Source organism: Silene latifolia, chromosome 9 (genome assembly GCF_048544455.1).
Source record: "Silene latifolia isolate original U9 population chromosome 9, ASM4854445v1, whole genome shotgun sequence".
Lineage (NCBI taxonomy): Eukaryota > Viridiplantae > Streptophyta > Magnoliopsida > Caryophyllales > Caryophyllaceae > Silene > Silene latifolia.
The window spans coordinates 2448336-2517511 of record NC_133534.1 but is presented as its reverse complement, the minus strand read 5'-3'; the positions used below and the strand labels follow the sequence as shown (position 1 = coordinate 2517511).

At 40.6% G+C, this 69176-nt stretch overlaps 2 protein-coding genes across 2 annotated transcripts; both read left to right on the top strand.

The window, feature by feature from the left end:
• The first annotated feature begins 13706 nt into the window (after positions 1-13706).
• On the top strand, positions 13707-16377 carry LOC141602336 (signal peptidase complex subunit 3A-like). The gene is made up of 6 exons (XM_074422634.1): positions 13707-13996; positions 14228-14275; positions 14893-14955; positions 15097-15150; positions 15879-15965; positions 16056-16377. The coding sequence occupies exons 1-6, from the start codon at positions 13871-13873 to the stop codon at positions 16179-16181; spliced, it is 504 nt and encodes a 167-aa protein (XP_074278735.1). The 5' UTR covers positions 13707-13870; the 3' UTR covers positions 16182-16377.
• Positions 16378-16864: 487 nt separating this feature from the next.
• Positions 16865-31779, top strand: LOC141598679 (phospholipid-transporting ATPase 3-like). Its single transcript, XM_074418404.1, has 27 exons — positions 16865-17329; positions 20113-20178; positions 20287-20348; positions 20688-20769; positions 20944-21054; positions 21504-21581; positions 21772-21868; positions 22255-22361; positions 22737-22802; positions 23071-23192; positions 23282-23369; positions 23784-23861; positions 23941-24057; positions 24510-24659; positions 24737-24841; positions 25916-26058; positions 26368-26469; positions 26561-26624; positions 26708-26920; positions 27172-27337; positions 27450-27529; positions 27648-27887; positions 28737-28958; positions 29040-29207; positions 29288-29650; positions 30339-30445; positions 31171-31779. The coding sequence occupies exons 1-27, from the start codon at positions 17171-17173 to the stop codon at positions 31484-31486; spliced, it is 3672 nt and encodes a 1223-aa protein (XP_074274505.1). The 5' UTR covers positions 16865-17170; the 3' UTR covers positions 31487-31779.
• The last annotated feature ends 37397 nt before the right edge of the window (positions 31780-69176 follow it).

The window sequence follows — 69176 nt, the reverse complement described above, 5'->3', positions numbered from 1 at the left end:
TAGTACCCCTAGACAATCAAATAACGGGATTAAGACGGAAATTGCAAGTGTCGGTGGAATGATTGTGCCCTAGGCTTTTTTATCTATTAAGTAAAACCATATCATTCACTTTGTCATTAGTTTTTAGCATTTGCATTAGTTGTACTTGTTAATTAGTTTAGTTTAATTAGATAATCAAGCACTATTTATTGTTCAACTTAGCTAAACACTAGAATATAAACGATTAGTAGTCACCCATGCTCCTTGTGAATTCGACCCTCAATTAGTGCAATGTTCTCTTGTTCACTTGCGATGTTTAAACTTAGACCAATTCACAAAATAAGATAAATAACGAAATGGTTACTTACTCCACAAAATTCCTTCAATACGAGTCCCTCATCCAAATAATATCATCGAAAGAGTATTCTACTTCGGTTCCGTGCTCAAATATCATCAAGTTTCGAACCGGTGCGGCTGCTTTACCATTTTCAGTCACTGGTAAAAACATTTCTTTTAGCATCCACCGTTGTTTTGAAAAGTAAAGTTTGAAGGACAGTGTGGTCCCTTTTTCCTTAATTGGAGGATATGTATTAGCTAGGCGAATGAGTTCCCCGACTTTGATACACCACCACGGCACCACCCACTAGTAAAGGTTTGTACCACAACCAACTTATCTCTTTTTCATCTATAAAATAAAACAAAACACGTCAAAATAATAAACATAAAAAGAAAAAAAATCAAACTCAAAAAACATACAACTTACATATGTATTCGATGAGCCATCAATTTCAAAATCCACAAATACTTTGATCCCCAATTTCCAATAAGTCGAGGGGGGAAGGAAATAGAGGTAAGACAAGTGTTTTCTCATCTTAACTATCCATCTCCACCATCCAATGACTCATAGAAGGATTTATGGACCCAAAATATATACTTCGTATATTAGAGGGATCTCATAAGTTCTCATAGGAGCCCTTTGATGAAAGTGATGGACGGTTAAGATGAACTCCAAAAAAGGTGTTTAAAAGCCTAACTAGTTCTATTATCCTTAAAATTCACGGTGCTAGTTATCTTGTGACGTTCATAGTGATTATATGTCCGGATTTGCGATCGCACTGGGCCGAAGAGACGAAAGGGCCTTGTGAGAAAAAAATTCTATTAATCAATACATATATTTGTATTTTGCCACGAATATTGCAACGTTTATTATTGTTTTGCCACGATTATTGTTATTATTATTGTTGTTGTTGTTATCTTCGATTTTTTTACGTCTTTTTTATTATACTTCCTCCGTTCCAGTCGTTGTTTTACCTTTTATTGTTATTTCATTAAAAACAGCTGAGCTACGTATTTAATTTAACCAAAAATAATTTTTTTTCAAAATAGAAATTTGGGATATTTTACATGATAGCCCTATGTTTTTTCATATTTTACATGACACCCCTTTTTTTGAGCTAAAAATCTTTGATTGTCTATAATTTAAGATGTATTGAACAGTTAACATTATTTTGAAAGAATATGCTGTGAATACGCTTAAAAATAAAAAATTATTTTGTCCGTAAAATTTATTCTAAAAATAAAATCCCAAAGTTTATTTAATATTTATTTTGATGTTTAATGGTTGTTTAATGTGATGCTTTATCTTGTGTTTTTATTAAATACATTTATTCATGAGTAGTCAACGTGTATAGGGAAAGCAAAGTATAGATTTATCTTTAACCCGCTTGATAAAAAATTGCATGGAATACTATATTTACACTAATATTGCTTTGGTTGATACATTTGTACAAAATAGATAATGGTAGTGTGAAGTTGAATGGAGGGAGTACAAAATAAATTGCATGGAATACTATATTTACACTAATATTTACACTAATTTTTGCCTTGATGGATATAATGTTCTGGAAGTTTGAGCACGCCTTACCTTTCAGAGCGTTAAACCCATGATAGAAGGTTGGTTTTTCTACTGAAATTTCGTCCGATAGAAGTTCAGTTCGTAAGTCCCCTATTGATTCTATGTCTGGATTTTTATCATTGCTGGAAAAGCAACTCTTCGTTGGGCTGAAAGATAATGTTTTAAGCAAAGAGCTTGACCACTTGTGCAACCTGTTGCGACAGTATCCGTTTAGTAATACGAATGAGTGGAAAGTGCGCCTTCTAGAGAACCATCCCGCTTTTTGAAACTTGTTTGAGAGGGGTTCATTTTTTATAAACTATCATTGGTGTCTCAGAACTGAAGATCCCTCCAAGAAGGTTTTTAGAACTCTTTTGAATTGGGTGGCTGTCCCTGGTAACTTACGCTATTGGCATCATAAAATACCGGAGAATTCCACATACAAAAAAGTTTTTAATGCCGATTCTCGTGGTGGCGAAATACAGTATGAAGAACACAGTTTATTTTCAATCGTCCACTATAGCAGAGCGATTATACACCATTTCAGAGAAAATCGACAGCAGAATGAAAATGACAGTGAGGTTGAAATATTCGTTTCGTCTACGTTTCCAATGGCTCTTGTTACAATATACCAAGAAATGTGCAGAAGGAATACCTACTTCTAAGTTCTAACCCATTATGGTAATTGCTTATTCAATCTTTCAATTACATTAACTGATCTGGATTAAAATTTAGAAATTTGTAGTGTAATCTTGCTTCATTGAACCTTGTCTTTAGTCATTTCTAGTTAGAATTTATGAGTATCATTTAAGGTATGTGAGTAAGTTGAATATTTGGTAATTTATGAATGTCAATTTTATCGAGGCTATTTATTTATTGAAAGATTTGTGATTGTCAATTTTATGTTGTGAAGTTTGAGATGTTTCCTCCTTTGTTTGTGGACTGATTTACGATCTAGCTCTTTAGTTACCATACTCGGATTCACAATGCCGCTTTTTGAAAGAACATTTTCATTCATCTCTGTTTTTTTAAGAGTAATGCTTGAGCTTCAACGCATACGCATCTTGCATTCGGGTCCCTTTGTTAGAAGTACTCGTAATTTGGATTCATATGATGCTCTAAATTGGATTACGTTGAGTTGGCATTCATTTATTAGGAAATTCAAAAGAGGGGTGTTTTTGTTTTTTATATTGTCATATTACTCGTATAATTTTTGCCTTGATGGATATAATGTTCTGGAAGTTTGAGCACGCCTTACCTTTCAGAGCGTTAAACCCATGCTATTCGAACACTTGCTGTTTTGGAAAAGAATAAAATCACATTTGACGTAAACCTTTGTTTCTTTGATCCTCCGTTTTGACTTACAATGCACTTTCGAGGATAATCCTTTGCCATTGTCGAAGAGACATTTGCTGCAATCCACATTTGTCCTGTGTTTTTTTAGCCATGGTTATCTTTCCTGAAGGTCTAGCACTTACCACTTGCCTATACTTAATGACATTGGACACTATTTTGTTTGTCAATACTCAAAAGGGATATGCAAATAGTTTGCAAATTGCTACTTAGTTCATTCGTATTGCTGGTTGAACTCGCTCGACTTTTTTTTTGTGTTTTAATTAACTCATTATTATTATCATCATTATTATTATTATTATTATCATCATCATCATCATCATCATCATCGCTTGCTGATATACCTCTGATCTACTTTAAGCTGCCTTGGATTTGATCTTGCATTGTCTGATCTCAAGAAATCTATTTGATGTCTGGCCTACCAATTCTATTATTTTTATCTGTTATGTGTTGTCATTGTTGTTTTTTGTTCTTTTGTTGCTGGTGATGGCAGGACTGGAATCGACCGCCATTCCCACTCCTCAGTCTTTATGTTCAGAAGTTCCCAGTTTATTAAGTTGGATTCATAGATTCTTAATTGTACTTTCTCGCCTTTAAAAAAAATGTGAAATGTGCTACTTGGTGGAAAATAAAGACCGCTAAGCATGTTGATTAAGCTTGTTACTTGGTAAGTTGAATATTTTTGGTTATTGGCGTAAGACTGTAATGAGTATGGAAGATGAAGAAAATTCAAGATAAAATGGGAGAGTTTAGGGGAAAAAACATTCTTGTATGCTAATTGATACTAATTCTTTGATCCTGGCTCTATAAGCTTTAAGATGTAACTCTAAAAATGTAACTATTTGTCTGCCATAATCAACAATGTCAACATTGAATTGACATCCATAAATGGGAGAGAGGCTATATTCGGTTTTTGTTCATTGTGAGGGAGGGGATGGTGGGAGAATGAGAGTGTAAAATGAGAGGCTAAAATTGGAGAGAGAGAGAGAGAGAGAGAGAGAGAGAGAGAGAGAGAGAGCTTTATATTTTGGTAAGGTCAGATTGCTTTCTCATGTATGATTCTTACTCTCTTGTAGTCCGAACCATGTCATACAGTGGATGTCGAAGCCTTTACCTATACCATGGATTTGTGTAATCAGTTTCATAATAAGGTTTGTTTCTTTTTTGTTGTTTAAGCCGATGTGTCATTTTCATACTAAGGTTGGTTGTGAAATTCGTTAATGAAACGTCTGTTTATTCACAAAACATCTATCAATAACTCAAGCTTATAAGCGATGTGTTGTATATGAAGCCCTCTACTTAATAGTAGTAGCAGCATTAACATTCGTAGTAGTAGACTTGATAGTAGAAACCAAGTTGATTGGATTTGCTTCTGGAATTTTAATAAGGCGATAAAGATCACAATTTTAACTAAGGTAGCTCAAATATTTTTGATGCATGGCCAATTCAGGAGCTATAGCAGCTAAGCTCGTGTGTATTTTTTCATGTTAACTATGTGGTGAGACGGACGCTGAGAATTCACCAGTTTGTAATATACTAATTCAGGTCATTAGAAGTACACTTCAGACTTCAGTGCCATAGCTGTGTGGTAATAATGCTTTTGGATATAAGCTTGATCAACGAGCAGAAAAGAAGATCTGATTCGCTCTTACATCGTTTGAATGTTGAATTGAACAATTGTGATGTTATAGTCTTTTAGTTTGATGCGTAAGATGTTTTAGTGTGCAATTTGGTACAAGAGCTATTTGCGTGTATGATGTAGTCCAATATGATATGATAGCTTCTGAGAAAATACTTTTGGCAGTGTAGGTGCTAATCTTAGGTGATGGGCTTTACATTAGAGGTTTATTTGGGTTATTCTTTATGATGGCGAGCCAAATATTTTTCAAGGAACTGTAATGAATCTTTGCTCTTAAAGGTTTGAGTTGGAGAACGGGATCCATCAATTTTTTTCGTGCGGTAGTTAAATATTCTGTTTCAATGCCGATTCAACAATGAACGGTCCTTGTTAACTTTATAAAAATACGTTATTGCTTATATACTCTGATAGCTCATGCCTTTGAATTACTTGTATAAGGTTACTTATACTCTTTACGATAAATGATTTATAACTCAGTATTCCACGAATAAGTCCAGGCTATCTACTGACTTGAAATCTAAGTATGATGAGAAATGAAAATGCAGATAATGTAGCCTATATGTTTGAAGTGGAGTTAAATTCTTATTGTGGTGCACTTTGTAGTTAACATTTGAAACTTCTAAAAATCATGTAACTTATCTCTTTGTTACCTGTTTCGACTATTGGATAGGCTTATGCTGACGTACAAAATGGTTGACTAATGAAAATGATTGTCTAATGAACATGGTCATTGTAAAATAGTTGAGTTTATCAGATGCTAAACATACGGGAATACGAGATGCTAACTGCATTAAAAGAGGAATTTGGCCATAAAAAAAGAGAATATAAAATCGAAAGGAAAAAAAATTAAAACTATTAATAGATTGGAACAAAGGTGAGTAAACAAATGACCATGAACATGGTATCGAATACCAAGATGTCAAAAGTCTCCATAAAATGATCAGTTACATGAGTAAGAGAGCCATTATTTTCAATGAGATAAGGACTAAAATATTACTGTAGAGAAGTGGAACATGAGCCGGTGTATTGCCTTTTAAATTCACCATCCTTCACGAGAACACCAAGTCGCTAACACATTACACTGAGAAAAACTTGTAAAGGTAGTTGACGACGGACTCATATCCGATCTTTTCTATAATATGAGGCATGGGATTACCATGAGGAGGGAGGGGTAAAGGGAGGAGGAAGAGAAATAGTAGGAGGAGATGAAAAGGAGAATGTAGATAGGGGGAAGAGGAAAAGGATAAAGGTCGGGAAAGATATTGAGGGGACATAAGAAGAGGCAGGGAAAGGGAAATGAAAGAATGTGAACGATAAGACGAGGAACTAAACTAAAACTTAGCTGAAAGCTTTTTTGCCAAGGGAAAGAGGGAGGGATGATGAGGAGAAAGAGTAAGGGGAAGATAATGACCAATAACTTGAGAATAAATGGGAGGAGGAGTAATATGAGAGAAAGTTGAGAAAAAAAATGTAGGATATATAAGAAGACGAAGGCGGATAGGGAAGGGGTAGGGGATAAGCAAGAGGAAAAGAAATGAAGAGGACCATGAGGCAGAAAAGGGGAGGAGGAGGAGGTGGTTGAGTAAGTAATGACGTTTAATGACGTTGAAGAGAAATTGGAGGATAAAGGAGAGGGGGAGAGGAGGAGGAGGGATTAGAGAAATGAGAGGAGGATTGGAGGATTGATAATATTAGGAAGATAATTTTTTATAATGAAAAGAAAAACATATTAGAAAACTCGACTTACAAAAATATATTTTACTAAATTTATTGAGCTTCCTTTTCGTTAATGTATCAGTAGAGACAATCATAATCACGATATTACATTATTACTTACTTAAAATATGCATAAGGGAACTGGAGGAGATACAAAAAGAGGTGGGGAGACATGGAAATAAAAAATGAGGGGAGGCCAGGAATAGGAAAAAGGACAAGGAAAATGATAAGAGGGAAAAAGGAGAACGAGGGGTAAATCAAGAGGAAGGGCGGGAGGAAGAGGGGGCAAATGAGATGTGGACAAGCAGTAGGAAGAGAAAAGGGTGAAAGAGAATGCGGATGCAGATGAGGAAGAGGATTGAAGTCGATAAAGAGAATGATGGGAAATAAGATAAGGTAGGGGAAAGGGAAATGGAAGGACGCGACTAATCAAAAGAAAGGGAAATGAGAAGGAGAGGGAGGAGAAAAGGGATCGGGAAGATAAAGAGGAGTAATAGGAGGAAAATGGGAGGAGTAGTAGTAGAAAGGGAAGTGATTATAATGAAGAACAAAAAAATTATAAATAAATTTGACTAAGAAAAATATAACATACTACACTTATTGTACTTCGTTTTTATTATGAAGCAACGTTTTGTACTAACGTTTTGTCTAAAACAAGTTTATTTGGGCAGTGTATGTAGATAAACCTACGTTTTAAGTGAAACTATTTAAATTTTCTGAAAAACCGTGTTAAAGAATGTGTACTTGGACAGAATCGGGTATATGTGTTTACGTTACTTTGTAACCTACAACACAATACTAATGTTTTATGTATTCCATTTTGTTGTGTTATTTAACAATGAATCAGCTAAGCAAAAGACGTGGTTATATTCGGATATTCATGCTCTTAACAACGTTGAATACCAATTATTTACGAATGGTTGCAAAACAATGTAACAACAAGAGTTTTATTGTGATCGACACTCAACAAGTACAGACAGTCACGAACCCAATAAAAATACGCTAGCATACATATGAAACGTGAAAAGTCAAAATATCTTGGGGGACCGCGCGCGAAAGCGCGCGGTGCAACCAACTAGTATATTAAAAATATCCACAAAACATTCTATCACTATTAAAAATGTGAGACTAAAAAACTAATGATACGATTTGATCAAGTTAGAGTGTCTTCAATAAAGTTTGACCTCCGTTCGCCATAATGGATGATTATATTTATCATCAACGATATCAAGTGTTTTCATCAATATTCGGCATTAGTTAGTAGGCGAATTAGAGGCGTTTTCCCCTAATATTACCCGTAGACAATCAAATAACGGGATTAAGACGGAAATTGCAAGTCTCGGTGGAATGATTATGCTCATACTTTTTATCTATTGAGTAAAACCATATCATTCACTTTGTCATTAGTTTTTAGCATTTGCATTAGTTGTACTTGTTAATTAGTTTAGTTTAATTAGATAATCAAGCACTATTTATTGTTCGATTTAGCTAAACATTAGAATATAAATGATTAGTACTCATCCATGCTCCTTGTGGATTCGACCCTCAATTAGTGCAACGTTCTCTCGTTCACTTGCGAGGTATAAACTTAGACCATCAATATACAAAATAAGATAAATAGCGAAATGTGTTGTGACACCCTTATATATAGCGTTAATTAAACACGTAAATTCTACAGAAAAACTGACAGGATATGTTTGTAATTGGTTCAACTAGACAAAACCTGTAATTTTTTAAAACTTTTCTAAACCATTCACAAACATTTCCAAGAGGAGGGTGCCAAAACCTGTAAATACTAACAAATTAATTTACATAACTATGCTAAAGGCAAGAAAATATAGAAATACAAACCACAGTAAAAGAGGGAGACATATGTCCCTTCAAAATATAAACATAACCAAAAGTCTAAAGGTTTACTACAAAAATAGTCAAACTAAGTCCAAGGTTCTTTTGCTCACTAGCTCGTCTGTGTACCTCATCTAATCATCTTCAACCTGTCAATCGCATTTTATACAAACACGAAAGCCACAATTCAGTGGGGAGTAACTTCGAGTCCTCCAAGCCACGAAATGTCATATTTAATGTAACATGTAATGTAACATGTAAACAACATGATAAATAATTCAATTATCAAGTATTCTAACATATAAACACTAAACTGACTAATTTAAGCTATCATGTGAAACATATAACAAACAGTAATCCAAACTTTATCAATTGTAACCGGCTTACATCTCACCTATTACAATTCATAAAATCACCATATAAGAAAGGGCAATATGTCAAAGACAGACATAAGTTCTTAGTACGGTCAATAGTCACTCTGTAACTCGAGTCTATACCACGAGGTAGGGAAGGTAATCGAACCGGTATCTTGGCTCAGAGGTTCTATCAAAACATGGCCAAGACACAACACAACCCTAGCCTAAAATCACTTGAGACCTAGACATGCGGATACACACCACCGCACCCAAGACCCACAATTTTTTTAAAACAAAGTGAGTACCCTAAGGAGTCCACCAAAGGGTTGGCTAGTACTTAAGCTGACCACTTACTATCAAAATAAGTAACGAGGTCATGCCCCAACTTGGATATAATCCCACCAAGTCAGGAACACAAAGGCTATTAAGCAGTGAACATATACTCGTCAAAGACTATAAAGACCTATCTATGACAAACACAACAACCTGCAAAAAGTATTTAATACCAATACCATTTCTAGCAATATTAACAATATTAAAGGTTTCAGGGAATCTAGGGCCGTTTCTACAATATACGAAACTATTAAATTCAACCAACAACACATGTGAACTAAAACTTAATAAATGGCCTAAAACAAGAAAAAGGCCGATTATCCAATTCATATAAAATTTCATCCAACCGAATTTTTACCCGCAACCTGATCTGCGGACAGTACGGGTTAAATTGCGGTCGACCAATCACACAATTGATCGACATCGATTTAGTCAAAGGGACCAAGGCTCGATTTTAAGCATAATCATCCAAACATTACAATTATCGCTATAAAATTCATTTTGAGCCTATTCATTACCATTTCATTTTATAACCTATTCTAACATGTGTCAACTACCAAAATAAACATAATTTTTACTATCAACATAATTTTTACTACTAATATGATTCATTTCAAAAGATTACCCATTTGTTACTTATACTAATTATAACATTAATAAACCCGAAATGACAAATAATGCATGAAAAACCGCGAAACAAGCAACGGGCTGACCCGGGCCAGCCGTGGGCCTGCCGTGGGCCTGCTGGCCGCCACCCCAACCCTCCATTTCTCCATTTTTGTTCAGTTTAACATCGTCTGAAGCATCAATTAATCATTCCTATACTAATATGTTAACTTAAACTAACAAAAGACATGAATTAGACATGCATTTAACCCATATTATCATGTGACATAAACTACTCAAATAAAAATCACCAAAATCATACAAAAAGCAAAGAATGTGACGATTATTCGTCGAGTAACTCGAAATATGTTACCTTTAGCAACAAAATGAGCAACTAGCACCTTGAACCCAAACCCTAATCTGCCAACTAACCACTATCTTCAACAATATACGAGTCCCCAAACTCGTCTTCCAAATCTTCACCTAAATAAACAATAAAAACACAACAATAAGCACAAAAATCGAAATATGCCCAAATTCGTCTTAAATCAACATCAAGAAAACTGAAATTAAAACATACTAGGATGTAGATCTTGAAGAGAGGATTCCGAAAATATAAATTTTGTGAAATTTGGACTAGAAACGAGTGAGTTATGGTGAAATTAGCTTGGATTTTGTATAAAAATGGTGGTTTATGTTTTGGAATTGTTTAGAAGGTTCAAGATGATGAAGATAGACAAAGAAAAGAAAAAAATCAGAAGGAAAGGGGGAGGGGAGGTGTGCCGCGGGATAGGAGAGGAGGAGCGGGATGAGACGGAAATTTTATGAGTCGGTTTTGGCTCGTTTCGACAAGTCCAAAGTTCTTAAACACGAGATTACAAGAAAATTGAGTATTCATATGACCCATTTCCAAAATCGTTTGCCCAATTTTCAAAAGAGTTGTCATTTTTCCCGATATGCCCTTATTTCAAAATAAAAAGTTTTTACACGGTTTAAACTATTTTTAAACATTTCAAAACTATCAAAATAAATACTTTTCTTCAAAATATAATAAAATTATATTTCTTTGAATTATTATTACTTCAAATACATTAATATCAAATTTTACTTGATTAATAAATTACTTCCGCAATATATTAACGGTCCGAAATTACGGGGTGTTACATGTGTTACTTACTCCACAAAATTCCTTCAATACGGGTCCCTCATCCAAATAATCTCATTGAAAGGGTATTCTATTTCGGTCCCCTGCTCAAATATCATCAAGTTTCGAACCGGTGTGATTTGCTTTACCATTTTCAATCCATCGACAACAACATTTCTTTTAGCATCCACCCTTGCTTTGACAAGTAAAGTTTGAAGGACAGTGTGATCCCTTTTTCCTTAATTGGAGGATATGAATTAGCTAGACGAACGAGTTCCTCTGCTTTGATACACCACCACCTAATACCATAAACTAAAACAACAAAGTAACTACATCGGGTTACATAAGTGTGTTGATAGCAAACGGATGGATGAAAACGGGAATCAACTTCAACATCCAGAGCAATCTTGAAGTGACGATCACAGGTGGTCAAAAGATCGAACGAATCTTTACTCATCTTAATCAACTGAGTTTCGGAGAAATACCTGCAACAAGACACAAAAATGTGTCTCGGAGATTCATCTTCTTGGGTGTGATACACGAAATCTGGAAACCAACGAGACCATTGACCCATCGAGATTGAACAAAGTGCACTTACGCCAGAAGGACGGAGAAAGGAAAGGTGGAATGTAAACCATAAAAGTCTACCTCCAGAGGAGATAAATCTCCAACAAATTGAATAAGAGCAGTCCCTACGGACAAGAAACTCGTAACCAAGAAAAATGAGTAAAAAGATAGAGAGCGAAATAAAAAGCCATATGATGAGGCCCTTAACCAAAATCAACTGAGTAGAACGGAGGGAGATGGACACAGCACACACCGGATGTAAAGTTACGAACTTTCTTATTGTGAAGCAAACCGACACAAGTAAAGCTAGAAAGGTAAAGCTAGGGAGATTTTTTTTTGAAGAGCAGGAAACATGGTAAACAAAAAACAAACATCAACTAGAAACGGATACCGATCCGACCCAGCCAACAACACATCCAAAAACCCGAATCATCACCTACCAGACACATCTAAAAAAGGAAGACCTAACCACCATGACCTTACACCGACCAAATAAAGAAAGCGACAGACTTAGCGAACACAACTAGAAAGTCGCGACAGTCCAGCAAGCACCGAGAAAACCAACAAAAGGACACCCAATTCACCAAGCGAAACCTCCAAGGACCACCGCCTTACATGCAAAAACCAACCAACACAGACACAAAGACACACTGGACAAAGGACCAATATGTGGGGGAAATGGGGGATCACCAATCGGTCCTAAACTGACCCGAAGAGCAATACTCAATGACACACACAACAAGGACTAAAGACCGACTGGTGAGGGAAATGGGGGGATCACCAATCAGTCCCTAACCCGACCGAAAGAGCTATACTCATTGACAAGCACGACAAAAAACAAAAAACAACTAAACGAATTAGAAACCGACTTACAGCCGGAAGACAAGAGACATACAAGGGGTGGGGGAAAAAAGGGATCACCCCTGGGTTGCATGCAAGGTTTACGGTGACAGGATGAGGAATCGGAGGGACAGGAACCCCATGCTATAGTAGCGACAACTACCGAACACCCCGACAAACAAACGGGAAACAATCCGACATCCGCTAGAAAGACGATCATAACAAAAGGGTGAGGTAAAAAAACGGGTCAAACGAGGGAGGAGATGTGAATGATCGCCGAAGAAGGGCCATGGGATGGACCCATCGCCGACGATCAGGTAGGGGAAGAAGATGGGAATGTGTGGACAGTGGAGGCGGTGGATCAAAGGGAGGCTAGGGTTTTTTGTGTTTATAGAGAGAAGGGAGAGAAAACAGATTTTTAGGGAGAGTAAGTTTTAGGTGCCTTTTATAATTGGGGAGTTCTTTTAAAAGACGTGTAATACGATCTATTGCAAATATAAGCCAATTGAAGTATGAAACGGATAAAGCCAATACTACAAATGCCGATTTTATAACCGAACCCGATAAATTCTAATACTACCTCCTATTTAATAGATTTTTTTATGTATTCTTTTTTTTTTTAATGTTCAAATAGTTTATTTCAATATTTTTTTGGCTAATTTGTTTAACATAATACACGTACCTTATCCACTTACACAAAAAACCGCACAAAAATATCGTAATTGTAAAAAATCTATTGAGTGAGAGACCGCTAGATGAACTATCTCAAACAAAACCAAGGTGATGGTTGAGAGTTGAGACTCAACTTTTATGTTTATTCCTATTACGCCATCTCCCTCGAATGCCCATTGAATTTGAAGAGTGGTTACTGCAGAGTCTCCCCCAAATTATGTGATGAAATTCTACTTCGTGAGTTATTGAAGGCTGCCAGGATTTGAATCCGTAACCTTTGGTCACACTGACTCTCATATCATGTTAGATAAACCATCTCAAACAAAAATGCTTGATTGGAATGAGAATAATTATTAAGGGAGTAATGAGAGCTAAAATAATAAGAAATGGGAGGAGATTGGTGGTTAGTGGTGGTTGTGGAGTGGAAAGGGGAGATGAGGGAAGATTTATTACCTCCATATGGAGATAATGCAATACTTGAGGGAGGTGAGTAACAATTACTCCCTTAATGGAAGTACTATTACACTGTATTTTCCCATTTTTATCCATTTTTATCTCCAACTCCCATCCATTCTCTCAATTTTTTAGTTCATTTTAACTTTATTATTTCCTTAATTATTACTCTCATTTCAAATAAAACTACACAATTGCGGTTCAATTATTATATTTATTCGTAATAGAGACTACAAAACAATAAAAACTAAATTTTAATTTCCTAAGCAAGTACACTGCTCACCACTTCGCACTCAACAAAGTCGACAACACTACACATCAACCGTAACAAAGTGACACAAATACCATTTCTTAGAATTTCATGCACAGATCATAAGATTTTGATATATGAAAAATAAAACACCATATAAATAACACATAAAATTCCCAAAAACAGCAGAAAATTTTCAGTGGAAAAATCAAATCATATAAGAATGCATTCAATAGGGTACAGAGCAAATTCACTGCTAACATTAGCAGTAACAATTCTAGCATTTCTATGTATTTTTGCTTCTTTTTCTGATACTTTAAGTCGCCCTAATCCTACTGTTGATATAAAGGTTTACTTTTACTTGTTTAGTTATTCCTTTTAAAGTTTTAATGCAACTTTTTTCATGCAATACGTCTTGCTTTAACTTGAGTTAAAACCTCTCACAACCCTCGTTTTATTTTTTGACGTTTGTTTAGATTAGTTGTGAGTGCTGTCTTAACTTAGGACGGTCTTAGACTCTTAGCCAAGAAGTTGTGTTCTTTAATGTGAATTTGATCTGTTTTTCATGTTTTTTATGTAGGTGGTAAGCTTTGATGGGTTTATGAAATCAAAGGATGGTGATGATGGGGTAAATATTTTAATTTTTTTTCCCTATTTGATTAATTGACTTTTGTGAATATGTTTTCCCAATTCTAGTGGAGCAAAGACTCGTTATTATTTTCTTCTATGTTATATTATGACTGATTAGTGGCGGATCTTGGAGTAAATGATAAGGAGGACCGATGTTTAAACTATTGACTTTGACTTTGTGTGAGAATGTAATATTTAATCATTGAGTCAAGGGGGTACCGGTGGGGACTGGTCCCCCTCTCCACATAACTAAGATACTCTATTGAATGACTGTCAGCAAAATGACTCTCTAAATTGGCTGCGCATATTTTTACTGTGAAGTAGCCTGTCATTCTCAAGGCAGTTATTATCTTGGATCATTTGGAAACAGTCTATCTCATAAGACTGCGTACATCTGACCCTCTTACCCTGCAGTTTGCGCGAGCACTTGAGGTGGTGGTGGTTGTTGTTGGGTTTTGTAAATATGTGAAAGTTTGAATCTTTCTTGATTTTGGCTAACTGACTGTTGCAGTCATATAAGAGGGTGCAGTTTAACTTAAAATGCAACCAAAAGTTCATGTATGATTGGACTTGAAAAAGTTGTAACTTGTAAGCATCTCGTTCGGGTTATTGCAGGTTAGCATGACGCTCAAAGTAGAAGCAAATTTGTCGTCGCTGTTTACTTGGAACACCAAGCAGGTAGAAATTGCTGCATAATTTCTTCCTGACGCGTTCGTCTTTATACGAATGTTCTATTAGAATTATTCCAGTTCTTTTTGTGACCTTGTATAATCAGCAGTTGTTTTTGAATTTGAATGCTTCCGTCTTTTTTCTTTACAGGTCTTTGCCTTTGTTGCTGCGGAGTATGAAACCCCTCAGAATTCAGTAAATCAGGTATCCCATACCCTCTCGGGTTCTGTGGTTTTCAGTTTTTCTTTTTTGTCACCTTCAAATTGAAGCAGTACCTGTACAGCTGTACCTACGCTACGCTACGCTTATCCTTTTTGACACGTTCGTAATTATGTCGTATACCGCGCAAATTCAGGATTCAGGAAGAATCAAAACACCATAACCTATATGTTTGAACTTTGAAATTTTAGGGGATGTAGTGATGTTTGAGTATTATTTCAAAATTTGATATCTTGGCTGTAAGTGATACTCCGTCATAAGCCATATCGACTGTAGCAATTTAAGCGACAAATGCTCCTTCCATTGCATGTCAGTACGTGACTTTCGGAGATAATGCTGTAGCTGTAAATTTGCTTTAAGGCAATCGTTTTTTTTTTTTTTTTTTTTGGTGTAAATCATGCGGTTTAATCCGGATTCGAGCCGGGCAGGACCACTAGGGCGGTAAAACTCTCCCTCATGAAATTTAACACTGCTACGTTCACAAGTCTCGAACACGAGACCTTTGGTTAAGCTAGAACAACTCTTTGCCAGTTGATCTAAGGGCTCATGGGTAATTGTTTTGGTTTAGTAGAAATACTCCATAATAAACAGATTTCATACTCCGTCAACATGTGCTGCACAAGACGCTATTTTTCGCTGCTAAACCCATGGTTTCAAGCTAATATTTTATGTTTTGAACCAATTTTACCATCTCTTATTCTCTTGTGGGACAGATTTCAGTATGGGATCATATAATAGAATCCAAAAAGGATGCGGATATTCAAGTAACGTTCAGAAACAAGTACCCGATATTTGATCAGGTACGCTTCTACCAACTGCTATCAATTTTAGATCATGATTATGCTCTGAAGGTGCGCTTAAGGATGACAAGGTTGTTGAATTGATTCCAGGGTAGTAATTTGCGAGGCACGGAGTTCAACTTGACATTGCACTGGCACGTCATGCCCAAGACTGGAATGATGTTTACAGGCTTAAGCATAATCCCAGGGCATCGTTTTCCGGATAAATACATATGAGTGCTTACTAGCTACGGTCTTACGATCCAAGTTCGAGGTGTTGAGTTTACATGTTTAGACACAGGTTAAAAGCAATTAAAAGAATGTGTGTAAAACTTAGTCTTGCTTAGACTCGCGGTCCTTGTGGAAGTTATTTCGTCTTAGTTTTTGCTCGTGATAACTTTAAGCTTTGTCGAAACCAAAAATATTAGCTGAAGTTTTAGATTTGAACTCGTGACCTTTCGATCACATGACTCTCATACCATGTCAATAAACCATCTCAACCAAAAGTTTAAGTTAGTATGATCGCAACTATTATCATTGACAAGCTGAAAAAAAGAAGTCCCCTCAAGATAATATTCCTTATGACCGTAACTATTATCCTTAAGAAGCTGAAAAAAAGAAGTACTTCGTATATATCACTGCGTAGATCTGGCAAAACTAACTCGGCTCTAACGTGAAAAATAGAAACTTGAAAAACGACTCGATCAGATAATGTCATAATGATACAACCCGAAATGACCCGATAACACTCATAATGACTTGAACGAACAATTTATTTCACAAATTTTTAAAATTAGTATCTGAACCAAAACAACCCACATAATCCAACTCGCATAACAAACCAACCTGAATTATTCGAAATGACCAAATTCAAACCCGACTCGGAGTTTACCTTTACCACGTCTACACCTGCGTATCTTAGACCGTCGGACTATGGAATATTTTTCCATTTCAAACGTCGTCATATTATTCAACGAAAATCCACCAATAACGACCAACTTAAAAAAAAAAAAGGAAAAAAAAGACGCCATTGAAGTTCGAAGAAAAAGCTTGAGATTCTCAACCCCTGAACACAACAGGGGAATCATCGACGAAACATTGCGAAGACAAACATACAATCTGAAGATGAGCGTGATGTGATTAATTAGGGGAGATTAATTCGATTTAATTTCCGCCATTTTTTCTAGGGTTTGAAGAATTAGGGAAAAAACGGAGAAATTACGAAGATGTCGACGAGATCGGGATTGAGTATCAACTCGTCCGTGTTGGATCGGTCTTCTACCTCAACTCGGACGGTTCGACTCGGTCGTGTTCAACCGCAAGCTCCTTCTTTTCGTACGATCTATTGCAATGAACGTGACGCCAACGCACTTGCCAAATTCAAGGTTTTCTTTTTATTTCTTGATTTCATGCATTATTTTTTTATTAGAATGTATGATAGTTTGATCAAAAATTAGTTAGTTATGCTGAATCATTCGTAGTTTTATGACGATATTCGAGTATTATATCGTATTCCTGATTGATTCATAGTTCTTAGTTTGGAAATGTGTGTTTCGGTTTCGACATAGACACTTAGTTGAGCTAATCGAATGTCAGTACATGCTTATAGACCTGAAGGCTGAGTATCTTTGGTAGTCTTAGGGGATTGATTTGTAGCTCTTAATTTGGAAATGTGTGTTCCGATGTCAGCCTAGTTGAGCAAATCGAATGTCAGTACATGCTCAATTGCTCATAGAAGGAAATATTGTGGAAGGAGCTTGGTCTGATGCTTCTTGTAGTAGAAACAGCGTGAATGATTATAGTGGTGGACTGAGGGATGCCGAAGTTGTTGTACACTTAGTTTGAGGAGGCGCAAGGCGCAACGAGGCGATGAGGGGTCAAAGCGATGAGGCGCAAGGCGAATGCGCACGCCTTTTGAACGCGAGGCGCATCTTTTTTTGTATGAGCCTCTAAACTAATTCTACACACTAAGCATCACTAAAAACATAGATTCACATCATAAATATATTCAAGGGAAGAAAATTACGTTCTATATCACATATCATTCGTTAAATTAAGCGTTAAATACTTGTACCTAATTAACCATTGTATCCAAAACAGCACATAAGGCAAAAACATAAAGGCAAACTACTCTAGAAGTTAAAAAATGAAAAGATAAGAGAGCAATTAAAATTACAAGCGGCGCAGAGAGAGAAAGTCAAGAGAGGAATTAACAAGTATATAAGCAAGGAGAGAAGAAGAGGGGGAACTGAAATTATAAGAAAGAAAACATGAAAGGAAACAGATGCTTAATAACAAGAAGTCAAAGCAAGAGATTTAAAAAAATGTGAAGAAGAAGAAAAGAGAAACTTGCAAGAGAGAAAATTGAAAGAAGTAAACGCTGATTAGGTTGTACTTCTAAAAAATTAGGGTTAAAAGAGTGTTATTTTGTAATAAAATAAAACTTTATTAAAAAGGAGTTAGGGTATGTGCTTGACATGTGACTATTTATGAAACAAAGCTTGTCAGCGCCTCCAGTTAAGAAGGCGCGCCTTTTTGCGCCTAGGGCATCACCTTGAGGCGCTCGCCTTTTAGGGCCTTTTGAACACAGACTCGCCTAGTTGCTGTAATGCCCTAGCATCATCGCCTACCCTCGCCTCGCGCCTAGGCGCGCCTGAGGCGCGCTTTTTTAAACTAAGGTTGTACATGAAGTTCATCTGTTTTGAATTGCTATACGAGTTTGATATGTGGGGATATATAGACGTTTTTTCAGTTTCTCCGTATGACAGGTTATTTTTAAAATGGTTGGGTATTGACTGTTGAGAACCACCAAAAATATGGTACTGCTGATTAGATAAGGTTTTGAGTTTTAATGCCAGCATTAAGATAATATGTCTGTAGAATATCTTGTCCTCTTTCATAATTCATACATTCACAAGCCATTTAAGTATGCTTTATTTGATGAAGCTACTGAGTTTGTCACGGTCATTTGAAAATACTTTTGCTATTTGCTGTTGGTATTTCATAGTTAATGTGGATTTGAGGCAATTGAGGTGATGCTTTTTATGCTTTGTGGGTTAGCCGGTTAGGTTTAACTTTATCTTAGTACTTCATTCTTCAACGATATACTTAATTAATTTTATAAGAGAACATAGCTTCTACCTTTTCTAAACATTAAATTGTTTATAAATAGAGAAAATACATAGCTTCTACCTTTTCTATACCACTTTTTCAAAACTCCCACCTTTTCTAATCTTTTCAAAACTGCCACATTTTCTCAAGAATTTCTCCAAAACAACCACCCAAAACCCATTTGCCAAAATAAAATATATATTTTCATCCATATTATTCATGAATGCTCTTTCCCTTCTACCAAAAATTACCTTTGGACAAAAATAAAGATATTTTATGAAAGATATCCGCTAAATAATGACACTTATTTTGGTCAAAACGGGCTTTTGGTGCAAGTTTTAGAGAAAATGCCCAGAAAAGCTTTAGTAAAAAAACTTAAAATGTGGGAGTTTTTTAGAAAGTGATAGAAAAGGTGATGAGAGTTATGAATTTTCTGTAAGTAACTTCCTAATTGTGTTTACTAGTGGCGACCCGAGCTTGATCATTCTCGTAGGCTTAGGCTAAGGATCAAGCTCGGCAAGATTAATTGCAGGCCGAGTATTGACAGTCCAAGCCTAGTTTTATAAGGCTTGAGACATGCTGAGATGACGATGGTTGTGACGACGATGCGCAAGGCAAAGTTCTGCGCCTCATAGGCACAAGGCACACTACTTTTGCAAACAAATTTCTAGTAGTGAAGTAGTAGTCGTGTGATGCAATTCCGAAGCAATTTTTCGTTTTGAGTCATCTGAGCACAACCACATTTGTGAGCCCTTGAGGCATTGGGATATTGTTGTTGCTGCAATAATACCATTTTCCATTTTAAAAAGGATAACATGTGTAGGGGTAAAGTTATGGGTAATATGGCAAATAAAATGGCATAATAAAAGAGCTAGAAGAAAGAAATTTGGTAATTGCATGGTATGTGTCTCGCTGGTTATGTCTTATCTACACAGTGAATCTAAGACGCATCGAGGCGTTTTTACTAGTGTCTCAGTGAGCCCTAGGCCATTGATTAATATTTCATGTTGTGGAGACTGGAGTTTCAACTTAGATTACTCTTGCACAATGTTTTCAGGGGAATTCTGTATCAACTACAAAGTACAATGTTCTTACTTTTCTACCAAAAGGGTTATTTGAACAGGTATTTTTCTTATTTTAAGAAAGGGAGAATCTTTGCTATGCACATTGATAAGATTGCGCAGTTTTTTGACTTCAACTGAACTCTGAATTCTATATTTTATATTGACAGTTCAGACGGGTAGCAAACCTATACTTCCTTTTTATTTCCATTTTATCATGGACACCTATGAGGTATTTACTACTCAACTGTCAAAAATCAGTTTACCTAGTGAGATTATGTTTTCATTTTGAGCTGACATAGTTGTTAGTTCTAAGAGGAATGGAGGATCCCAATTACTTTTTCCATATGAATTCAAAGCACTTGTAGTTTATTAGCTAAAACAACCTTTTGTCTTCTCATGCTCGACATTTATTTTTAATGAAACCTCTATTCTCTTGTGGACTACTTTAGTTACCCCACTCGTGCTGGGGGGGGGGGGTATCAGTTTATTGTTTTAATCGTTTCATTTAATGAGCTATCTTCTGTCTTCACCATAGTAAGCCTTTTTGACCATTTTTCGTTTGATGCAGTCCAGTCAGTCCATTAACAAATGTGGCACCCCTTAGTGTTGTGCTTATCATATCTCTTGTGAAAGAAGCATTTGAAGATTGGGTATGTCTACTGTCATATTTTATGATTGTCATTTTATATTATCGTAGCTTTTGGAATTGTGTTTTACAGAGGCAATTTTCTTCTCAGGATTTGCTAATCTCTACTATTAAGTTTCCTGCTTGCTCATACACCTGAATATGTTCCTCTGTTTTTGTTGCTTGATCTTTTTCGCAGAAACGATTTCAGAATGATTTATCGATAAATAATTCCCCTATAGATGTTTTACTTGGAGAGAAGTGGGGAAGTATTCCTTGGAAAAGATTGCAAGTTGGCGATATTGTCCGAGTGAGTATCCACTTGGATTGTAGTTTGTTCTTTCTCTTATTTATTTTCACGCTTCAAACTTGCACTCGTTTTTCAATGGCATTTGGGTACACACTTTGCAAGTGTTGTATGACTGTATATTCTCTTTCTGTCGTCTTCTTAGTGAATATGTTTTGGTTTTTGGTTTAAAAGAGGCTGCTTGCGATTTAACTGGTCGAGGGGTTCTCCGGGGCATACTTCAGATTCATGAGGCTGCATACCTCTTTTAAACTTGAGACGGATATGACCGTCTTAAGGGAGACCAACTGGTTTGCACGACTGTGCTCTTTGCTCTTGACTAAATCTGTTTCGTTTGAATTTGTTTTATCCTTAAGTGGTTACTAAATTTGCTTAAGCTATTATGGTTAATATAATTGCGGTTCATTGTTCAATTTTAGTTGTTGAATATTGCTTTCATCTGATCTTTGCAGGTTAAGCAAGATGGTTTTTTCCCAGCGGACATTCTTTTTCTCGCTAGCACAAATCCAGATGGAGTGTGTTATATTGAGGTACAAATATTTTATTTTAGCGGCTATAAATATATTTCATTTACAGGGGTCTCTTTTTTCAGAAAAAAAAAAAGAATTTGGAAGGATCTATCTATGTTACAGCTGATCCTTTTGGTCTTTGTAGGATATTTGGATACTTTTTTATATCTTTCCTTTCCGGTTCAATTTATACCTCTATTTTGTGTTGCAGACATCAAATCTAGATGGTGAAACAAATTTGAAGATCCGAAAAGCACTAGAAAAGACTTGGGATTATGTGACCCCTGAAAAAGCAACAGAATTTAAAGGTTCTTTACTGCCATTTAAGTGGTTAAATCATGATTTACAATGCATTTTTTTATATTTCTGCTAGGATATATAGATTTATATGTCCGTAAATCTATGAACTCCGCTACTCCTAGTTGTAAGGGAGCTTGTTGATTGTTGTTGACTTGTTGCTGTGGAAGTATGACACTGTCATTTGTGCCATGGGTTGTAAAGTTGATGCTTTTAAACATCAGTATTTAGCTGTTTTATTGGAGGTTGGGGCATTCTTCCGGCTCTATCATTTTGGGTGTAGTGATATTCTGAATCAAATAGCGTTGACAGAATTTGATTTTACATGGGAATGTGAATTTAATTGATATTTGGTTCAGTACTTGCTTATTATGTTATTTTCTGATCACTTGTGCAGGTGAAGTACAATGTGAGCAGGCTAATAATTCATTGTATACTTTCACTGGAAACCTCATTTTTCAACAGCAAACACTACCTCTTTCACCGAACCAGCTTCTGCTGAGAGTATGATTTGATCTGTAACTTTTTTTATTTTTTTTATTCTAGAATCATTGCGACCAACTAATTTTGAACAAGCTATGGCGTATTTGTTCATTCCAGTGTATTGTTTGGTGGCCTTGTTCTCACCAAGCATGTTTTGTAAAGAGTGTCCTACAATAATTTACGATTAAACCTTGTGAGAATATGAGGTTTTGGGGTGAGTTTTCAACCAGAAATTTAATCTCTCTGAACCTTGGAATTCATGTCATCTTACTTCAACTTTTTGGAGGGAGGTCTTACCGAGTTTGCCTTTCAGTCTCACCCAGTGACAATCTCTTTTCTGATTATATAATAAATTACGGTGCCTATTTTGACTCTTTTCTGTTTGATTTTGACAAGGGTTGCAGTCTTAGAAACACCGAGTATATTGTCGGAGCTGTGATATATACTGGACATGAGACCAAGGTATTCTTGTTTTTGAATCTAATTAATTGTGAACGGATTATCAACAGATGAGTATACACCAAAAACAGCATCAACGCCACAAAAATATAACTGAAGAGGCGCCCACCTAAGTAAGGAGGAACTGGGAGTATACAGCCTCACCCTGACATAAAGAGACATGCATGTTTGCCTGTATCTAATTGACCCTTTAGGGGTTATGGTTAGTGCTATTTCTTCAAGAAATTGTATTCTCTTCCACCTGTTTATATATTTATTTGTTAACTGACAGGTTATGATGAACACAATGAATGTCCCATCGAAAAGAAGTACCCTGGAAAGGAAGCTTGACATGCTGATTCTTGCTCTATTTGCTACTTTATTTATGATGTGCCTCATCGGATCCATTGGCAGGTGTCTCAAGAAGCTAGTCTCTTTTATGGCGTTTGAGTTTTGGAAGTTGTTTTAGATCACTAATAGTTGTACACTTTTGAATTTATCAGCGGCATATTTATAAATGACAAGTATTTCTATTTGGGACTTCAAGGAAGAGTGGATGAGCGCCAATTTGATCCAAGTAATAGATTCGTGGTATGATTTATGCTCTAAGCAATGTATGCTGCTTCTCTTGGAAAAAGATGTATTTTGCTTTTTTTTTTTTTTTTTTTTTTTTTCTAACTTTTACTTTTAAGGCATTCCGGATCCTTAATTCTATTTCGGTTTTCAAAATCGTTTTAATCTTTTCTCTCGATTTAAATTTTTTGTTTTTATAAAAGAAATCCGGAATTCGATTTTAAAACCTCCAAGTTTACCTTGACTTTCCATTACATTTTCGCTCTCCCTTTTGTTTTTCATTTTCCCTTTTCTGTTCGCATTTTGAGGTGTGCGTTCACCCATGAGCGGTTCTAAAGGATGATTCATGTCAGCCGACCCCAAATCATTTTGGGATTAAGGCTCTGATGTTGTTGTGTTTTTTTTTTACTCTTCCTATTTATGGTTTTGCAGGTGATTATCTTGACTATGTTTACCCTCATCACCCTTTTTTCGACAGTTATCCCTATATCACTCTACGTTTCCATTGAGGTAGATCTAATTATCTGATGCCCATTGTCATGGCCACTATCATATGTTATTGACTGAGCAAGTTTTCTCTTTCTTCCAGGGGATTAAATTTATCCAATCTATTAAGTTCATCAACAATGATTTAAATATGTATCATGCTGAATCAAATACGCCTGCATTGGCAAGGACTTCGAATTTGAATGAGGAACTTGGACAGGTATGTGCTCTTGAGAAGATGTGGTGGTGATGTTCCTGAGACAAGTTTGATATGAAATTGTGGAATAAGCCTAAGGTTGACATTGAATATTTATGAGGTCTGTTTGTGCAATATTTTCTGGGACTCTCAAATATACACATCGCCTCTAAAAGGCTTTGTCAGTGAACCAAGAAAACTGTAAGAAATCGTCACAATTTCATCGGTGATTTTCCTCAGAAAACTTACTTCTTATGCTGCCTCAAATCGGATTACGTTCCTGCAATTTCTATTATATAAGTAATCAATTAGGTCCCCATTCTTTTCTTTCATTTATTCTATGTATGCATTCGGTCATTGATGGTTTCAAAAGATAATTCATGTCAGCCAACCTCAAATCACTTTGGGATTATGATGTTGTCGTTTTTGTTGTATAATTAAAAAATCTAGGTTTAATGGCTGACCATTCTTTGCAGGTGGAATATATATTTACCGACAAAACAGGCACCCTGACACAAAATTTGATGGAGTTCTTCAAATGTTCAATTGGAGGAGAAATATATGGAACTGGTGTCACTGAAATAGAGAGGGGTGTCGCTGAGCGCATTGGCACTAAACTCCCAGAGGTTTCAATTTGCAATATCTGATCTTTTCCCCCCCCTGGACTCTGCTTGAATTTGATGATTTTATGAATCTTCTTTAGGTAAGCAAGTCGGCCAACGCAATTCAGGAGAAAGGCTTTAATTTTGATGATGCTAGGCTTATGCGTGGTGCTTGGAGAAATGAGCCCTGTGCTGATATGTGCAAGGTAATATAACAATATGTTAACATATATGGAGTAATTTGTTTCCCATTTCCAAATAAGCTGAACTATATAAAGCACAAAGGCTCTCAGAAAAAAACGGCTACATATGGAGGCCAGATTACCGAATTCGCTCACCTTGCAACAATTTGTGAATTGTTTTCGGCATATGTGTATCATAGTGTTTGATTAAAATCTATGTTGCCATACTTAATAAGTGCACATTTGGTATTAGATATTACACTTCTCGTTGTGAATTAGGCAATCCTGATTGGAGGTAGCATTTGATTGATAGTTTGATACTACTATCTTGAGGTCTGGACTTAATTTTCTGTCTCATCAAGAGATAACTTTCATGGGTAAGCATACTTGGATTAGATCCCCATTACCCAGCTATAGACAATTTTTTTTTTTTTTTTTTTTTTGCGTCAAGTTAAATGTTTTTGCTTGACATTTGAATTGAAATTTGACCATCCTTTAACCTCATTTATTTGAGGCCAAGAATACATTCCTTTCAAACCATGTGATCTTTTGTAGGTTCACGTATATGGTGGCTATCTTTGTAGAGGAAAAAAATTATTATTACTGAGCAAAAAATATAAGTTCAGTGACTTTAAGACATCGCAATGCGAAAATTAGCTTATCCGCGGTCATTGTTTCCCTCCCCTAAAAATCACCCTGCCTAGCTTCCAGAGGTGGTAGGCAAGTTGGCAGACCAAATATGTATAAATGGACGGGCAAATTTAGAACATGCACGCTCTTTAACCATAGATACCTCAAAACACTGTAAGATCACGGTGACCTAGCTAAAAAATCGACTGCAAGTCGCCTGACCAAATATTTATAAAAGGCAAGAAGAAAGGGAAGTGAGTTAGAATCTTGAGAAGAAGTGAAGTAGATAAGCAGATTCAGTTTTTTGCACGCAGATTAAGACACTTGAATGAGTTGTGTTTCCTATTGGAAAAAAAGTCTAGGCTGTTCACTTGTGGAGGCAATTGTGAAATAAAAATGTGTATCTTTGACATTCAGTTGTGTCGATTAATTTTTCCATTGCTGAATTTCCTTTTTTATTTGGTTTAGGAGTTCTTCAGATGCCTTGCAATATGCCATACAGTTCTTCCTGAAGGTGAAGAGTCTCCTGAGAAAATTGCTTACCAAGCAGCTTCACCAGATGAAGCAGCTCTAGTGACTGCTGCAAAGAATTTTGGCTTTTTCTTTTACAGGTATGACAATTTTACTTCTGTGTTGAAAACATGTGGTATCGTTTAAAATATGACTCAAGTCAGTCATTTCTGTATCATGGCTTTGTAGGTAGGTTACAGATTCTTGGCTCTTACAGCACTTTGCTTTACTGTTTGGAAGACTATTTGGTCAAAGTAGCGAACGATATTGTCTGAAACTTGCTATCTCAAGAAATTTTATGCTGGGAAATGTTTTGTCAGTCATGGGATATGATAATTCTAGGTTCATATTGTGACATTTAGAAACTTTCACAACATTTTTGTATGTTGCTTCTTGTATTTCTTTCTCAGGCGTACTCCAACAACAATTTATGTGCGCGAGTCACATGTTGAGAAAATGGGTAAAATTGAGGATGTACCGTATGAGATTCTGAATGTCCTTGAATTCAATAGGTGAGGTTACAATCTGCCGGTTGCTTTGCATTTATGCTTTTCAAAGTTTTTTGTGGTGTAATGCCAAAGCCTTCCTTTTTCTGTTAAACAGCACAAGGAAGCGCCAATCCGTTGTATGCCGGTATCCTGATGGCAGACTTGTTTTGTACTGTAAGGTACTGCTTGAACAATTTTATAGGGTTCATGTGAGCTGATCACTAATTGCTTGGGGCTAAGGTTTGTTGTTATTGTCATCCAGGGTGCTGATAATGTTATATATGAAAGATTAAGGGAAGGGAACGAAGGTCTGAAAATTGCAACCAGGGAGCATTTGGAACGGTTTGGGTCATCTGGTTTACGCACACTATGTTTGGCCTATAAGATTTTAGGTGCAGATATGTACGAGGCTTGGAATGAAAAATTTATTCAGGCAAAATCTTCTCTGCGAGACAGGGAAAAGAAGCTGGATGAGGTAATTCTTTGTCCTTATCCGAATGAATCCAGGTTTTACTTGCTTCGCCCACAACAGCCCAGTAGAGGATTTTAGCAATAATAAGAGGGGAGGCCAAAGACACTTGCTTTTAAATGTGCTTATGCTTTAAATGTTTGTAGAATTGGTATTTTTTTATGTCTGATACTCTGATACAGCGATCTCTTTGTCCAAAGAACTCATCAGTCTATGTTATCCAATGCATGTCAATTTTTAACTATGAAATGCTGCAGGTGGCTGAAGTTATAGAAAAAGATCTTATATTGATTGGCTCCACGGCTATTGAAGATAAGCTTCAAGAAGGGGTACCGACATGTATAGAGACTTTAGCGAGAGCTGGGATAAAGATTTGGGTGCTGACAGGGGATAAGATGGAAACAGCAATTAATATTGCTTATGGTAAGTGCTGATTGAATGGTTTTTTCATATGTTGTGTCATGTGTGAGGAAACAATTGTGGAATAAGTGGTGGTAATACTCAGAACGAGACCTGAATCTTTAACTTTACGCAGCATGCAACTTAATCAACAATGACATGAAGCAGTTCATTGTCACTTCTGAAACAGATGATATTAGAGAAGTTGAAGAGAGGGTAAGAAGACTTTTTTTTGTTCTATTTCTTATTTATTTTATCTGGATCTGTAGTGATGCGGATTCCCGGCCCTAAGGTCAAATTTTTACTTTAACCATCAAGTGCTACTCTATGTTAGGGTGACCAAGTGGAAATTGCTCGATACATCAAAGATGTTGTGAAAACTCAACTGAAGAGTTGCGTTGATGAAGCCCAACAGACTCTTCGTACTTTGACTGGACCAAAACTAGCACTTGTAATAGATGGAAAATGCCTAATGTATGCATTAGATCCAAGCTTGCGTGGAATGCTTTTGAATCTTAGCTTAAATTGTACTTCAGTGGTCTGCTGTCGGGTTTCTCCTCTTCAGAAAGCACAGGTTAGAGAAATGTGGTAGAATGTAAAATATGCTTCGTCGGATGATAAAACTTGCATCCCCATTCTGCTTTTTTTCTTTTTTAGTTTTTCTTTCCCATTGCTTCATGTATGTGTCTGCATTTTGAAAACAAATGAATATCTGTTAGTTCTGTGCTACTCTCTCCATGTCCATAGAAATTCTCCTACACAATCGTTAAGAGTACTAGCCTCTTTTCTGTATATGGGACGGAGGCCACAAGGAAAATGACACGTTTCTTTTAGGATTGTCACGAGAGATGTCCAAATTTGAATTTTGCCATGGGAAACAATAACCAAACAAACTATGGAGATGTTGGTCTGTAGAGTTGAGTTTTTATCTGGGCTCAGTTGTGGCATCATAGCTCTGTATCAGCTAAAGTTACTCCTTATGTGGTCAGTCTGGCCACGCTTTGTGCTATTGTAAGTTGTAACTTGGTTTGGATGTACTGGCTTTAGTTGGTTTGGTTTGGTTTTGCATTGACGGTACTGAAACAAATATTAACCTGTAACCATGTTTTTATAAGGATAGGAATATCTTATTTATGTATAGAGTAACATGTGGTGTAATCTATGACTTGTATGGTTAAAAATACTTTGGCGTTTAAGTTACGGTTTATAATACGTTTCTTTATTTAAGCCTCTAAATCTAGAAACCATTTTAAACTTCTTGTTTTTGATCAAAGTTTGAAGCTCTTAGCCAATTCTGGAAGATTTTTTGAGTTAGGACAATTTAAATTATGACTTAATTTTATGTCAATGGCTACATGTTACATTTTTTAATTTGCTTCTAATACATCTGAAAGAGAACTAAAGTGTGTGTGCATATTTAAAGGTAACAAGTTTGGTGAAGAAAGGTGCGAAAAAAATAACTCTCAGTATTGGTGATGGAGCCAATGATGTTAGTATGATTCAAGCTGCCCATGTTGGTGTTGGCATCAGTGGGCTGGAAGGAATGCAAGCTGTTATGGCTAGTGATTTTGCAATTGCTCAGTTTCGTTTTCTCACGGACTTGTTGCTTGTGCATGGAAGATGGTCATATATGAGAATATGCAAGGTCTGTATTACATTAGACATATATCTCACGAAATCATTAACTTTTAGGTTGACAGTGAAAAACTAAGAATTATTTTTGCAGGTTGTATTGTACTTTTTCTACAAGAATCTTACTTTCACGCTGACCCAATTTTGGTTCACCCTCCAAGCTGGGTTTTCTGGTCAGAGATATTATGATGATTGGTTTCAAGCATTTTACAATGTCTTTTTCACGTCTTTGCCTGTGCTTATGCTTGGACTATTTGACAAGGTTTTATATCTTATCTTAATCTGTTTGAGTTAACTTAATTTGATACGTTTATGTAGGCTAACTCTTTGTTTCATTCCCAGGATGTTAGTGCATCTCTTTCAAAGAAATATCCTCAGCTCTATATGGAAGGATTGAAAAATGCCTATTTTCAATGGAGAGTTGTTGCTGTGTGGGCGTTTTTCTCTGTCTACCAATCGCTGATACTTTTCTATTTTGTAACAAATTCTGGTTCTAGGCCTCAAACATCATCTGGCAAAATGTTTGGATTATGGGATATCAGCACAATGACGTTCACTTGCATTGTTGTCACTGTCAATATACGTCTTCTATTGTGCTGTAATAGCATTACAAGGTGGCATCATATAAGTGTTTGGGGAAGCATTTTAGCATGGTTCATTTTCATATTTGGTTACTCTGGCATCATGACTAATGGTGATCGTCAGGTACGTCATTTTTCTTTAGATCTCAGCATGATTATGGTCATACAAGCAAAAATGCATGGACTAGTACAAACATTTGGGTGCTCTGCTCCCCTGAAATATATGGAGTCAACCAATTTAATTTGTCTGTTTTACGTTTTACTAAATTCTCTTATTTCATGTACCTTCTTTTTTTTGGAAAAGACGTGTTATTTAATACCTGAGAAAATTTGTATCACGCGATATGACCATGATAAAAGGGTTAAAGCTTCAGAGTTTGGAGCTTTTACCTCTCCCCCTGAATGCTTAATGCCTTAAACCCTCTAGCTCTAGTATCTTATAGGTGTAAGCATAACTTTTTTTTTTTTATGGGTACACTGTTATGTCTATATGATACGTTGTCTCTAATCTGATTAAATGATGAAAGGAAAAACTAGATTAATAAAGTGTAAAATACACAACATTTTCTGCTAAGTGTCTTTTCTTCTTATCTTCACAGTCAATCTATTCCTTTAAGCACTATATGTAGTGCAGCAAGCATTTTTACCCCAAGGCTATAGTAATAACTAATAGTCATTAGATGTCCAAACATTTTGGTAGGAGTTGACTAGTTTTTTTGGTTTCTTTTTCTACTTTTATGAATTTGGAAGGTGCTGGGGCTTGGGGTTGCATGGATTGTTTGTATGGTAACCCGTTACATGTTTGATCGCAGGAGAATATCTATTATGTCATATTTGTCCTGATGAGTACCCCTTACTTCTATATTGCGCTTATTCTTGTTCCCATTGTTGCTCTCATCGGGGACTTCCTTTACCAAGGGTAATGATTTTTCTCATCAAGTATTTTGAAGCTTAGTTTCCTTTTCCATTTGTTTATTATATACATATGTTGGGAGCATACTTCCTCCTACGGATTTTTATAAGCTTATAATCCTCATTTGATAATATAGAAACACCAGTAAAAGGTAAGTGATGCATTGGTTTGTGTCAACTGTCACAAATGCTTGGCAGAAAAGATCTGCATTTCCTTCCTTAATTATTTTGGATCTTATGGTATTGGTAGAACTCTTTCAAAATAAGATTGGGTAGTGGACGTTATTTACTAATTTCTCTTATATTATGACTGACAAAAAAGTCAGTAGGGTCGGGTCATTTTGGGTATATGCCACATTTTGGACCGTGTTAGGTCTTTTCGATTTTGGGTCTGTTTCGGTTTGATATAATTGGTTCATTACGGCCCGGTACGGGTTAGTTCAGGCCGGGTGGTTGTGCGTCGGATCATTCAAGTCAGTTTTGTGCTATGGACCGCGGTTGTTAAGTTTTTTGTCAATTTGTTATATGTTTTAGAATAAGTCATTTCTGGATTGGGTAAATGTCGGGGTCAACGAAGTTCGGGCCAGGTATGAGTCGGGTCAGTTCAGATTTTACCATGTTTACCTTAAACTAATCTCAACTGGTGTCTGCTTTACCAAACTCCTGGTCTTTTATGTATATCTTACATTTTTTTCGAAGTTAGCTAAAGAACTTTGGATCTAATTGTATCAGGCTACAGAGATGGTTTTCTCCATACGACTACCAGATAATACAAGAGCTACACAGGCATGAACCCGATGACAACAGAAGGGCACAGTACCTTGAGGTACAAAGTCATCTGACTCCGGAAGAGGCTCGAAGCTATGCCCTTTCTCAACTCCCTTCTCAAAGATCCAAACATACAGGTTTCGCTTTCGATTCACCTGGTTATGAGTCGTTCTTTGCTGCCCAAGTCGGTGTACTAGCTCCTCAAAAGCCATGGGATGTCGCTCGGAGAGCAACCATGGCCAAAGGGTCCAAAGCGCGCACTAAACCCCCCAAAAATTAGTTCTTTCCCTTTTGAGAAAAACGACAATAGGTGATTGTGTAGCATTATGTTGTATCATTCCTGTAGTCTTCTCTTCTCTTTTTGTCGTAACCCCTCTAACCCGAAGACAGTTTTTATGTAGCCATGGTTCAGACTTAGGGATAACAACACGTCCTACGTACATAGATTGAAATGTTAGGTAATCGAATTTTGCACATGAATATACACTATTGAACACCACAAACGTGTATCGGAGCTAATCAAATTGTTAGTATTAGTGTTTTTAGTCAGAAGGATGTATTTACTTTTTCCAATTCGTTATTTGTCAAGTTATCCTTTTTATTTTGGCATGTTTCGTTTAACACAAATAGTGAATGATTCTAATTTTCTAGGTTGACTTGTTTCTAATAATGCAAAATTTTAAGATACAATCTTTGAACTAGCTAGGCAACTATATACGCTTTGCGATATCCCGCTTTTGTTAATCTTGTATGGTCCTGATATGCCTAATAAACCCCAAGTACGGTGTTCTGAGTCTGATTACCGTACTGTCATTGACAAGTACTATGAGAAGAAGCGGAATAAGGGAGTTAAAATTAAACCCGGTAACAAGAAGGTGAAAAAAGTGGTAGATGATCAGTTTCTTAAGAAGTTGAGTGTTGATGAGTTGAAAGATTTGGATGGAGTTTTGGCGGGAAAGATTGAGTGTGTAAAACAGAGGATTGATAGGTTGAAGGGAGGTAAAGGGAGTGGTAATCCATTCGAAAGTCGGGATTTTCAAGGTGGGTTTAAATTTGGCGAGTTGGGTAATTATGAGAACAGTAACAACGACTTAAGCAATTACGGTGGAAAATTTTACAGTTTTGATGATGTTGAGGTTAATCATATGTCAGCCTAACAAAACACATTATGGTACTAAAAATTTTGAATCACCCCAAAATCTCGGCAAATTAATCCATATTTTAATAATTTGGGTAATTATGGAAGTGGTTATTTGATTGATTTCGGTGAAAAGAAGTATTGCTTTGATGAGGTTAAGTACTCCCTCCACTTTTTAATATATGACGTTTTACTTTTTCGATGCGAGACTTTGGCTTTAATATTTACAAAATTATACTCCCTCCTATTCACTCAATTTGTCCCTTTCATTTTGTGCACAAGAATTAAGGGTGGGATTAAAAAATGAATAAAGGACATGGTGGACCAAGGTGAATGGAGAGAGGAAAGTAAGATTAAGGAAACTTAAGTAGACATGCTTATGCTAAGCTTTCCCTCCAAAAATTAAGACTTGAGATTACATTGATAATTTCCCATTGGAGTACTTGATTAAAAAAGAGTACAAATACAAAGACAATACCAGTTTTTTGTTCTACATACGACACAAAGATTTGATAATTTTTGGAGTTCTACATCCGACATTAAAAAATTACACTTCATAAGAAAATTACACAAGAATTGAATTCTAAAATTAATAAAACAAGTTTGCTAAAAAAAAAAATTGACAAAATATTGTTGTTGGATTTGGACTTGATTTCAAAGAAGGATCCTCTTATACCTTCATTCTCATTCTACGGACGTCCATATTGAATAAGCAAACCGCCAAACTAAAAGGACACCAAGTGCATTATTCATTCAAATTTGGCACCAAATTCATTTAAGGAGCCAAAATGAAAAAATGGCTCTAAAATTTGCGCCCAAATTTTTCACCAAATTTAAACTTGTGCAAAGTTCAAGTTAGCTATAAATAGAATAGTGGCAACTAAAGTGATCATTTATACACAAACAACCAAAAAAACACTTTCCTACAATAATAAATCCACATAAAAAACCAAAAATCGATTCATCCACATTTATTTCTCACAAACAAAGAATAAATGAAGACTAAAAACTTGACAAACTTAGAAAGAAGTAAGATTTCTCAAATTTTATTGTTAAGAAGCAATAATGGAAAGATCAAAAGGGGTATAATGCTAGAGGTGGCGACTGGCCCGATTCGGTGTTTGCAGGAAGAGTATCACAAGGATCTGGAATGAAACAAAGAAGCAGTTGGATGCAGGCCAAGCATTAAATGTTAACAGCAAACTGAAAGGCAAAAAATGTCATACAAGGCAGGTTTTTGATGTTGAGAAGTTCAACAAAATCCCCCTTTCAGAAAGGACCACTCAACATAGTAATCTCTTTGAAGCTTATGGGACTAGCCAATCAAAGAATATCAAGATGGGTAAGATAAGACAATACTTTCTCACACAAATGCAATCAAACCTCAGTTGAATGACAAAAACAAACTTGAGAGATTGCTTTTCTCTCTTGGACAGCTACATTATGATGAGGTATGTAAGCAAGTAAAATTCAATGATCAAAGTATTGTTATTCACATGGATGAAAAATGGTTTTACTTAACTCAGCCTAGTAGGAGGTTCTACTTATCTAAATCAGAAAAAAAACCATATAGAAGTGTTCCAAAAATTTATAGGAAAAGTAATGTTTATGTGTGCTGTTGTCAGACCAAGGTATGGGTCAAATGGTGAAGTTCTTTTTGATGGTAAGATAGGTATATGGCCCTTCATAGTTGAAGTACCAACTACGAGAAATTCTAGGAATAGAGTTGCAGGTACAATGGAAACAAAATGCATAGAATCAATTAACAAACAGGTTGTTAAAGATATGATACTCAAAATTGTTATTCCAGCAATTAAGGCAAAATGGCCTGAAAGTGAAAATAAGCATATTATCATACAACAAGATAATGCACGTCCACACATAAAGAATTCAGATCCAGATTTCAAAGCTGAAGCAAACAAGGATGGGTGGAATATTGAGTTAAGTTGTCAACCACCAAACTCACCAGATTTGAATGTCTTAGATTTGGGTTTTTTCAGAGCTATTCAGTCACTTCAGCAAAGAAAAAATGCTTACAAGTTGGATAAACTTGTTGTGGAAGTTAATAATGCTTTTGAAAAGTTGGAGGTAATTAAACTCAATTATGTCTTCATAACACTACAAGCATGCATGATAGAGGTTTTGAAAAGGAAAGGAGGAAATGATTACCCCTTACCACACATGCACAAATCCAAATTAGCATTTGCAGCTTATTGCACGACTATCTAACTCGCCGATTTGAACTTGGTGCAAGAGTGTATAACATACTTGAACAATGTGGGTGATGCTTCTAGCATAAAAAAATTGGTTGATGCAGTGAAAGCACATTATGTCGATATAAATGAACCCGTTGGCAACATTATCGAACTGTTGAGTCCAAAGAATGAACCAACAGAGCATTCTTCGTTGATATGACATATGAACAAAGTTGAAACATGGATACAAAGCTAATGCATTAGTTGATGCAAATGTTAATGCAAATGTTATCGCGGATGCTCTCGCAGATCTTTGAACTTGTTGGTAACATTACTGAACCACCTGGGTGCAGAATGAACCAACAGGATCATTATATATTGACCTCACCGAAGATCAGGTTCTAACCAATGAACCTGTTGAGATGGTTCAGTAATGCAATGCTGTGGTTTATTTGTTTTTTGCTAACAGTTGCAAAGCATATTATGAACATAAATGGTAGATCGATTGGTCCATATTTTGTCAAAAGCGAGAAGAACATGTTTTGCATTAAGAAGACCAAGCTCGAATACAAGCAGACTCTAAACATCAGCAGATCAGCATATTTTGAAGATCAGTCAAGCAACAGAAGAACATGTTTCATAATTTGTGTATTTTGATGCTTATTTATGAACTTTGCACAATGTTTAAATGTAAACTGGGACACAAATATTATGAACATCAGATTTGACTGCAATTCACTTGGCGTACAACTTTAAAATTCAGTAGCTCAACGAATTCAAGATCCCAATCACTTAATGCATGCATAGCCTCATCACTTTGAGTTGTGGTGGCTTTATGCATGCAGTAAGTGATTTAGGGTCAGATTTTGCCCTCAATAACAGATCATTGGGCATTAGTCCATTATAATGAGGAAATATACCCAAACTGTACTAAAAAATCATCACTAGTCCATTTTTACGAACCCAACCAACAAAAACATAAAAAAAAAAAAAACAATAAAATTATGGATCGTCAGAAATTAACCTCCCTTATTCTTCAAGGAGCACCTTCATCTGCAATAAAGCCATTCTTTTATACTCCGGTGTCTCATATCTTGCCAATTTCTTCCTAGTCCTCTCCTCAACATCTTCCTTAAACCAAATGTTAAAAGCATCTTGCTCAGTCAAGCACGTATGGTAAACAAGTTCAGGTTCAGTCTCCATGCATGTCTCAGGAACAACCTCAACATCAGATTCAGGAACAACCTCAGATTCAGGGACAACTTCAGAAGATGATGAATAGTCATCATACGAATCAGGAACGATCTTCATTGACATGCCTTCAACATGTGCAATACTCTTCTCCCTATCGCCATTGTCATCAACGTCAACATCAACAAAAGGAGGTTCATAGATGTTGAATAGGCAAGGACCATCTTCAATATCGGAGAAAAGATGAGTCAGATCTGGAGATTTAGAGTCAAATCCTGAGGATTCATTGTGAATTTGAAGATGCGACATGTTGATGATCGGGTTTTAAGAGATTGGAGATCACAGATGAGAAGCGTGTCTCAGATTATGATAGAGACGATTTAGGGATTATAGAAAGATGAGAGGAAGGAGGCGATGAGAGGAAGGAGGCGATGTGAGAGACGATTTAGGGTTTTCTGGGTTGGAGATGAAGAGATGAAGAGATGAAGAGACGGTTCTAGAAAGATAAAGAGGAAGGAGGCTGCTAGGGTTTGGGGAAGGATGAGGGGATTAAATGGCGGGAGTTGGGTTGATAATTGGGTTGTTAATTGTTTTGGGCTGGATTAGTTAGTGTTAGGTGGGTTGAATTAGATTTGGGTTATGTTAAGTAGGTGGGTTAGTGAATGGCAAATGTTGTAATATGCAAAAATAGACAAGGATAAGATGGTAAATTCACAACTTAAAAACTTACCAAAAAAGGAATGAGGGACAAAAACCCGACTAGCTTCAATAAGGAAAGAGGGACAAAATGAGTGAATAGGAGGGAGTATTTGGTAAAAAATTATAAAAATTAAACCATTAAATTACTTATGAAAAACTCTTTCATATGAGTATACATATCACTATATTTAAGCATATAATTTAAGAGATATTGAAAAGAGAAGTGTGTGTCTCGAAATGTGAGAAAATCATATATAGAAAAACAGAGGGAGTGGGGAAGCACATGGAGGGTGCCCCACCTTTTCCCCTCTCCCTTTTTGTGAGAGGTATTCAGCTTATGACGGGATTAGCCCGTCACAAGCAAGACGCTTTGATCTTTTAATTTTGATTATAACATTGATTATAATAATGATGGGTTTAATATTGATGATTTGGGTTGTGAATTTGGTTTTAGTAATCCGTTGTGTACGAGTTCACCGGATGGTAGTTGTGAAGATAATGAGCTTCTGATTGATATTTCCGACTGGATAATATTAGACATGGTAAATAGATTAGGTCCACCGATTAGGTCGTGTCGTGTTCGTGTTAATTAAATGGGTCACCACTATTTCAACCCTAACCCGATCCAATTATATAAACGGGTCATTTGTCTCAACCCTAACCCGACCCATTTAATTTTTCTATAACCTAACCCGACTGGTTTAACCCATTTATCTTTAAGCAGGTCTTTTTAACCAACTTAACCCGTTTAACTCAATAAACTAATACAATAAACTATGCTTTATAACCCTTTTATCCCAAAAATGATGAATGAAAATGCTAAGTTTATGTTGTTTTGTTGAATTATTGACTCAAGCCAAATATATTATGACAATTTTAAATAAATGGGTTATTCGTGTCGGGTTCGGGTCAAAAGACATCAACCTAACCCGACCCATTTAAGTTTTGTATCGTGTCGTGTCAACCCAATTACTTAAATGGGTCACTACGTCTTGACCATAACCCGTTAACTTCGTGTCGGGTTCGTGTCAGTATTTTCGGGTCGTGTTCAATAATTGCCGCCTCAAGATAATATAAAGTTTGTTGAAGACGACTTGCACATGATCAATCGGCTAGTGACAGTAGTTGATGGATGTGTTATTAATCAATTTTTTTGTAATGCGGAGGGGCTGCTAAGTTAATTCGGTTATCCCGATTTTGTAGCTGATATGGAATAGATGGTAAATTTGTGTGTTTGTAATACGTTCAATTTATTTTTACTTGGTAATTAATAGTAATAAAACTTTTATTCTTTATAGATGTTTACTTGTTTGTTGTTGTTCATTAATGCTCCAGAAAGTTACTAAAGGACGGGTTTTACGGATATAATTCATGAGAAGCGAGATTAAATACGTAATTAATTTCCTGTAGAACATTCGTATTAAACATTAAGCTAAAATACAACCTCTTTTATACATTCGATATTTAACTCTACTTTTTGTATCGCAAAAGAGCCTGATTCCAATGCGTTTTAAATGCAATTTTCATTACAAGTCATTCGGAACCCATTCTCGGCTTTCTTAACCATGACCCGCCTTTTTCACCTCTAAAATGTTGGGGTTTTCGGCCTCAAATGTCCTCTGTTGCTGCTCAAAATTTGTGTGGCTGCTTTATCTAACCCGAGGAAGCCTTCGTGCAATTTCTGGACATTGTTGTTCCGGAACCCTCAAATCCAGAAAACCATGTATTATATACACACCATGACTCCAATTTGAGACGTTAGGGAGCGGGTACCGGGTCACGTTTCTTTTTCTCCTTGTTTTTCTATCAAGTGTTCAGAATCGCTTCAAAAGTTACCCTATTTCAGCCCAAAATAACAAATATTAATTCATTTTTCACGGTTATCCGATTTTCGCCCGAGCACGATTAGGAGCATACCGACACCTTCAAATGTCCTCAGTTACTCCCCAAATTTTGTGTAGCTGCTTTATTTAATGCGAGGAAACCGTCATATAATTTATGGACATTTTTGTTCCGGGACCCCAAAATCTCGAAAACTGTGTATTATACACTTCGATTTGAAACGTTCGGAAGGTCGTACCGGGTCACGTTTCTTTTTCTCCCAATTTTTATACCACATGTCTGGGGTCACTTTAGGAGTTACCATATTCGATCTCATCCCCAAATAACAAGTATTAATTCATTTTTTATGATTAATCTATTTTTGGCCGAGTCTGATTTATCGCATATCGGCACCATCAAATGTCCTCTGCTGCTGCTCAAAACCTGGGTGGCCGCTTTATCTAATTTGATGAAGCCTTCATGCAATTTCAGGCCATTTTTGTTCCGGTACCCTAGAAACTCGAAAACCGTGTATTTTACACTTCGATTTGAATCGTTCGGAAGGTCGTTCCGGGTCACGTTTCTTTTTATCCAAATTTTTCTACCACATGTCCGGAGTCACTTTAGGAGTTAACATATTCGATTTCAGTAACAAATAACAAGTATAAATTTCATTTTTTTACGATTATTTAATTTTCGGCCGAGGCTGATTTATCGCATACACACACCATCAAATGTCTTCCGCTGCTGCTCAAAATTTGGGTAGCCGCTTTATCTAACCTGAGAAAGTCTTCATGCAATTTCTAAACATTTTTTTTTCCGGGACCTTTGATGTAACACCCCCTCATACCAAGGTACCTTACGATTTCAACCTCAAATAACGAACTTTAACCCATTTTTTACGATAATCCGAGTTTCGGCGAATGCCGGTTTGTGGCACACCGGCACCCTCAAATGTCTTCCGTTGGTGCTCAAACTTTGCGTGGCCGCTTTATCTGACCTGAGTAACTTTCTATGTGATTTCCGGAGAATTTTATCCTAGGACCCCGGAATCCCGAAAAACCGTGTATTATACACTTCAATTTCTGTCGTTTCGGCAAATGTGGTTTGTGGCACACCGGCACCCCCAAATGTCTTCCGTTGGTGCTCAAACTTTGCGTTGCCGCTTTATCTGACCCGAAGAACTTTCTATGTGATTTCCGGAGAATTTTGTCCCGGGACCCCGGAATCCCGAAAAACCGTGTATTATACACTTCAATTTCATCCATTTCGGCGAATGTGGTTTGTGGCACACCGGCACCCCCAAATGTCTTCCGTTGGTGCTCAAACTTTGCATTGCCGCTTTATCTGACCCAAGGAACGTTCTATCAGATTTCCGGAGAATTGTGTCTGGGACCCCGGAATCCCGAAAAACCGTGTATTATACACTTCAATTTCAGCCGTTCGTAAGGTCGTACCGGACCCTATTTCTTTTTCTCCCTGGTTTTCAGTCACACGTCCGAGCTCATTTCAGGAAACAACCTGTTCGATTTCAGCCTCAAATAACGAGCTTTAACACATTTTTCACGACAATCCCAGTTTCGGCGAATGCCGGTTTGTGGCACACCGGCACCCCCAAATGTCTTCCGTTGGTGCTCAAACTTTGTGTGGCCGCTTTATCTGACCCGAGGAACTTTCTATGTGATTTCCAGATAATTTTATCCCGGGACCCCGTAATCCCGAAAAATCGTGTATTATAAACTTCAATTTCAGCCGTTTCGGCGAATGTGGTTTGTGGCACACCGGCACCTCCAAATGTCTTATGTTGGTGCTCAAACTTTGCGTGGCCGCTTTATCTAACCCGATGAACTTTCTATGTGATTTCCGGAGAATTTTGTTTAGGGACCCCAGAATCCCGAAAAACTGTGTGTTATATACAATTCAATTTTTCACCCGTCCAGGAAGGTCCAAGGTCGGACGACTGTTTCTTTTATCCTGTTTCTTAATCACGCGTCCCGCTCATTTCAGAATCAACCTGTTCGATTTCAGCCTCAAATAACGAGCTTTAACACATTTTTACGATAATCGAGTTTCGCGAATGCGGGTTTGTGGCACACCGGCACCCCCAAATGTCTTCCGTTGGTGCTCAAAATTTGCGTGGCCGCTTTATCTGACCCGAGGAAATTTCTATGTGATTACCGTAGAATTTTGTTCCGGGACCCAGGAATCCCGAAAAACCGTGTATTATACACTTGAATTTCTGTCGTTTCGGCAAATGTGGTTTGTGGCACACCGGCACCCCCAAATGTCTTCCGTTGGTGCTCAAACTTTGCGTTACCGTTTTATCTGACACGAGGAACTTTCTATGTGATTTCCGGAGAATTTTGTTCCGGACCGGTTCAAAACCGTGTATTATACACTTCAATTTCAGCCGTTCGGAAGGTAAATGCGGACCTGTTTCTTCTTCTCCCGATCTTCAATCACGCGTCCGAGCTCATTTCAGAATCAACCTTCGGTTTCGACCTCAAATAACGAGCTTTAACACATTTTTCACGATAATCCGAGTTTTGGCGAATGAATCTTTGATCAGGGCACACCGGCACCCCCAAATGTCTTCCGTTGGTGTTCAAACTTTTCGTGGCCGCTTTATTTGACCCGAGGAACTTTCTATGTGATTTCCGAAGAATTTTGTCCCGGGACCCCGGAATCCCGAAAGATCGTGTATTATACACTTCAATTTCAAACCCGTTTAGCGAATAAGGTTGTGGCACACCGGCACCCCCAAATGTCTACCGTTGGTGCTCAAACTTTAAGTGGCCGCTTTATCAAACCCGATGAACTTTCTATGTGATTTCCGGAGAATTTTGTTTAGGGACCCCAGAATCCCGAAAAACTGTGTGTTATACAATTCAATTTCAGCCGTTCGGAAGGAAGTACCGGACCCTGTTTCTTTTTATCCCTGTTTCTTAATCACGCGTCCGCGCTCATTTCAGGAATCAACCTGTTCGATTTCAGCCTCAAATAACGAGCTTTAACACATTTTTTACGATAATCCGAGTTTCGGCGAATGCAGGTTTGTGGCACACCGGCACCCCCAAATGTCTTCCGTTGGTGCTCAAAATTTGCGTGGCCGCTTTATCTGACCCGAGGAAATTTCTATGTGATTACCGGAGAATTTTGTTCCGGGACCCCGGAATCCCGAAAAACAGTGTATTATACACTTCAATTTCAGCCGTTCGGAAGGTCGTACCGGACCCTGTTTTTTTTTCTCCCTGATTTTCAATCACGCGTCCGTGCTCATTTCAGGAATAAACCTGTTCGATTTCAGGCTCAAATCACGAGCTTTAACACATTTTTCACGATAATCCGAGTTTCGGCGAATGCCGGTTTGTGGCACACCGGCACCCCCAAATGTCTTCCGTTGGTGCTCAAACTTGCGTGGCCGCTTTATCTGACCCCAGAAAGTTTCTATGTGATTTCCAGAGACTTTTGTTCCGAGACCCCGGAATCCCGAAAAACCGTGTATTATACACTTCAATTTCTGTCGTTTCGGCAAATGTGGTTTGTGGCACACCGGCACCCCCAAATGTCTTCCGTTGGTGCTCAAACTTTGCGTTGCCGTTTTATCTGACCCGAGGAACTTTCTATGTGATTTCCGGAGAATTTTGTTCCGGGACCCCGGATTCCCGAAAAACCGTGTATTATACACTTCAATTTCAGCCGTTCGGAAGGTCGTACCGGACCCTGTTTCTTTTTATCCCGTTTCTTAATCACGCGTCGCGCTCATTTCAGGAATCAACTGTTCGATTTCAGCCTCAAATAACGAGCTTTAACACATTTTTCACGATAATCTGAGTTTCGGCGAATGCGGGCTCAGGCACACCGGCACCCCCAAATGTCTTCCGTTGGTGCTCAAAATTTGCGTGGCCGCTTTATCTGACCCGAGGAAATTTCTATGTGATTACCGTAGAATTTTGTTCCGGGACCCCGGAATCCCGAAAAACCGTGTATTATACACTTCAATTTCTGTCGTTTCGGCAAATGTGGTTTGTGGCACACCGGCACCCCCAAATGTCTTCCGTTGGTGCTCAAACTTTGCGTTGCCGCTTTATCTGACCCGAGGAACTTTCTATGTGATTTCCGGAAAATTTTGTTAGGGACCCGGATTCCGAAAAACCGTGTATTATACACTTCAATTTCAGCCGTTCGGAAGGTAAACCGGACCTGTTTCTTCTTCTCCCCGATCTTCAATCACGCGTCCGAGCTCATTTCAGGAATCAACCTGTTCGGTTTCAGCCTCAAATAACGAGCTTTAACACATTTTTCACGATAATCCGAGTTTCGGCGAATGCTGGTCTGTGGCACACCGGCACCCCCAAATGTCTTCCGTTGGTGTTCAAACTTTTCGTGGCCGCTTTATTTGACCCGAGGAACTTTCTATGTGATTTCCGAAGAATTTTGTCCCGGGACCCCGGAATCCCGGAAGATCGTGTATTATACACTTCAATTTCAGCCGTTTCGTCGAATAAGGTTTGTGGCACACCGGCACCCCCAAATGTCTACCGTTGGTGCTCAAACTTTAAGTGGCCGCTTTATCTAACCCGATGAACTTTCTATGTGATTTCCGGAGAATTTTGTTTAGGGACCCCAGAATCCCGAAAAACTGTGTGTTATACAATTCAATTTCAGCCGTTCGGAAGGTCGTACCGGACCCTGTTTCTTTTTATCCCTGTTTCTTAATCACGCGTCCGCGCTCATTTCAGGAATCAACCTGTTCGATTTCAGCCTCAAATAACGAGCTTTAACACATTTTTTACGATAATCCGAGTTTCGGCGAATGCAGGTTTGTGGCACACCGGCACCCCCAAATGTCTTCCGTTGGTGCTCAAAATTTGCGTGGCCGCTTTATCTCGACCCGAGGAAATTTCTATGTGATTACCGGAGAATTTTGTTCCGGGACCGGAATCCCAAAAAAAGCATGTATTATACACTTCAATTTCAGCCGTTCGGAAGGTAAATCAGGACCCTCGTTTTTTTTTCTCCCGATTTTCAATCACGCGTCCGTGCTCATTTCAGAATCAACCTGTTCGATTTCAGGCTCAAATCACGAGCTTTAACACATTTTTCACGATAATCCGAGTTTCGGCGAATGCCGTTTTGCCAGGCACACAAGCACCCCCAAATGTCTTCCGTTGGTGCTCAAACTTTGCGTGGCCGCTTTATCGACCCCGGAAAGTTTCTATGTGATTTCCAGAGACTTTTGTTCCGAGACCCCGGAATCCCCAAAAACCGTGTATTATACACTTCAATTTCTGTCGTTTCGGCAAATGTGGTTTGTGGCACACCGGCACCCCCAAATGTCTTCCGTTGGTGCTCAAACTTTGCGTTGCCGTTTTATCTGACCCGAGGAACTTTCTATGTGATTTCCGGAGAATTTTGTTCCGGGACCCCGGATTCCCGAAAAACCGTGTATTATACACTTCAATTTCAGCCGTTCGGAAGGTCGTCGGACCTGTTTCTTCTTCTCCCGATCTTCAATCACGCGTCCGAGCTCATTTCAGGAATCAACTGTTCGTTTTTTCACCTCAAATAACGAGCTTTAACACATTTTTCACGATAATCCGAGTTTCGGCGAATGCTGGTCTGTGGCACACCGGCACCCCCAAATGTCTTCCGTTGGTGTTCAAACTTTTCGTGGCCGCTTTATTTGACCCGAGGAACTTTCTATGTGATTTCCGAAGAATTTTGTCCCGGGACCCCGGAATCCCGAAAGATCGTGTATTATACACTTCAATTTCAGCCGTTTCGGTGAATAAGGTTTGTGGCACACCGGCACCCCCAAATGTCTACCGTTGGTGCTCAAACTTTAAGTGGCCGCTTTATCTAACCCGATGAACTTTCTATGTGATTTCCGGAGAATTTTGTTTAGGGACCCCAGAATCCCGAAAAACTGTGTGTTATACAATTCAATTTCAGCCGTTCGGAAGGTCGTACCGGACCCTGTTTCTTTTTATCCCTGTTTCTTAATCACGCGTCCGCGCTCATTTCAGGAATCAACCTGTTCGATTTCAGCCTCAAATAACGAGCTTTAACACATTTTTTACGATAATCCGAGTTTCGGCGAATGCAGGTTTGTGGCACACCGGCACCCCCAAATGTCTTCCGTTGGTGCTCAAAATTTGCGTGGCCGCTTTATCTGACCCGAGGAAATTTCTATGTGATTACCGGAGAATTTTGTTCCGGGACCCCGGAATCCCGAAAAACAGTGTATTATACACTTCAATTTCAGCCGTTCGGAAGGTCGTACCGGACCCTGTTTTTTTTTCTCCCTGATTTTCAATCACGCGTCCGTGCTCATTTCAGGAATCAACCTGTTCGATTTCAGGCTCAAATCACGAGCTTTAACACATTTTTCACGATAATCCGAGTTTCGGCGAATGCCGGTTTATGGCACACCGGCACCCCCAAATGTCTTCCGTTGGTGCTCAAACTTGCGTGGCCGCTTTATCTGACCCGAGAAAGTTTCTATGTGATTTCCAGAGACTTTTGTTCCGAGACCCCGGAATCCCGAAAAACCGTGTATTATACACTTCAATTTCTGTCGTTTCGGCAAATGTGGTTTGTGGCACACCGGCACCCCCAAATGTCTTCCGTTGGTGCTCAAACTTTGCGTTGCCGTTTTATCGACCGAGGAACTTTCTATGTGATTTCGGAGAATTTTGTTCGGGACCCTGATTTCAAAACCGTGTATTATACACTTCAATTTCAGCCGTTCGGAAGGTCGTACCCGGACCTGTTTCTTCTTCTTCTCCCGATCTTCAATCACGCGTCCGAGCTCATTTCAGAATCAACTGTTCGGTTTTTCACCTCAAATAACGAGCTTTAACACATTTTTCACGATAATCCGAGTTTCGCGAATCTTTGATCGGGTCAGGCACACACAAGCACCCCCAAATGTCTTCCGTTGGTGTTCAAACTTTTCGTGGCCGCTTTATTTGACCCGAGGAACTTTCTATGTGATTTCCGAAGAATTTTGTCCGGGACCGGAATCCCGAAAGATCGTGTATTATACACTTCAATTTCGGCCGTTTTTCGGCGAATAAGGTTTGTGGCACACCGGCACCCCCAAATGTCTACCGTTGGTGCTCAAACTTTAAGTGGCCGCTTTATCTAACCCGATGAACTTTCTATGTGATTTCCGGAGAATTTTGTTTAGGGACCCCAGAATCCCGAAAAACTGTGTGTTATACAATTCATTTTCAGCCGTTCGGAAGGTCGTACCGGACCCTGTTTCTTTTTATCCCTGTTTCTTAATCACGCGTCCGCGCTCATTTCAGGAATCAACCTGTTCGATTTCAGCCTCAAATAACGAGCTTTAACACATTTTTTACGATAATCCGAGTTTCGGCGAATGCAGGTTTGTGGCACACCGGCACCCCCAAATGTCTTCCGTTGGTGCTCAAAATTTGCGTGGCCGCTTTATCTGACCCGAGGAAATTTCCATGTAATTACCGGAGAATTTTGTTCCGGGACCCCGGAATCCCGAAAAACCGTGTATTATACACTTCAATTTCAGCCGTTCGGAAGGTCGTACCGGACCCTGTTTTTTTTTCTCCTTGATTTTCAATCACGCGTCCGTGCTCATTTCAGGAATCAACCTGTTCGATTTCAGACTCAAATCACGAGCTTTAACACATTTTTCACGATAATCCGAGTTTCGGCGAATGCCGGTTTGTGGCACACCGGCACCCCCAAATGTCTTCCGTTGGTGCTCAAACTTTGCGTGGCCGCTTTATCTGACCCGAGAAAGTTTCTATGTGATTTCCAGAGACTTTTGTTCCGAGACCCCGGAATCCCGAAAAACCGTGTATTATACACTTCAATTTCTGTCGTTTCGGCAAATGTGGTTTGTGGCACACCGGCACCCCCAAATGTCTTCCGTTGGTGCTCAAACTTTGCGTTGCCGTTTTATCTGACCCGAGGAACTTTCTATGTGATTTACGGAGAATTTTGTTCCGGGACCCCGGATTTCCGAAAAACCGTGTATTATACACTTCAATTTCAGCCGTTCGGAAGGTCGTACGGACCTGTTTCTTCTTCTCCCGATCTTCAATCACGCGTCCGAGCTCATTTCAGAATCAACCTGTTCGATTTCACCTCAAATAACGAGCTTTAACACATTTTTCACGATAATCCGAGTTTCGGCGAATGCTGGTCTGTGGCACACCGGCACCCCCAAATGTCTTCCGTTGGTGTTCAAACTTTTCGTGGCCGCTTTATTTGACCCGAGGAACTTTCTATGTGATTTCCGAAGAATTTTGTCCCGGGACCCCGGAATCCCGAAAGATCGTGTATTATACACTTCAATTTCAGTTTGTTTGGCGAATAAGGTTGTGGCACACCGGCACCCCCAAATGTCTACCGTTGGTGCTCAAACTTTAAGTGGCCGCTTTATCTAACCCGATGAACTTTCTATGTGATTTCCTGAGAATTTTGTTTAGGGACCCCAGAATCCCGAAAAACTGTGTGTTATACAATTCAATTTCAGCCGTTCGGAAGGTCGTACCGGACTCTGTTTCTTTTTATCCCTGTTTTTTAATCACGCGTCCGCGCTCATTTCAGGAATCAACCTGTTCGATTTCAGCCTCAAATAACGAGCTTTTACACATTTTTTACGATAATCCGAGTTTCGGCGAATGCTGGTTTGTGGCACACCGGCACCCCCAAATGTCTTCCGTTGGTGCTCAAAATTTGCGTGGCCGCTTTATCTGACCCGAGGAACTTTCTATGTGATTTCCGGAGAATTTTGTTCCGGGACCGGAATCCCGAAAAACCGTGTATTATACACTTCAATTTCAGCCGTTCGGAAGGTCGTACCGGACCCTGTTTTTTTTTCTCCCTGATTTTCAATCACGCGTCCGTGCTCATTTCAGGAATCAACCTGTTCGATTTCAGGCTCAAATCACGAGCTTTAACACATTTTTCACGATAATCCGAGTTTCGGCGAATGCCAAGTCAGGCACACCGGCACCCCCAAATGTCTTCCGTTGGTGCTCAAACTTGCGTGGCCGCTTTATCTGACCCGATAAAGTTTCTATGTGATTTCCAGAGACTTTTGTTCCGAGACCCCGGAATCCCGAAAAACCGTGTATTATACACTTCAATTTCTGTCGTTTCGGCAAATGTGGTTTGTGGCACACCGGCACCCCCAAATGTCTTCCGTTGGTGCTCAAACTTTGCGTTGCCGTTTTATCTGACCCGAGGAACTTTCTATGTGATTTCCGGAGAATTTTGTTAGGGACCGATTCAAAAACCGTGTATTATACACTTCAATTTCAGCCGTTCGGAAGGTCGTACCGGACCCTGTTTCTTCTTCTCCCCGATCTTCAATCACGCGTCCGAGCTCATTTCAGGAATCAACCTGTTCGGTTTCAGCCTCAAATAACGAGCTTTAACACATTTTTCACGATAATCCGAGTTTTGCGAATCTTTGATCAGGGGCACACCGGCACCCCCAAATGTCTTCCGTTGGTGTTCAAACTTTTCGTGGCCGCTTTATTTGACTCGAGGAACTTTCTATGTGATTTCCGAAGAATTTTGTCCCGGGACCCCGGAATCCCGAAAGATCGTGTATTATACACTTCAATTTCAGCCGTTTCGGCGAATAAGGTTTGTGGCACACCGGCACCCCCAAATGTCTACCGTTGGTGCTCAAACTTTAAGTGGCCGCTTTATCTAACCCGATAAACTTTCTATGTGATTTCCGGAGAATTTTGTTTAGGGACCCCAGAATCCCGAAAAACTGTGTGTTATACAATTCAATTTCAGCCGTTCGGAAGGTCGTACCGGACCCTGTTTCTTTTTATCCCTGTTTCTTAATCACGCGTCCGCGCTCATTTCAGGAATCAACCTGTTCGATTTCAGCCTCAAATAACGAGCTTTAACACATTTTTTACGATAATCCGAGTTTCGGCGAATGCAGGTTTGTGGCACACCGGCACCCCCAAATGTCTTCCGTTGGTGCTCAAAATTTGCGTGGCCGCTTTATCTGACCCGAGGAAATTTCTATGTGATTACCGGAGAATTTTGTTCCGGGACCCCGGAATCCCGAAAAACCGTGTATTATACACTTCAATTTCAGCCGTTCGGAAGGTTGTACCGGACCCTGTTTTTTTTTCTCCCTGATTTTCAATCACGCGTCCGTGCTCATTTCAGGAATCAACCTGTTCGATTTCAGGCTCAAATCACGAGCTTTAACACATTTTTCACGATAATCCGAGTTTCGGCGAATGCAAGTTTGTGGCACACCGGCACCCCCAAATGTCTTCCGTTGGTGCTCAAACTTTGCGTGGCCGCTTTATCTGACCCGAGAAAGTTTCTATGTGATTTCCAGAGACCTTTGTTCCGAGACCCCGGAATCCCGAAAAACCGTGTATTATACACTTCAATTTCTGCGTTTCGGCAAATGTGGTTTGTGGCACACCGGCACCCCCAAATGTCTTCCGTTGGTGCTCAAACTTTGCGTTGCCATTTTATCTGACCCGAGGAACTTTCTATGTGATTTCCGGAGAATTTTGTTCCGGGACCCCGGATTCCCGAAAAACCGTGTATTATACACTTCAATTTCAGCCGTTCGGAAGGTCGTACCGGACCCTGTTTCTTCTTCTCCCCGATCTTCAATCTCGCGTCCGAGCTCATTTCAGGAATCAACCTGTTCGGTTTCAGCCTCAAATAACGAGCTTTAACACATTTTTCACGATAATCCGAGTTTGGCGAATCTTTGATGCGGGCACACCAAGCACCCCAATTCCCCAAATGTCTTCCGTTGGTGTTCAAACTTTTCGTGGCCGCTTTATTTGACCCGAGGAACTTTCTATGTGATTTCCGAAGAATTTTGTCCCGGGACCCCGGAATCCCGAAAGATCGTGTATTATACACTTCAATTTCAGCCGTTTCGGCGAATAAGGTTTGTGGCACACCGGCACCCCCAAATGTCTACCGTTGGTGCTCAAACTTTAAGTGGCCGCTTTATCTAACCCGATGAACTTTCTATGTGATTTCCGGAGAATTTTGTTTAGGGACCCCAGAATCCCGAAAAACTGTGTGTTATACAATTCAATTTCAGCCGTTCGGAAGGTCGTACCGGACCCTGTTTCTTTTTATCCCTGTTTCTTAATCACGCGTCCGCGCTCATTTCAGGAATCAACCTGTTCGATTTCAGCCTCAAATAACGAGCTTTAACACATTTTTTACGATAATCCGAGTTTCGGCGAATGCAGGTTTGTGGCACACCGGCACCCCCAAATGTCTTCCGTTGGTGCTCAAACTTTGCGTGGCCGCTTTTTCTGACCCGAGGAAATTTCTATGTGATTACCGGAGAATTTTGTTCCGGGACCCCGGAATCCCGAAAAACCGTATATTATACACTTCAATTTCAGCCGTTCGGAAGGTCGTACCGGACCCTGTTTCTTTTTCTCCCTGGTTTTCAGTCACACGTCCGAGCTCATTTCAGGAAACAACCTGTTTGATTTCAGCCTCAAATAACGTGCTTTAACACATTTTTTACGATAATCCCAGTTTCGGCGAATGCCGGTTTGTGGCACACCGGCACCCCCAAATGTTCTCCGTTTGTGCACAAACTTTGCGTGGCCGCTTTATCTGACCCGAGTAACTTTCTATGTGATTTTCAAAGAATTTATTCCCAGGACCCTGGGATCCCGAAAAACCGTGTATGATACACTTCAATTTCAGCCGTTTCGGCGAATGTGGTTTGTGGCACACCGGCACCATCTAATGTCTTCTGTTGGTGCTCAAACTTTGCGTAGCCGCTTTATCTGACCCGAGGAACTTTCTATGTGATTTCCGGAGAATTTTGTTCCGGGACCCCGGAATCCCGAAAAACCGTGATTATACACTTCAATTTCAGCCGTTCGGAAGGTCGTACCGGCCCCTGTTTCTTTTTCTCCCTGTTTTTCAATCACGCGTCCGAGCTCATTTCAGGAATCAACCTGTTCGATTTCAACTTCAAATCACGAGCTTTAACACATTTTTCACGATAATCCGAGTTTCGGCGAATGCAGGTTTGTGGCACACCGGCACCCCCAAATGTCTTCCGTTGGTGCTCAAACTTTGCGTGGCCGCTTTATCTGACCCGGGGAACTTTCTATGTGATTTCCGGAGAATTTTGTCCTGGGACCCCGGAATCCCGAAAAACTGTGATTATACACTTCAATTTCAGCCGTTCGGAAGGTCGTATCGGACCCTGTTTCTTTTTATCCCTGTTTCTTAATCACGCGTCCGCGCTCATTTCAGGAATCAACCTGTTCGATTTCAGCCTCAAATAACGAGTTTTAACACATTTTTCACGATAATCCGGTTTGGCGAACGGCCACAGGCACACCAAGCACCCCCAAATGTTCTCCGTTGGTGCTCAAACTTTGCGTGGCCGCTTTATCTCGACCGAGTAACTTTCTATGTGATTTCCAGAGAATTTATTCCGGGACCCCGGAATCCCGAAAAACCGTGTATTATACACTTCAATTTTGGTAGTTTAGCGAATGTGGTTTGTGGCACACCGGCACCCCCAAATGTCTTCTGTTGGTGCTCAAACTTTGCGTGGCGCGTTATCGACCCGAGGAACTTTCTATGTGATTTCCGGAGAATTTTGTTCGGGACCGGAATCCAAAAACCGTGATTATACACTTCAATTTTGACCGTTCGGAAGGTCGTACCGGCCCCCTGTTTCTTTTTCTCCTGGTTTTCGAGTCACACGTCCGAGCTCATTTCAGAAACAACCTGTTCGATTTGAGACTCAAATAACGAGCTTTAACACATTTTTCACGATAATCCCGGTTTAGTGAACGTTTGTAGGCACACCGGCACCCCAAATGTCTTCCGTTGGTGCTCAAACTTTGCGTGGCCGCTTTATCTGACCCGAGGAACTTTCTATGTGATTTCCAGATAATTTTATCCCGGGACCCCGTAATCCCGAAAAATCGTGTATTATACACTTCAATTTTCCCGTTTGGCTAATGTGGTTTGTGGCACACCGGCACCTCCAAATGTCTTCTGTTGGTGCTCAAACTTTGCGTGGCCGCTTTATCTAACCCGATGAACTTTCTATGTGATTTCCGGAGAATTTTGTTTAGGGACCCCAGAATCCCGAAAAACTGTGTGTTATACAATTCAATTTCAGCCTTTCGGAAGGTCGATCTAGGACTGTTTCTTTTTCTCCTGTTTCTTAATCACGCGTCCGAGCTCATTTCAGAATCAACTTTGTTCGATTTCAGCCTCAAATAACGAGTTTTAACACATTTTTTACGATAATCGAGTTTCGCGAATCTTGCACGGTTTACAGGCACGCCAAGCACCCCAAATGTCTTTCGTTGGTGCTCAAACTTTGCGTGGCCGCTTTATCTAACCCGAGGACTTCTATGTGATTTCCGGAGAATTTTGTCCCGGGACCCCGGAATCCCGGAATCCCGAAAAACCGTTTATTATACACTTCAATTTCAGTCGTTTCGGCGAATGTGGTTTGTGTTACACCGGCACCCCCAAATGTCTTTCGTTGGTGCTCAAACTTTGCGTTGCCGCTTTATCTGACCTGAGAAACTTTCTATGTGATTTCCGGAGAATTTTGTTCCGGGCCCCGGAATTCCGAAAAACCGTGTATTATACACTTCAATTTCAGCCGTTCGGATGGTCGTACCGGACCCTGTTTCTTTTTCTCCCTGTTTTTCAATCACGCGTCCGAGCTCATTTGAGCTTCAAATAACGAGCTTTAACACATTTTTCACGATAATCCGAGGTTCGGCAAATGCTGGTTTGTGGCACACCGGCACCCCCAAATGTCTTCCGTTGGTGTTCAAACTTTTCGTGGCCGCTTTATTTGACCCGAGAAACTTTCTATGTGATTTAGGAGAATTTTGTCCCAGGACCCCGGAATCCCGAAAAATCGTGTATTATACACTTCAATTTCAGCCGTTTCGGCGAATGTGGTTTGTGGCACACCGGCACCCCCAAATGTCTTCCGTTGGTGCTCAAACTTTGCGTGGCCGCTTTATCTGACCCGAGGAAATTTCTATGTGATTACCGGAGAATTTTGTTACGGGACCCCGGAATCCCGAAAAACCGTGTATTATACACTTCAATTTCAGCCGTTCGGAAGGTCGTACCGGACCCTGTTTTTTTTTCTCCCTGATTTTCAATCACGCGTCCGTGCTTCTTTCAGGAATCAACCTGTTCGATTTCAGGCTCAAATCACGAGCTTTAACACATTTTTCACGATAATCCGAGTTTCGGCGAATGCAAGTTTGTGGCACACCGACACCCCCAAATGTCTTCCGTTGGTGCTCAAACTTTGCGTGGCCGCTTTATCTGACCCGAGAAAGTTTCTATGTGATTTCCAGAGACTTTTGTTCCGAGACCCCGGAATCTCGAAAAACCGTGTATTATACACTTCAATTTCTGTCGTTTCGGCAAATGTGGTTTGTGGCACACCAAGCACACCCAAATGTCTTCCGTTGGTGCTCAAACTTTGCGTTGCCGTTTTATCCGACCGAGGAACTTTCTATGTGATTTCGGAGAATTTTGTTCTGGACCTGATTCGAAAAACCGTGTATTATACACTTCAATTTCAGCCGTTCGGAAGGTCGAACCGGACTGTTTCTTCTTCTCCCCGATCTTCAATCACGCGTCCGAGCTCATTTCAGGAATCAACGTGTTCGGTTTCAGCCTCAAATAACGTGCTTTAACACATTTTTCACGATAATCCGAGTTTCGGCGAATGCTGGTCTGTGGCACACCGGCACCCCCAATTCCCCAAATGTCTTCCGTTGGTGTTCAAACTTTTCGTGGCCGCTTTATTTGACCCGAGGAACTTTCTATGTGATTTCCGAAGAATTTTGTCCGGGACCTGGAATCCCGAAAGATCGTGTATTATACACTTCAATTTCAAAGTTTTGGCGAATAAGGTTTGTGGCACACCGGCACCCCCAAATGTCTACCGTTGGTGCTCAAACTTTAAGTGGCCGCTTTATCTAACCCGATGAACTTTCTATGTGATTTCCGGAGAATTTTGTTTAGGGACCCCAGAATCCCGAAAAACTGTGTGTTATACAATTCAATTTCAGCCGTTCGGAAGGTCGCAGGACCTGTTTCTTTTTATCCTGTTTCTTAATCACGCGTCCGCGCTCATTTCAGAATCAACCTGTTCGATTTCAGCCTCAAATAACGAGCTTTAACACATTTTTCACGATAATCCGAGTTTTGGCGAATGCGGGTTAGGCACACCAAGCACCCCAAATGTCTTCCGTTGGTGCTCAAACTTTGCGTGGCCGCTTTTTCTGACCCGAGGAAATTTCTATGTGATTACCGGAGAATTTTGTTCCGGGACCCCGGAATCCCGAAAACCGTGTATTATACACTTCAATTTTTGCCCGTTCGGAAGGTCGTACCGGACCCTGTTTCTTTTTCTCCCTGGTTTTCAGTCACACGTCCGAGCTCATTTCAGGAAACAACCTGTTTGATTTCAGCCTCAAATAACGAGCTTTAACACATTTTTCACGATAATCCCAGTTTCGGCGAACGTTTAACAGGGCACTTACCGGCACCCCAAATGTTCTCCGTTGGTGCTCAAACTTCGCGTGGCCGCTTTATCTGACCCGAGTAACTTTCTATGTGATATCCAGAGAATTTATTCCCGGGACCCTGGAATCCCGAAAAACCGTGTATGATACACTTCAATTTCAGCCGTTTCGGCGAATGTGGTTTGTGGCACACCGACACCCCCAAATGTCTTCTGTTGGTGCTCAAACTTTGCGTGGCCGTTTTATCTGACCCGAGGAACTTTCTATGTGATTTCCGGAGAATTTTGTTCCGGGACCCCGGAATCCCGAAAAACCGTGATTATACACTTCAATTTCGGCCGTTCGGAAGGTAAACGGTCCCCTGTTTCTTTTTCTCCTGTTTTTCAATCACGCGTCCGAGCTCATTTCAGGAATCAACCTGTTCGATTTTGACTTCAAATCACGAGCTTTAACACATTTTTCACGATAATCCGAGTTTCGGCGAATGCAGGTTTGTGGCACACAGGCACCCCCAAATGTCTTCTGTTGGTGCTCAAACTTTGCGTGGCCGCTTTATCTGACCCGGGGAACTTTCTATGTGATTTCCGGAGAATTTTGTCCTGGGACCCCGGAATCCCGAAAAACTGTGATTATACACTTCAATTTCAGCCGTTCGGAAGGTCGTACCGGACCCTATTTCTTTTTATCCCTGTTTCTTAATCACGCGTCCGCGCTCATTTCAGGAATCAACCTGTTCGATTTCAGCCTCAAATAACGAGTTTTAACACATTTTTCACGATAATCCCAGTTTCGGCGAATGCCGGTTTGTGGCACACCGGCACCCCCAAATGTTCTCCGTTGGTGCTCAAACTTTGCGTGGCCGCTTTATCTGACCCGAGTAACTTTCTATGTGATTTCCAGAGAATTTATTCCCGGGACCCTGGAATCCCGAAAAACCGTGTATGATACACTTCAATTTCAGCCGTTTCGGCGAATGTGGTTTGTGGCACACCGGCACCCCCAAATGTCTTCTGTTGGTGCTCAAACTTTGCGTGGCCGCTTTATCTGACCCGAGGAACTTTCTATGTGATTTCCGGAAAATTTTGTTCCGGGACCCCGGAATCCCGAAAAACCGTGATTATACACTTCAATTTCAGCCGTTCGGAAGGTCGTACCGGCCCCTGTTTCTTTTTCTCCCTGGTTTTCAGTCACACGTCCGAGCTCATTTCAGGAAACAACCTGTTCGATTTCAGACTCAAATAACGAGCTTTAACACATTTTTCACGACAATCCGATTTGGCGAACGCCGGCCAGGCACACCGGCACCCCCAAATGTCTTCCGTTGGTGCTCAAACTTTGCGTGGCCGCTTTATCTGACCCGAGGAACTTTCTATGTGATTTCCAGATAATTTTATCCCGGGACCCCGTAATCCCGAAAAATCGTGTATTATACACTTCAATTTCAGCCGTTTCGGCTAATGTGGTTTGTGGCACACCGGCACCTCCAAATGTCTTCTGTTGGTGCTCAAACTTTGCGTGGCCGCTTTATCTAACCCGATGAACTTTCTATGTGATTTCCGGAGAATTTTGTTTAGGGACCCCAGAATCCCGAAAAACTGTGTGTTATACAATTCAATTTCAGCCTTTCGGAAGGTCGTACCGGACCCTGTTTCTTTTTCTCCCTGTTTCTTAATCACGCGTCCGAGCTCATTTCAGGAATCAACCTGTTCGATTTCAGCCTCAAATAACGAGTTTTAACACATTTTTTACGATAATCTGAGTTTCGCGAAATGCCAGTCAGGCACGCCAAGCACCCCAAATGTCTTTCGTTGGTGCTCAAACTTTGCGTGGCCGCTTTATCTAACCCGAGGACTTCTATGTGATTTCCGGAGAATTTTGTCCGGGACCCGGAATCCGGAATCCCGAAAAACCGTTTATTATACACTTCAATTTCAGTCGTTTCGGCGAATGTGGTTTGTGTTACACCGGCACCCCCAAATGTCTTTCGTTGGTGCTCAAACTTTGCGTTGCCGCTTTATCTGACCGAGAAACTTTCTATGTGATTTAGGAGAATTTTGTTCCGGCCCGGATTCAAAAACCGTGTATTATACACTTCAATTTCAGCCGTTCGGATGGTCGTACCGGACCCTGTTTCTTTTTCTCCCTGTTTTTCAATCACGCGTCCGAGCTCATTTGAGCTTCAAATAACGAGCTTTAACACATTTTTCACGATAATCCGAGGTTCGGCAAATGCTGGTTTGTGGCACACCGGCACCCCCAAATGTCTTCCGTTGGTGTTCAAACTTTTCGTGGCCGCTTTATTTGACCCGAGAAACTTTCTATGTGATTTAGGAGAATTTTGTCACAGGACCCGGAATCCGAAAAATCGTGTATTATACACTTCAATTTCAACCGTTTCGGCGAATGTGGTTTGTGGCACACCGGCACCCCCAAATGTCTTCCGTTGGTGCTCAAACTTTGCGTGGCCGCTTTATCTGACCCGAGGAAATTTCTATGTGATTACCGGAGAATTTTGTTACGGGACCCCGGAATCCCGAAAAACCGTGTATTATACACTTCAATTTCAGCCGTTCGGAAGGTCGTACCGGACCCTGTTTTTTTTTCTCCCTGATTTTCAATCACGCGTCCGTGCTTCTTTCAGGAATCAACCTGTTCGATTTCAGGCTCAAATCACGAGCTTTAACACATTTTTCACGATAATCCGAGTTTCGGCGAATGCAAGTTTGTGGCACACCGACACCCCCAAATGTCTTCCGTTGGTGCTCAAACTTTGCGTGGCCGCTTTATCTGACCCGAGAAAGTTTCTATGTGATTTCCAGAGACTTTTGTTCCGAGACCCCGGAATCTCGAAAAACCGTGTATTATACACTTCAATTTCTGTCGTTTCGGCAAATGTGGTTTGTGGCACACCGGCACCCCCAAATGTCTTCCGTTGGTGCTCAAACTTTGCGTTGCCGTTTTATCTGACCCGAGGAACTTTCTATGTGATTTCCGGAGAATTTTGTTCCGGGACCCCGGATTCCCGAAAAACCGTGTATTATACACTTCAATTTCAGCCGTTCGGAAGGTCGTACCGGACCCTGTTTCTTCTTCTCCCCGATCTTCAATCACGCGTCCGAGCTCATTTCAGGAATCAACGTGTTCGGTTTCAGCCTCAAATAACGTGCTTTAACACATTTTTCACGATAATCCGAGTTTCGGCGAATGCTGGTCTGTGGCACACCGGCACCCCCAATTCCCCAAATGTCTTCCGTTGGTGTTCAAACTTTTCGTGGCCGCTTTATTTGACCCGAGGAACTTTCTATGTGATTTCCGAAGAATTTTGTCCCGGGACCCCGGAATCCCGAAAGATCGTGTATTATACACTTCAATTTCAAAAGTTTTGGCGAATAAGGTTTGTGGCACACCGGCACCCCCAAATGTCTACCGTTGGTGCTCAAACTTTAAGTGGCCGCTTATATCGACCGAGGAACTTTCTATGTGATTTAGGAGAATTTTGTTAGGGACCGGATTCCGAAAAACCGTGTATTATACACTTCAATTTCAGCCGTTCGGAAGGTCGTACCGGACCCTGTTTCTTTTTATCCCTGTTTCTTAATCACGCGTCCGCGCTCATTTCAGGAATCAACCTGTTCGATTTCAGCCTCAAATAACGAGCTTTAACACATTTTTTACGATAATCCGAGTTTCGCGAATGCGGTTTCAGGCACACGGCACCCCAAATGTCTTCCGTTGGTGCTCAAACTTTGCGTGGCCGCTTTTTCTGACCCGAGGAAATTTCTATGTGATTACCGGAGAATTTTGTTCCGGGACCCCGGAATCCCGAAAAACCGTGTATTATACACTTCAATTTCAGCCGTTCGGAAGGTCGTACCGGACCCTGTTTCTTTTTCTCCCTGGTTTTCAGTCACACGTCCGAGCTCATTTCAGGAAACAACCTGTTTGATTTCAGCCTCAAATAACGAGCTTTAACACATTTTTCACGATAATCCGGTTTGGCGAACGCCGGTTTTACAGGGCACATAACAAGCACCCCCAAATGTTCTCCGTTGGTGCTCAAACTTTGCGTGGCCGCTTTATCTGACCCGAGTAACTTTCTATGTGATATCCAGAGAATTTATTCCCGGGACCCTGGAATCCCGAAAAACCGTGTATGATACACTTCAATTTCAGCCGTTTCGGCGAATGTGGTTTGTGGCACACCGGCACCCCCAAATGTCTTCTGTTGGTGCTCAAACTTTGCGTGGCCGTTTTATCTGACCCGAGGAACTTTCTATGTGATTTCCGGAGAATTTTGTTCCGGGACCCCGGAATCCCGAAAAACCGTGATTATACACTTCAATTTCAGCCGTTCGGAAGGTCGTACCGGTCCCTGTTTCTTTTTCTCCCTGTTTTTCAATCACGCGTCCGAGCTCATTTCAGGAATCAACCTGTTCGATTTCAGCTTCAAATCACGAGCTTTAACACATTTTTCACGATAATCCGAGTTTCGGCGAATGCAGGTTTGTGGCACACAGGCACCCCCAAATGTCTTCTGTTGGTGCTCAAACTTTGCGTGGCCGCTTTATCTGACCCGGGGAACTTTCTATGTGATTTCCGGAGAATTTTGTCCTGGGACCCCGGAATCCCGAAAAAGCGTGATTATACACTTCAATTTCACCGTTCGGAAGGTAAACAGGACCTGTTTCTTTTTATCCTGTTTCTTAATCACGCGTCCGCGCTCATTTCAGGAATCAACCTTTTCGATTTCAGCCTCAAATAACGAGTTTTAACACATTTTTCACGATAATCCCGGTTTGGCGAACGCAGGTACTAAGCACCCCAAATGTTCTCCGTTGGTGCTCAAACTTTGCGTGGCCGCTTTATCTGACCCGAGTAACTTTTTACGTGATTTCCAGAGAATTTATTCCGGGACCCGGAATCCCGAAAAACCGTGTATGATACACTTCAATTTTAGTTTCGGCGAATGTGGTTTTGTGGCACACCGGCACCCCCAAATGTCTTCTCGTTGGTGCTCAAACTTTGCGTGGCCGCTTATCTCGACCCGAGGAACTTTCTATGTGATTTCCGAGAATTTTTTAGGGACCGAATCCCGAAAAACCGTGATTATACACTTCAATTTCAGCCGTTCGGAAGGTCGTACCGGCCCCTGTTTCTTTTTCTCCCTGGTTTTCAGTCTCACGTCCGAGCTCATTTCAGGAAACAACTTGTTCGATTTCAGCCTCAAATAACGAGCTTTAACACATTTTTCACGACAATCCCGCGGCGAATGCGTTGCAGGCACACCGGCACCCCCAAATGTCTTCCGTTGGTGCTCAAACTTTGCTTGGCCGCTTTATCTGACCCGAGGAACTTTCTATGTGATTTCCAGATAATTTTATTCCGGGACCCCGTAATCCCGAAAAATCGTGTATTATACACTTCAATTTCACTAGTTTCATTAATGTGGTTGTGGCACACCGGCACCTCCAAATGTCTTCTGTTGGTGCTCAAACTTTGCGTGGCCGCTTTATCTAACCCGATGAACTTTCTATGTGATTTCCGGAGAATTTTGTCCCGGGACCCCGGAATCCCGAAAAACCGTGTATTATACACTTCAATTTCAGTCGTTCGGAAGGTCGTACCGGACCATTTTTCTTTTTCTCCCTGTTTTTCAGTCACGCGTCCGAGCTCATTTCTGGAATCAACCTGTTCGATTTCAGCCTCAAATAACGAGCTTTAACACATTTTTCACGATAATCCGAGTTTCGGCAAATGTCGGTTTGTGGCACACCGGCACCTCCAAATATCTTCCGTTGGTGCTCAAACTTTGCGTGGCCGCTTTATCTGACCCGAGGAACTTTCTATGTGATTTCCGGAGAATTTTGTTCGGGACCGATTCCAAAACCGTGTATTATACACTTCAATTTTGATCGTTCGGAAGGTCGTACCGGACCTGTTTCTTTTTCTCCTGTTTTTTGACCACGCGTCCGAGCTCATTTCTGGAATCAACCTGTTCGATTTCAGCCTCAAATAACGATCTTTAACACATTTTTCACGATAATCCGAGTTTCGGCAAATGCCGGTTTGTGGCACACCGGCACCCCCAAATGTCTTCCGTTGGTGCTCAAACTTTGCGTGGCCGCTTTATCTGACCCGAGGAACTTTCTATGTGATTTCCGGAGAATTTTTTCCCGGGACCCCGGAATCCCGAAAAACCGTGTATTATACACTTCAATTTCAACCGTTTTGGCGAATGTGGTTTGTGGCACACCGGCACCCCAAATGTCTTCCGTTGGTGCTCAAACTTTGCGTTGTCGCTTTATCTGACCCAAGGAACGTTCTATTTGATTTCCGTTGAATTTTGTTCCGGGACTCCGGAATCCTGAAAAACCTTGTATTATACACTTCAATTTCAGCCGTTGGAAGTTCGTACTGGACCCTGTTTCTTTTTCTCCCTATTTTTCAATCACGCGTCCGAGCTCATTTCAGGAATCAACCTGTTCGATTTCAGCCTCGAGTAACGAGCTTTAACACATTTTTCACGATAATCCGAGTTTCGGCGCATGCTGGTTTGTGGCACACCGGCACCCTCAAATGTCTTCCGTTGGTGCTCAAACATTGCGTGGCCGCTTTATCTGACCCGAGGAACTTTCTATGTGATTTCCGGAGAATTTTGTCCCGGGACCCCGGAATCCCGAAAAATCGTGTACTATACACTTCAATTTCAGCCGTTCGGAAGGTCGTAAACTAGGACCTGTTTTTTTTCTCCCGTTTTTCAATCACACGTCCGAGCTCATTTCAGGAATCAACGTTGTTCGATTTGACCTCAAATCACGAGCTTTAACACATTTTTCACGATAATCCGAGTTTCGGCGAATGGAGGTTTGTGGCACACCGGCACCCCCAACTGTCTTCCGTTGGTGCTTAAACTTTGGGTGGCCGCTTTATCTGACCCGAGGAACTTTCTATGTGATTTCCGGAGAATTTTGTCCCGGGACCCCGGAATCCCGAAAACCCGTGTATTATACACTTCAATTTCAGCCGTTCGGAAGGTCGTACCGGACCCTGTTTCTTTTTCGCCCTGTTTTTCAATCACGCGTCCGAGCTCATTTCAGGAATCAACCTATTCGATTTCAGCCTCAAATCACGAGCTTTAACGCATTTTTCACGATAATCCGAGTTTCGGCGAATGCAGGTTTGTGGCACCCCGGCACCCCCAAATGTCTTCCGTTGGTGCTCAAAACTTGCGTGGCCGCTTTATCTGACCCGAGGAAATTTCTATGTGATTTCCAGAGAATTTTGTTCCGAGACCCCGGAATCCCGAAAAACCGTGTATTATACACTTCAATTTCAGCCGTTCGGAAGGTCGTACCGGACCCTGTTTCTTTTTCTCCCTGTTTCTTAATCACGCGTCCGAGCTCATTTCAGGAATCAACCTGTTCGATTTCAGCCTCAAATAACGAGTTTTAACACATTTTTTACGATAATCTGAGTTTCGGCGAATGCCGGTTTGTGGCACGCCGGCACCCCCAAATGTCTTTCGTTGGTGCTCAAACTTTGCGTGGCCGCTTTATCTAACCCGAGGACTTCTATGTGATTTCCGGAGAATTTTGTCCCGGGACCCCGGAATCCCGGAATCCCGAAAAACCGTTTATTATACACTTCAATTTCAGTCGTTTCGGCGAATGTGGTTTGTGTTACACCGGCACCCCCAAATGTCTTTCGTTGGTGCTCAAACTTTGCGTTGCCGCTTTATCTGACCTGAGAAACTTTCTATGTGATTTCCGGAGAATTTTGTTCCGGGCCCCGGAATTCCGAAAAACCGTGTATTATACACTTCAATTTCAGCCGTTCGGATGGTCGTACCGGACCCTGTTTCTTTTTCTCCCTGTTTTTCAATCACGCGTCCGAGCTCATTTGAGCTTCAAATAACGAGCTTTAACACATTTTTCACGATAATCCGAGGTTCGGCAAATGCTGGTTTGTGGCACACCGGCACCCCCAAATGTCTTCCGTTGGTGTTCAAACTTTTCGTGGCCGCTTTATTTGACCCGAGAAACTTTCTATGTGATTTCCGGAGAATTTTGTCACAGGACCCCGGAATCCCGAAAAATCGTGTATTATACACTTCAATTTCAGCCGTTTCGGCGAATGTGGTTTGTGGCACACCGGCACCCCCAAATGTCTTCCGTTGGTGCTCAAACTTTGCGTGGCCGCTTTATCTGACCCGAGGAAATTTCTATGTGATTTCCGGAGAATTTTGTTCCGGGACCCCGGAATCCCGAAAAACCGTGTATTATACACTTCAATTTCAGCCGTTCGGAAGGTCGTACCGGACCCTGTTTTTTTTTCTCCCTGATTTTCAATCACGCGTCCGTGCTTCTTTCAGGAATCAACCTGTTCGATTTCAGGCTCAAATCACGAGCTTTAACACATTTTTCACGATAATCCGAGTTTCGGCGAATGCAAGTTTGTGGCACACCGACACCCCCAAATGTCTTCCGTTGGTGCTCAAACTTTGCGTGGCCGCTTATCTCGACCCGAGAAAGTTTCTATGTGATTTCCGAGACTTTTGTTCCGAGACCGGAATCTCGAAAAACCGTGTATTATACACTTCAATTTCGTCGTTTCGGCAAATGTGGTTTGTGGCACACCGCACCCCCAAATGTCTTCCGTTGGTGCTCAAACTTTGCGTGGCCGTTTTATCCGACCCGAGGAACTTTCTATGTGATTTCCGGAGAATTTTGTTCCGGACCGGATTTCGAAAAACCGTGTATTATACACTTCAATTTCACCGTTCGGAAGGTCGTACCGGACCCTGTTTCTTCTTCTCCCCGATCTTCAATCACGCGTCCGAGCTCATTTCAGGAATCAACGTGTTCGGTTTCAGCCTCAAATAACGTGCTTTAACACATTTTTCACGATAATCCGAGTTTCGGCGAATCTTTGATCAGGCACACCAGCACCCCAATTCCCAAATGTCTTCCGTTGGTGTTCAAACTTTTCGTGGCCGCTTTATTTGACCCGAGGAACTTTCTATGTGATTTCCGAAGAATTTTGTCCGGGACCGGAATCCCGAAAGATCGTGTATTATACACTTCAATTTCCGTTTGCGAATAAGGTTTGTGGCACACCGGCACCCCCAAATGTCTACCGTTGGTGCTCAAACTTTAAGTGGCCGCTTATATCGACCCGAGGAACTTTCTATGTGATTTCCGGAGAATTTTGTTCAGGGACCGATTCCAAAAACCGTGTATTATACACTTCAATTTCACCGTTCGGAAGGTCGCACGGACCCTGTTTCTTTTTATCCTGTTTCTTAATCACGCGTCCGCTCATTTCGTGAATCAACCTGTTCGATTTGACCTCAAATAACGAGCTTTAACACATTTTTACGATAATCCGAGTTTCGGCGAATGCAGTTTGTCAGGCACACCGGCACCCCCAAATGTCTTCCGTTGGTGCTCAAACTTTGCGTGGCCGCTTTTTTTCGACCGAGGAAATTTCTATGTGATTACCGGAGAATTTTGTTCCGGGACCCCGGAATCCCGAAAAACCGTGTATTATACACTTCAATTTCAGCCGTTCGGAAGGTCGTACCGGACCCTGTTTCTTTTTCTCCCTGGTTTTCAGTCACACGTCCGAGCTCATTTCAGAAACAACTGTTTGATTTCAGCCTCAAATAACGAGCTTTAACACATTTTTCACGATAATCCGATTTCGGCGAACGTTTGCCAGGGCACACCGGCACCCCCAAATGTTCTCCGTTGGTGCTCAAACTTTGCGTGGCCGCTTTATCTGACCCGAGTAACTTTCTATGTGATATCCAGAGAATTTATTCCCGGGACCCGGAATCCCAAAACCGTGTATGATACACTTCAATTTCAATTTTGTTTGGCGAATGTGGTTTGTGGCACACACCGGCACCCCCAAATGTCTTCTCGTTGGTGCTCAAACTTTGCGTGGCCGTTTTATCGACCCGAGGAACTTTCTATGTGATTTAGGAGAATTTTGTTAGGGACCCGGAATCCCGAAAAACCGTGATTATACACTTCAATTTCAGCCGTTCGGAAGGTCGTACCGGTCCCTGTTTCTTTTTCTCCCTGTTTTTCAATCACGCGTCCGAGCTCATTTCAGGAATCAACCTGTTCGATTTCAGCTTCAAATCACGAGCTTTAACACATTTTTCACGATAATCCGAGTTTAGGCGAATGCGGGTTCAGGCACACAGGCACCCCCAAATGTCTTCACGTTGGTGCTCAAACTTTGCGTGGCCGCTTTATCTGACCCGGGAACTTTCTATGTGATTTCCGGAGAATTTTGTTCCGGGACCCCGGAATCCGAAAACCGTGATTATACACTTCAATTTCACCGTTCGGAAGGTCGACGGACCTGTTTCTTTTATCCTGTTTCTTAATCACGCGTCCGCGCTCATTTCAGGAATCAACCTGTTCGATTTCAGCCTCAAATAACGAGTTTTAACACATTTTTCACGATAATCCGGTTTGGCGAACGCAACAGGCACACACCAAGCACCCCCAAATGTTCTCCGTTGGTGCTCAAACTTTGCGTGGCCGCTTTATCTGACCCGAGTAACTTTTTACGTGATTTCCAGAGAATTTATTCCCGGGACCCTGGAATCCCGAAAAACCGTGTATGATACACTTCAATTTCAGCCGTTTCGGCGAATGTGGTTTGTGGCACACCGGCACCCCCAAATGTCTTCTGTTGGTGCTCAAACTTTGCGTGGCCGCTTTATCTGACCCGAGGAACTTTCTATGTGATTTCCGGAGAATTTTTTCCGGACCTTTAATCCCAAAACCGTGATTATACACTTCAATTTCACCGTTCGGAAGGTCGACGCCCCTGTTTCTTTTTCTCCTGGTTTTCAGTCTCACGTCCGAGCTCATTTCAGAAACAACTTGTTCGATTTGACCTCAAATAACGAGCTTTAACACATTTTTCACGACAATCCGGTTTGGCGAATCGTTTTAGGCACACCGGCACCCCCAAATGTCTTCCGTTGGTGCTCAAACTTTGCTTGGCCGCTTTATCTGACCCGAGGAACTTTCTATGTGATTTCCAGATAATTTTATTCCGGGACCCCGTAATCCCGAAAAATCGTGTATTATACACTTCAATTTCAGCCGTTTCGGCGAATGTGGTTTGTGGCACACCGGCACCTCCAAATGTCTTCTGTTGGTGCTCAAACTTTGCGTGGCCGCTTTATCTAACCCGATGAACTTTCTATGTGATTTCCGGAGAATTTTGTCCCGGGACCCCGGAATCCCGAAAAACCGTGTATTATACACTTCAATTTCAGTCGTTCGGAAGGTCGTACCGGACCATTTTTCTTTTTCTCCCTGTTTTTCAGTCACGCGTCCGAGCTCATTTCTGGAATCAACCTGTTCGATTTCAGCCTCAAATAACGAGCTTTAACACATTTTTCACGATAATCCGAGTTTCGGCAAATGTCGGTTTGTGGCACACCGGCACCTCCAAATATCTTCCGTTGGTGCTCAAACTTTGCGTGGCCGCTTTATCTGACCCGAGGAACTTTCTATGTGATTTCTGGAGAATTTTGTTCCGGGACCCCGGAATTCCGAAAAACCGTGTATTATACACTTCAATTTCAGTCGTTCGGAAGGTCGTACCGGACCCTGTTTCTTTTTCTCCCTGTTTTTCAGTCACGCGTCCGAGCTCATTTCTGGAATCAACCTGTTCGATTTCAGCCTCAAATAACGATCTTTAACACATTTTTCACGATAATCCGAGTTTCGGCAAATGCCGGTTAGGTACACCAAGCACCCCCAAATGTCTTCCGTTGGTGCTCAAACTTTGCGTGGCCGCTTTATCTGACCCGAGGAACTTTCTATGTGATTTCCGGAGAATTTTTTCCCGGGACCCCGGAATCCCGAAAAACCGTGTATTATACACTTCAATTTCAACCGTTTTGGCGAATGTGGTTTGTGGCACACCGGCACCCCAAATGTCTTCCGTTGGTGCTCAAACTTTGCGTTGTCGCTTTATCTGACCCAAGGAACGTTCTATTTGATTTCCGTTGAATTTTGTTCCGGGACTCTAATCTGAAAAACCTTGTATTATACACTTCAATTTGTACCCGTTGGAAGTTAAATCTTGGACCCTGTTTCTTTTTCTCCCTATTTTTCAATCACGCGTCCGAGCTCATTTCAGGAATCAACCTGTTCGATTTCAGCCTCGAGTAACGAGCTTTAACACATTTTTCACGATAATCCGAGTTTCGGCGCATGCTGGTTTGTGGCACACCGGCACCCTCAAATGTCTTCCGTTGGTGCTCAAACATTGCGTGGCCGCTTTATCTGACCCGAGGAACTTTCTATGTGATTTCCGGAGAATTTTGTCCCGGGACCCCGGAATCCCGAAAAATCGTGTACTATACACTTCAATTTCAGCCGTTCGGAAGGTCGTACCGGACCCTGTTTCTTTTTCTCCCTGTTTTTCAATCACACGTCCGAGCTCATTTCAGGAATCAACCTGTTCGATTTCAGCCTCAAATCACGAGCTTTAACACATTTTTCACGATAATCCGAGTTTCGGCGAATGGAGGTTTGTGGCACACCGGCACCCCCAACTGTCTTCCGTTGGTGCTTAAACTTTGGGTGGCCGCTTTATCTGACCCGAGGAACTTTCTATGTGATTTCCGGAGAATTTTGTCCGGGACCGGAATCCGAAAACCCGTGTATTATACACTTCAATTTTTCCGTTCGGAAGGTAAATCGGACCTGTTTCTTTTTCGCCCTGTTTTTCAATCACGCGTCCGAGCTCATTTCAGGAATCAACCTATTCGATTTCAGCCTCAAATCACGAGCTTTAACGCATTTTTCACGATAATCCGAGTTTCGGCGAATGCAGGTTTGTGGCACCCCGGCACCCCCAAATGTCTTCCGTTGGTGCTCAAAACTTGCGTGGCCGCTTTATCTGACCCGAGGAAATTTCTATGTGATTTCCAGAGAATTTTGTTCCGAGACCCCGGAATCCCGAAAAACCGTGTATTATACACTTCAATTTCGCCCGTTCGGAAGGTAAATGCAGGACCGTTTTTTTTCTCCCGTTTTTCAATCACGCGTCCGAGCTCATTTCAGGAATCAACCTGTTCGATTTCAGCATCAAATAACTAGCTTTAACGCATTTTTCACGATAATCCAAGTTTCGGCGAATGCCGGTTTGTGGCACACCGACACGCCAAAATGTCTTCCGTTGGTGCTCAAATTTTGCGTGGCTGCTTTATCTAAACCGATGAACATTCTATGTGATTTCTGGAGAATTTTGTTCCGGGACCCCGGTATCTCGAAAAACCGTGTATTATACACTTCAATTTCAGCCTTTCGGAAGGTCGTACCGGACCATTTTTCTTTTTCTCCCTGTTTTTCAATCACGCGTCCGAGCTCATTTCAGCAATCAACCTGTTCTATTTCAGCCTCTAATAACGAGCTTTAACACATTTTTCACGATAATCCGAGTTTCGGCGAATGTGGTTTGTGGCACACCGGCACTCCCAAATGTCTTCTGTTGGTGCTCAAACTTTGCGTGGCCGCTTTATCTGACCCGAGGAACTTTATATGTGATTTCCGGATAATTTTGTCCTGGGACCCCAGAATCCCGAAAAACCGTGTATTATACACTTCAATTTCAGCCGTTCGGAAGGTCGTACCGGACCCTGTTTCTTTTTCTCCCTGTTTTTCAGTCATGCGTCCGAGCTCATTTCTGGAATCAACCTGTTCGATTTCATCCTCAAATAACGAGCTTTAACGCATTTTTCATGATATTCCGAGTTTCGGCAAATGCCGGTTTGTGGCACACTGGCACCCCCAAATGTCTTCCGTTGGTGCTCAAACTTTACGTGGCCGCTTTATCTGATCCGAGGAACTTTCTATGTGATTTCCGGAGAATTTTGTCCCGGGACCCCGGAATCCCGAAAACCCGTGTATTATACACTTCAATTTCAGTCGTTCGGAAGGTCGTACCGGAACATTTTTCTTTTTCTCCCTGTTTTTCAGTCACGCGTCTGAGCTCATTTCTGGAATCAACCTGTTCGATTTCAGCCTCAAATAACGAGATTTAACACAGTTTTCACGATAATCCGAGTTTCGGCCAATGCCGGTTTGTGGCACATCGGCACCCCCAAATTTCTTCCGTTGGTGCTCAAATTTTTCGTGGCCGCTTTATCTGAACCGAGGAACTTTCTATGTGATTTCCGGAGAATTTTGTCGCGGGACCCCGGAATCCCGAAAAACCGTGTATTATACACTTCAATTGCAGTCGTTCGGAAGGTCGTACTGCACTGTTTCTTTTTCTCCTGTTTTTCGATCCACGCGTCCGAGCTCATTTCAAAGAATCAACCCGTTCGATTTCCGCCTCAAATAACGAGCTTTAACACATTTTTCACGATAATCCGAGTTTCAAGAAATGCTTAGGTTAGGTACACCCGCACCCCAAATGTCTTCCGTTGGTGCTCAAACTTTGCGTGGCCGCTTTATCTAACCTGAGGAATTTTCTATGTAATTTCCGGAGAATTTTGTCCCGGGACCCCGGAATCTCGAAAAATCGTGTATTATACACTTCAATTTCAGCCGTTCGGAAGGTCGTACCGGACCCTGTTTCTTTTTCTCCTAGATTTTCAATCACGCGTCCGTGCTCATTTCAGAATCAACCATTCGATTTGACCTCAAATCACGAGCTTTAACACATTTTTCACGATAATCCGAGTTTCGGCGAATGCAGGTTTGTGGCACACCGGCACCCCCAAATGTCTTCCGTTGGTGCTCAAACTTTGCGTGGCCGCTTTATCTGACCCGAGGAACTTTCTATGTGATTTCGGAGAATTTTGTTCCGGATCCCGGAATCCCGAAAAACCGTGTATTATACACTTCAATTTCGAGCGTTCGGAAGGTCGACAGGACCATTTTTCTTTTTCTCCCGTTTTTCAGTCACGCGTCCGAGCTCATTTCGGAATCAACCTGTTCGATTTCAGCCTCAAATAACGAGCTTTAACACATTTTTCACGATAATCCGAAGTTTGGCAAATCGGTTTGGTACACCGGAACCCCCAAATGTCTTCCGTTGGTGCTCAAACTTTGCGTGGCCGCTTTATCGACCCGAGGAACTTTCTATGTGATTTTCGGAGAATTTTGTTCCGAGACCGGAATCCCGAAAAACCGTGTATTATACACTTCAATTTGATCGTTCGGAAGGTCGACGGACCCTGTTTCTTTTTCTCCACGTTTTTCAGTCACGCGTCTGAGCTCATTTCTGGAATCAACCTGTTCGATTTCAGCCTCAAATAACGAGATTTAACACAGTTTTCACGATAATCCGAGTTTCGGCAAATGCCGGTTT

Coding starts and splice junctions, on each gene's coding strand:
- LOC141602336 (XM_074422634.1), top strand. CDS start 13,871: ATGCATTCAATAGGGTACAGAGCAAATTCACTGCTAACATTAGCAGTA. Junction 13,997..14,227: donor ATCCTACTGTTGATATAAAG/GTTTACTTTTAC, acceptor TTTTTTATGTAG/GTGGTAAGCTTTGATGGGTT. Junction 15,151..15,878: donor CTCAGAATTCAGTAAATCAG/GTATCCCATACC, acceptor CTTGTGGGACAG/ATTTCAGTATGGGATCATAT.
- LOC141598679 (XM_074418404.1), top strand. CDS start 17,171: ATGTCGACGAGATCGGGATTGAGTATCAACTCGTCCGTGTTGGATCGG. Junction 22,803..23,070: donor ATACTGGACATGAGACCAAG/GTATTCTTGTTT, acceptor GTTAACTGACAG/GTTATGATGAACACAATGAA. Junction 28,959..29,039: donor CATATATGAGAATATGCAAG/GTCTGTATTACA, acceptor TTATTTTTGCAG/GTTGTATTGTACTTTTTCTA.